The following is a 70,889-nucleotide window of genomic DNA, read 5'->3' on the forward strand; positions in this document are numbered from 1 at the left end:
ACCAGGCTTGAAACAAGATAATGCATCCAGCAGTCCATCTGAACATTCATATATATATGAGAGTAAGATCTGAACTCTGACACAGCCCTCAAACCAAAATAAATTCCTCAGGCTTTTTAGAAGTGAGAAAATTCAGCTTTGAAAATGTTGGGTTTGGTTGGGGTTTTGGGTTGTTTGCATTTTTTTGGGTTGGTTTTTTTTTTTTTTTTCCCCTTTTATCTGCAAGAGAGGAATCTGCTGGATTTGAGCACTAGATCAGAAGATCTTGAGGCTTAAGGGTGGATCTCAATTATCCAGCCCAGGTCTATCACTAACCATAATGGGCTTTTTGCATCGTTTCTTGAGGACATGCCCATGCAGACAATGGCTATGTGCTGGCAAGCCAAGGCCTAAATGTATCTAAAGACCACAATAATCATTAAAGAAACCACACCGGAGGACGGGAGCTGGGCTGCTGTACTGCGTGTACTTGGCAGATACCTGTGCACCGTGCAGAGCAGTGTCGGGGGCAGCAAAGCACGTCCTCCTGGGACATGCTCTGCCTCAGAGCTGCTCCCCCGCTCCGCCGTCTCCACTGTAATTGCCTCTTGGAGCGCTAGATGTTAACGCTGTGGCCCCAGGGAATGCTGCTTTTTCAGCAGCCTGTGGGAAAGAACAAAGCGGACAACAAGAGAGCGCCTGGAGCAAAGGACAGGGATAGACATCTCGCTCCTCATCAGGGGAAAACCCAAGCTCCAAGTCAGCAGATTTACCGCAATTTCAGGTGCTCTTAACATAACAGTTAAGGTCCTGGTACACATATGTGTATCGTGAAAGGAAATCTGCACTTGCCCAAAAGCAGCCAGTGCCAGAAGGACATCGAAAAGAAGCATCAGCGTTCTGGTGAAGAGCTGATGATATCCCGCTAAACAGAGGCTGGGCTTTCAGGTTTGCCTGGAACCGTGTGATCCTAATCAAAACATGGGTAGATCTTCCCGTGAACTTTCCAAAGAGCTGAGCCAAGGCAGGTTTTTGTGCAATTCACTGCCCCTAACTTTAGTTTATTGAAAAGTTTAAGTCTTTGAACAGGACCCAAGTTAGTGGGGAAACATGGGGTCTTCCAGAGTGACACCTCACTCTGGGATCAGTGGTGGATGATCAACATCAGCAGCATGAGTTGCTCTTGGAGAGGTGCTCTCGAGTGAGTTTGGAAATAGCACACATTCAACTCTGGCCCCTTTGTGCTGTGTTTCTCTCTCCCTCCTGTGCTATGTAGACAATGACATGATGGGGCTTTTAGTATGGGACTCCACCTGGAGAGTCAGTTTGCCAGCTGGGTAAATCCACGAGTGGCTAATGCAGTGCATCAGAGCAGCTAGGAGAGCACAAGAGAGCTCTCAGAAGGGTGGACCATGTGCATTTCTTCTAACCCATGGCAAATGGGCAGCATCCTGCCCTCAGCCTTGGGCAGCCACAGGAACAGATGCTTTATAACCCACATGCTCTTCCCTGGCAATAATTTGTTCCCATGTGCATGGTATGTGCCTCTATCAGCTGCCAGTTGGTACTTCTGCTAATTTGATCAAACACAGGACCAATTTCTCCTAATCTGGGTGTAATCCCTCAGACAGAGCTATCACTCCTCTGGTCTATGTGCAACTCTTATCTAGGGCAGCCAGAAGAGTGTGACAGCTGCATGATAGTCTGCTGGGCACAATGGGTGGCCCCACAAGAAGGGACTTGCCACCCTGTTCCCCTCAGATGCACAGAGGGACAGCTGAGGTGCCTTGATGGTGCAGGGGAGTGCCTGGAGCAGCCTGAAAGTTATAACTCACCAGCCTATCAGGATATGTCACTTGGAGTAGCCTTGTAGCCATCTCAGCACAGGCTGTAAATCCCCTTGGCCTGCAAAGACCCCCAAGGCTAGAGGGGGTGGAGGAAGCAATGGAGCAGCATCCTCCCCAGAGCTTGCCCTTGGCACTGGCTCTGCCCTGCCAACACAGACTATGTGACCTGCATGCCCAGAGGAGATAATGCAGGGCCTTCTCTGGCTTTAGCCTGAGCCATCACTGCTCTGCAGGAGCTTTTGGAAAGGCAACGAGCTCTGCTCTGCACTGCCCTGCACTCTGGCCATGGCTGTGCTCACCCTGGCCACGAAGGGGTGCTGGGTTGGCAGTGTCCAGCCCTGCTCCTGGGAGTGTGTCATACACCAGTGCCCACGGCCCATTCAAACCCTCTCTTTGCAACACATGCTGAAGCTGATTCAAGTGTGAGAGCCTCTGTGTCCTCTGGTCTTTATGCAGAGTAAGCAGCAATATTGACAACACTTGCTAGGACTTTGCTCTAATTTTTACAGATCTAGTGAACTTCATCCACAGCACAGGTGAAACTCCAGGTTTGTGCACGTTCTTTCTCAATTACTTCTAGTTGAGGCTACTTTTTAAGGTTTCTTGTTTGGATTCTGAACATGTAGGCACAAAATTTTTAAAATGACGCCGTTGTAAAAGCCAGTGACCTTGTCAACTATGCCTGTCATCTGAGTTCTCCCTCTCACTCAGCAATTCTCTTCTAATTAATTTTCTTACTTTTTTCCATGGGGTAATATTACATTGTGTTGATAAGCAGCTCTTTTCTTTTGCCCCTGAACAGTGATGAGTGCAAACAGGGAGATTTAAAAAACCTTGAGGAGAAAGATTTTCTGCAAACAGGACTTATTACATAATTAAATTGTTACAGAATTAAAATTCTAAAGAAGACTTGAAGCAAAAAAATCTATAGCTGGTCAGTGTTTTGCTTGCTCATGCCTATTTGAGTTGCTCTGATCAGTAAGTACTGGGAATATAACACATCCTTGGGCTACAGCCCATCTTGACAGAACAATTTTGCTGCTGAATATGCACTTCTTAATAAGGGTAACTGCTCATGTCAAGACTATAATGATACCAATGCACTCATGCCATGGACTGCAACCTACTGTTCTGGCAGTTCTCTTGTTTTATTTTCCCACCACAAGAGCTGGAATTAAATGTATTTGTTGGTGAAGTTTATTTTTGCTGGCTTTCCATCTCATGCTGTGGAAGATTTTATGGAGCTATCTTGTCCATTTCAAAGCCTTTTTAAAATCATCCTTTTCCCCAAGTTACATTGTCCTGAAGTAGCCCTGTATATTTAAACATCAATCATGCAAATGGGTTTCGAGTTTCCCAGGGTACAAAACTCCCTCTGCAAGCACAGTGTAGGAGAACTACTGTGAGCCTGCGCCCTCTAACCACCAACCTGGCTGGCTCTGGCTGGTGTAGGTGACATTCTTGCTCTTTCCTAGATTCCTGTGCATCTCAGCTAAGATGACAACCAATTTATCTGCACATAAATTCCAGGAGTAAGCAGTACTTCTGAGTGTCAGGGATTAGGACTATACTCAGAATGTCCCAAACCCAATGTGGGGTGAGAATTGTGTGTTTCACCGCCCCTTCCCCAACTCTATCACTTCTGCAGGACCCCAAGGGGATCCTACTTGAGGCCCTGCCTCTATTCCTCAGGAAGACAAGAGCATTTCCTCAGTAATTCCAGGTGGGCAGGATGCTTTTCCTAACAGTGAAAGACTTGGCCATTATAAGCTATAGGAACTACATCTGATTACCAGCAAACCTGGGGGCTCCTCTCCCCCACACTGTGACAATGCTGCCTTGTGCTGTTTGTGTGTAAGAGCAGATCTCCAAATAAAAGACTCCATGGGGAAAAAAAAATGGGGGGGATGCTTTCTGCATGTTTATTTCAAGTGGGACCGGTTCTCCAACCTGTTTCAGTGTTTGTCCATAGCACTTGAACCCACTTAGCTGCTGGGAGACATGGGAAATGCCAGGGCAGCAAAAGGAAAAGCCAGGGGATTGTGGTAGTGAGACAAAGCTTTTCCCCTGAGAATGTTGATGGATGTTTTGGGGACATCCATGCAGTGTCAGATTCCTGAATGATGAGATTACCTTCCCTCTTTCTTATTGAGGCATGTACCTGGGGGATACACCTTTTAGTACTTTGGTTTCTTCTTACCACATGGTGCTTTGTAGACGATTACACTTCAGGCACTACTAAAATATCTGCTCTGCAGTATTTGCCTTATCACAACACTTGACTTTGTTACTTCTGCAGAAATCTTAATGGGGGCTGGATTCTTATAAAAGTGAACCTGCATAACAAGTGACTCCATTTCAGAGCCCAATACTATCAAACTTTTCTCTCTTATCCTGAGGCTGTACAGAAGAATTTCCCTTATTCAGGGGAAAAAAAACCTGCAACAAATCAGTGTTCAACAATCAGTGCTTTCCCAAAGCTCAAGCACTGCCATGACAGTTTGATAACCAGCTGAAAAATGTGTCTGGTAGAAGATTCAGAGTGGGAGTCTGGGCCTTAAAAACAGGGTCCTAATCCATAACAAATTACTGTGTGCAACACTTGTCCAGAGAGCCCACACAGTGAGGTAAGGTTGCACCATGCTCTCTCTCCTTCCTTGAATAAAAAGTGCCTGCTCTAATGAGAGGCAGGTCCCTGATTCAGCAAAGCACTTAAGTGTTTTGATGAACTGGGGCCAAACTGAACATCTTGTGCAGAACTCGGTTGTCTAGTGAACAATATCAAATATTTTATTCATGGATGCAGACTTAAATGAAAATTAAAGACATGGCTATTTAAGGCCTTAGGTGCCCAAACTCATATTGTTCATTTTTTATTATCTTAAAGTAATCATTTGTACGGGAAAAGAAGCAGCCACCTCCAGAAAATCCATCCCTGTCATGCTGGGAAGAATATTCTCAGTTCTCCCCCAACACCCTGTCAATTTGATGGCTTATGTAGCTTGCTTAGAAACTTGTCACATTCAGGCTATTTCAGATCAACAAGTTCCAGCCAGTATCCTCTTTTCCTACCAGGAACACCAAGCTTTAGTACCCTTATTGGCTGCATAAGGTGTGGGCAAGCAAGGCACAGCCTCCAGTGGGCCAGATCAGGTATTAGAAGGCTCTTAATTATTGTGCCATCACCCTTACTTGGCCATCAGTGCCCAGACAAGGCAGTGAGCTCCGTGCTGACCTTGGCCTCTGAGGCTGCAGCCAGCAAGGGTCCCTGTCAGGCTGCTCTCCTCACTCCAACACCTCGGGCTGTCCTGCTGAAAGGAGCTCTACAACCCAGAGAACACCAGCCTTGGAAAATGAAGCATTATGGCAGGTGAACAAACCTCAGTCTATGAAAGCTTTTGCTCTGCAGTGTTTCACCTGAAATGCTGGATGCAGCAGCATATTGCAGCTGAAGGCTGCACCATAGGCAGGTGGAGAGAGCAGAGCTTGGACTTGGGCACATCCTGACTTCAGGGTGTTTCTCCTTAGAAACACCATCTTTTTCTAATGAAAATTTTCAGTAGAACATTATCTATGCCTTTTGTATATTTGAAAATATTTCCATAGATAGTGAAATGCGAAAGAGAGCTGTTTCTAGTATGGCAACACATACTTTATTTTCTTCTCCTTGTCCACCCTACAGCAAGAATCTTCAACTCCCTTTTACTTATCAACACACCCACTTGTCCTCACAGTTAGGCAGAAAACAGTCAAAGTATGGATTGAAAAGAAAATCTGGCATTTTTCACCAGCTTGTCTATACTTAGATGCAACCACCTCCCTTCATGGAATACAGGGAGATGTAAATGGGAAGAAAACGAGAAAAAAAAAAAGTAAAAAAGAGTACATGCAGACATTTTTGGCTAAACCTTATGCTCTTTTTGATTTATTCCCATACAGCTACTAGTGCTCAAATGATTTCCAGAGCAGGCATAAGTTACATGGCACTCAGTTTATCTGCTCTGGAATGGCAAAGTGCACAACCAGATATACACTGTGGTTCCAGGGAGTCTAGAGATTTCAAAGGTGCTTTATCTCCCAGATAACTCACTGGCAAAGAAGGGTGAATTAATAACAGTGTTGGTGACTAAAACTGGAATGATAGATTATGAGTATGGGCTTTAAAAAAGAAGTGTCAGTTAAATGCATGTTACAGATTTGTTCAGAGTAAGATATTAATCCTTTATTTTCTTTTTTTGATTTGTGGGTTCCTAAGCATTTTTCTTGGAGAAGCACAAATCCTTGAATTGTGTATTTCAATCTACTGGCAATGGCTTTTTTCCCTGTGCTCTCACAGCATCGCGCCCCTCCAAGTAGTCTTTGGGGATCTGTGAACCAGAGGTAAAACCCCACCTCCTAGCAGTCAGACAGGAACCACGTTCCCTTAAATCCCACACATGGATCTGATTCACTGCATGACTCTTGTAAGCCTCCATCCACCTCCTCTCTGGGAAAACACAAAAGATCCACAGTCTTTAAGTCCTCAGGCTGAGGGACTTTGAGCTTAGTCCAGAGAAAGGCTGAGCAGCCTGAGTTCCCACTTACGGAAGTGCCAAGTGCACAGGAATTCTGTGCAGGCACAGCACTGAGGCACTCGCAATGACGGGAATGCTGTGTATTTGTGCCCTTTGCCTCTGCAGTCCTGACACCAGGAAAGTGAATCTATTTATATGCAGTGGTAGAGGCTGGAGCCCTCATTTTCTCTGGGCCTTTGAGGAGCCTTTGGCATGTTTTTGTGACACAACAATTTTTGAATGACTTGGAAGGCTTCAGAAAAATATGAAATACTGTCAAAAATGCAAAATCCCTCAGCCAGGGGGAGGGAAAAAACATGCCGGAAGCTTAGCCAAGCCTGACAGGGTTTAGTGGATCTTGATCTTTGCTCACCCAATAGTTACATATTGTTCCCCCTGCCCCCCCTTTTAATGGAATTACTGCCTTATCTCTTAAAATGATCTCATTAAAGCAGGGGACAAGACAGCAGAGGGTAGGAGGCCTGTAATTACAGATGGAAGGGCGATAGAAATACCACTTCATGCACCTTGTCATCTCTGTTTCCCCTCTGAAGGGGGGTGGTCTTCAAAAAAGCATGAACCCCTTTTGACCACTTCTCTGAAGCACACTGACAGAGAACTTGTGGTGGAGATGTCACACAAAGAAAATACAGATGAGAGATAGCACTCTTTCCTATTCTGGGGACTATCCACTGGTGGGATCCTAGTTTTCCCACCAAATGCAGCCCTAGGTTGCAGCAGGTGTGAAGGGGTAAAGAAGATTTGCTTCTCTGTGTCAGGCTACACAGAGTCCATTACTGGAAGAAGGAATATGTTTGAGAGCAAGCTGTCATATCTAGCAGCAGGAGCAAAGGGCTTTCAGACCCTTGGCCTCTTAACTGGAACCTGCTAAAGCTTTCCTCCATGCTGGCCTTCCCTCACTGTGACTGTTCTCCTGTTCTGAAAATGGCCATAATAAAACTCCCTGCTGTAAAACAATCCCTGCTTCTCAAAGTAGAAAATGTGGCAGGAGGGTCTTGTGATGTCCACAGCAGCAGGCAATGCCCTGCACTGCTTAGCTAAGGTTCATCCTTCTCCTTTCAATGCATCCCATGCTACCTACCCTTTGGAATTCGACTGCTGTGCAGCAGCCCACAGCCACACCACAGCTGCTGTCTGAGGGGAAAACAATGTATGGCTGCAGATCTGCAAAGTAAGGACTCAAGATTAGTCCTGGGATGACCTGGAGTGGAACACGAAAGCCAAAGAGCAGGAATTTTCAGGTATCAAAGCCTGCCCAGGATTTCACCTGCTGGCAGGAGTGAAGTTCCCTGTATGTTATCTCTGCTTCTCAGTCACCCTGCCAAGATCTCAAAGAGTTTGTAATTGCTTGTAGATACTGAAAACAGAGCTGTCCTGATTTTTCTTAAGCTAATCTCACTGATACCTATTACGGAAAGAGAACGCAAGCATTTCCAATACAGAACATTACACTCCCTGCCTGGTTTGATGTAATAAAATTTCTTTTGATCTGTATGGATTTGTTCTCTGTTTAAAACACTGACAGTGACACTGGGACATTAATCCAGGTTTCCAGCACCACAGCTGCATGCTACAGTTTTGTATGATGCAGAAATGACAATGCATCAACCATCCCAAGGAAAAGATGGGTCAAATCGATAGTGTGCCAAATCAACTACACTGGTTAGGTGGCACTTCAAGGGGCAATGTAGTGCAGAAGTGGTCTGGAGGTCTTCTTTTAGTGTCCTATTGATGATGTTTCTTCACTGCCACATAGAAAGAAAGCCAAGTTTGGTATGGTGCATTGCTGTTCAGGAGTAAAATGCTGTTGAGGAGTGAAAATGAAACTAATAGGTGATTTCAGGCATTGGAATTTTGACCCACTTCCTAATGCTTATCCCCTTCTCCCCACCCTCAGGCAAGAGCCAAGCCTTTCCTGGGAAATTTCAGAAGAAAATATCAAGGGTAAGTAATGAAAGCTCTCTGTCGCCTCAGGGTTGGGTTGGTGCAGCTTGGTAGGGAGACAGCTGTCCAGGTGTTTTCTAGGTAAACCAAAAGCTTCAGCCTCCCATCTGAGGAGCTGTCAACACAGTGCCAGATCTAATAATGACCATGAGAGGCTCCAAGATGGAGCTTATGCAAACAACTAAAAAGTGTCTCTGAAATGTTGGCCTGCTGTCTAGAATTGCATCTGATCTCACTGCTGGTTTTTGCTTTCATGTTCAGTTTGTTCTGTTGCAGAAGCATCTCAGAACTGAGCGATCAAGATGCTTCCAAGTCCAGCTGGAGTCACAACAATGGAGCATGTCCCACATCTGCAAACAGCAGATCCATCAGAAGCTCTAAAAGCTGGTCTAGGGAGCAGTGACAGGGCCAAGCCCACCACCAGTGTGGTGCCTCTACACGATTGTTTAAATAAACATGATGATTGCAGTGGCAGATATTCCCCTAAGAATATCCGTGGACAGTTTGATGAGCAAGCTCTTTGTGCAGGATGTTTAAGGCTTGAATTCAGTTCTCTTCTCCTGTGGAAGGGTTTCTAGCCATGCTAAGCAGGGAAGTGCTCTAACTATGTTCCTTTTTCCCAAGAAAGTTCACAGCTATTTTTGGGACCCTCAGCAGGTGATGCCTCCTGAAACGCTTTCTCATTTTCAAGTTTATACAGGGTTCCAGGGCTTCTACTAAGCCATCAAGAATAAAAAAGAGCATCAGCTCATTTTCTTTGCCAGAAAATCTAGACAGAAGTAAAAGCAAAGTCGACAAACTTCTGCAAGAAAACCCCAAAACCCAACAAAGTGAACAGACACAAAGTCCTAATTTGTGCATCTGTCTCAGAATTTGAAAGGTAAGGGAAGGATGACCATAGCCAAACTTGGTCCCCTAGCCGGGCTCCCTGAGCAGCAGAGGGCACAGAACGCTGCCCCCAAACTCTTCACCGACTCCTGAACCACAGAAGTGGTTTCCGGCAAGAGCATCTCCCGCGGGACAGGAACGGAGCGCGCTGCGGCTCGGGCAGGCTGGCAGCACGGCAGGGACCATGCCCAGCACAAAGAGCGTGGGTGGACGGGGAGCACCGGGGCTCCTGAGCCTCTCAGCGACCGGCGGCAAAACCCGCGGGGCACCAGCACTTGGGGGCTCCGGGCGGCCACAGAGCCGAGGCCCCGCAGGGGCGGCGGGAAAGGCGCCTGGAGAGCCCCGGCCTGGCGGCGGCGCCGCGGAAGGGGCGCTCACCCCGGTGAGGCGCGGCCGGGGCATGCCGGGCGAGCCACAAGGTGAGCGCCCCATCCCGAGATGCACCCGGGACGGCGGAAGGGCCCTCGGGCGCTGCTCCTCGCCAGTCCCGGCCGCGGGCACTGTCCCCTCCCCCAGCACCGCCCCGTTCACGCCCTTTCAGCGCACGGGGGGTGGTGCCACAACGGGCTGGGCGTGGCGGCGGAGCGAGGCTCTTTATGCGGCGGGAACCCGGCGGCCGGAGCTGCGCGCGGTTGCGGCGTCGGAGAGGAACGACCCGGGCGGGGGCAGAGGGGGGCGCGGCGAAGGCGAGGAGCCGAGGCGGAGGAGAAAGAAGAGGAAGGAGCGCGCCGGCCGGGGTGCTCCTATTGTTCCGCACCTGCGCCGGCCGGGACACGTGGCGCCGCTGAGCCCCGCTCCTCGCCCCCCGTCGCTTGACCCGCGCGCAGTCTCCCGGCACCATGGGCAAGGGGGTGAGCGGCGGGGCCGGGCCGGGGCGGGAAGTGGGAAATTCAAGGAATCGGACGGTGGCCGGTGCGTCTTTCACTTCGGCAAGGCTGCGCTTTGTGTGTGCCGGGCTGGGGCGGCCACGTCGGGCCGGGTACGAGGGCGGCCGCGGCCGTTGGCGAGCGGCGCCGGTGCCGCCAGCCCCAGCAACGTGCGAGGGCCGCCGCCGCCCGCGGGAAGGAAGAGCCGGCCGAGGGCGTGGCGGAGCCCGGGACGAGGAGCCGGCGTCCCAAAGCCCCCGGCTCCTCCTGGAGGCCGTGTCTCCCCGACGAGGGGCCTCTCGTCCCACCGTCCCCGGGGCTGGTGTTATCTGGTGGCCTTGCGGAGCTGGGGAGGGAGCGCGGCTGCTCCCGGGGCTTCTGAGAGTACTTTAGACTTTCCTTCAGACACGAGGGCCCGGCGTGGGGGGGGCGGGAGAAAGGGAGCCCTCAGCGTTATTAGGGCTGATTTGCCTGTTGGTAGCAGTGAGCGTGTGATGGGAGACGGTGGCAGAAAAGAGGCGGACACGGCTGAGGTCTCCTGTTCACTGGGGCGATAACTTGGCGCAGAAGGCTGTGCGGTTCCTGCAGCGGTTTTTGCCCCTGGATCAGCATTGTTTCTACTCATATAGGAAGGAGAAGTCTTTAATTCAGACCGTATCTTCTAACTAAAGAAAAGTGCATGTGAAGGCTATTGGGGGATTTTGTGCTCCAGCACCCGTGTGTGGAGCAGAAACACCTCTTGGCTTGCTCTGATTTCATTTTATGTCAGAAAACTAGAGACTAGTTTCTGGGGTTTGTTGCTTGGATGTTTGTTTTTTCCCTTCGAATCCTTCCCGGTATGTCTTGTATAGTTGGAGGTGTGTAGGTTCTTGTTTACTTTTGGTTTAGACGCATTCCTGTAAAATTCCCTGATTTCTCTGCTTCCTGAGGAGAGACTGACCGTGCAGGGCCATGGCAGCGGTGGTAGCCTGCTCCCTGCCAACAGGTGTTCTGTGCTTCCCAAGCGCTGTTCAAACATTGACTTGACTTTGTATTGTCCTCATCGGTGCAGTACAGCAGCAGCAATGTTGACATAACTGCATGAGTAGTAGGGAGAGCTGCAAGAACATGGCTGAATGGAGAGTTGCTTGGAAAATGGGGTGCGTGGGGTGGGCTTTCAGCACTTGTTCTGTGTATGGGGTTTCTTTTCCTAAGGAAGTTCTTCTGTTGCTTGGCAGCCCAGCCTGTTGTATTTAAGTCCAGTAGGCAACAGGCTGTAAGGACAGTAAAATTCATCCAGGAGATTAAACACTGAGGAGAGATCTGGCAGTGTGCGCAGTATTCTGAATCTTTTAAATGATCAGAGCAGCCTTTGAGTTGTGTGTATGCAGGACTGCAGCACAAAAGGCTTCAGGGGCTTTGCCTGCCTTGGTGGGACTAAGGAAAGGTACAAACGCCTTCCAATGTAGAGAGCTGTCTTGCTCCACTTCAGATTTCGGAGGTTGCATGGATAATAAAGCAATTAGCCTGAAACTGAAGCGCCGCCACAAGGGATAATTCAGCTGGGATAATAGGGCTGCCTCATGCTTTCTGCTAGCAAGTCACAAGATTTGCTCCTTCGGCGCTGAGAATGTGTGCGTATGACTGGGGACCCCCTGGAAAACGGGCATGTGGGAGAGCGAGGCAGTGAAAAAGGCGGAGTGTGGATGCAACACTGAGCAGCATGTGCCTGCCCTGAGTTAGGGTGCCCAAAAGGGAAACTTCTTTCCCATGGGTGCACGGGATGGAAGAGGAAAAAGGAGCGTAAGTGTGAGAAAACAAGTTTCTTCTCTCTGTGGCTGTGAAGCTGAGTCTGTTTTACTTTAAATGGTAATGGGGTAAGGGAAGGGCCAGCTGCTGCTACGAAGCCCAAAAAGCACATTATCCAACGAGGGGGGGTGTGTGTAGCTAGTGGAGGAAAGCACTCTGGATTTCATTCCTGTTCAGAGCTGTCTGGAAGCTGTTGGTAGACAGCAGCATGTTTCACTCCATCTCCCTCGCTGTGCGGGCATTGCGTGGAGTTGGTGGTGTGCTTGGGGTCACTTCTGGAGGTCAGCTTTGCCCTAAAGGCCACGAGGAGGAGATGTCCTTAATTCAAATCATATCTTCTAACTAAAGAAAAGTGTGTGTGAAGACTGTTGGAAACAGTAGTGAAGACTTTTTGAAGCTGGATGCTGTGATCAAGCGCTCTTGTGTGGAGCAGAAACACCTCTTAGGTAGCTCAGATTTCCTTGAACCCCAGTTAAGGGCTTTTTCCCCGTGTCAGGAACTAGGAAGGTTTATCGCATAATGGAACCAACTGAGGGGAAAAAATGCAAATCAAAGCAATCCTTATCTGGTGCAATTAAAGAAAAATCTTATATATTTACCTTCCCCTTCCCCCATCTTATTCATTCCTTTATTACTATGGCTATTTTATGACAGTTCACTTTTTATTACTGTAGCTAGAGATAGTCCTTTTTCCAAAGAAAACCCTGGGCTTAATCAGCACGGGTTTCTGGAAAAACAGGGGAACATGGACAGGGGCCTCTGGCAAGTGAGGTGAGCTGTACAACCCACTCCAATCCTGATCTGCTGAAAACTGCAGCTCATCCTTCACCCAGGCCTTTCCAAGGGGTAGCCTTCCCCAGCTTGTCTAGGGGAAAACTGGCTCCTGTTCACTCATCTTGATGTGTTTGTCAACTACTAGAGATGTCTGGAGTTATGATGACTATTTATTACGGGCGAAGAAGTGAGGAAGGTGACTCTTTGTAGTTGGCACAGCACCGAAAAACCCAGGCTGGGCTACTCAGCTGTGCAGTGATGACATTTGAAAAGCCCTCTCTGCTCTTGGGTCTTCACACATCTCCAGAGCAGTAGAGTTGTTTGTCCTAATACCCAGACAGGGCTTAAGGTGTGTGGATGGTCCTTGTTTTATCCTGATTATTAAAAACCTGATTAGGTTTACATCTCTTCTCTTGGGGGAAGAGCTTGTCCTTTCATAATTTGGGAAGCAGCAGACAGTGCACAATTAGCAATTACTAGCTGTTGAGTAAAAACTGCCTTGTACTGTCCTAGATGCTGAGAGTGATCAATTGATGCGGTTTACATTTTTGATTCAAGATAGGAGATTGAAGGCAGCTCTTGGGAGGGAGTAAGAGGGATCCAAAGAAGCCGTTCCATCTCTTGCTAGGATTACATAGGGTCATGGAACAGAGTTTCCAGTCCAATAGGCGGAGTAAGTTTTATGACTCATCTGGTTAATATATTTACTGTCTCATAAGGCAGCAGGACAGTAACTTTTCTGTTTTCTCTGCACAATTGATTATAATGACATAAGCAGTAAAACAGACCAGGCCTCCAGAGACTGCATAATTTGTTTTGGCTCTTACTTGACATTTCTTGTTGGATTAGGTGATCTTAGAACAGGGTACTTCTGAGCTTGTCTGCTAATTTGTACCCCTCCTGTTTCCTGGTCAATCATGGCTTGTATTGAGAACATCAGCCATGAATGGCTCAATTAGTCCAGAGCGGAAAATCATCAGCTGTAGCTGAAGACAATAGGATTTTCTGGGGGATGTATAAAACTTCTTACACTGGTGTGTACAAATGTTGTGCTTAAGCCAGTGGAAAAAAAATAAATCTTGCATGGAAAAAAAAGAAGCAGCATTGTTTTTTTTCTGAGGCAGTTTTGATGAGTCAGTTCTTGGGCTAAGTCAAGGAACAGGGGTGACATTTCTGATGAGACAGACCTTCCTTTGTGTTCAGGCCATGTGATTAAATCGTGATAAGACGTGGATGTGGAGTACCACAGGCCTTCTTCTCTTTGTATAACAGGAAAAGAAGGGGAGAGCAGGGAAATCCTACAGCGCCGAGGTGGGATGAAAACCTCTTCCCCTGGCAGCCCAGCCAGCACAAGCCTTTGTTGAACTGATTGGGCTCATCTTGCAGGAAGGGAGGCAATGGCCCCGGAGGCACAGAACAGGGGCAGGACTTGGACTCTGATGCGTGTGTCAAGTTCAGATTTGAATGATTGAGCAGGAAGTTCAGATTCTGCATGAAATGATCCTGTAACAAGAGCTGAAGCTGATTCTCCTGACTTACCTACTTACCTTTTCAGTAAGGGTGGGATGTAGTAATAAAGCAACAGAGGGAAAGTACTGAAAGTATTGTGCTTTTTTTTTTTTTTTCCAAGCTGGGGAATTGCTGAGCTCCTCTGTACGATAGACTCCATTAAGACCTAAATACTTGGGTGCTTAAAGAAACAAGTAACTCTATCCACTCTTTGTTCTGACTGGAGCTGATCGCTGGGGTTTTTGGGTTTGTTTTTTTTGGTTGCTGGTTTTTTTTAAAGCAAATCATGCTTGAACAAGGGCAATGAGCCTTTTCATGTTTGCCCACTTGTAGATTGATTTGGCTGCAGCTGAAAAAGCCTAAGCACTCCTATATTCCTGGGTTATTCACTGCCCCCAGTGAGAAACTGTATTTCTCGCAGTAGTTTCAAAAAACCAGGAGGTTTTTAGACCACCTGCAAGCTGCCAAGCTTTTCTTGTGGATAAGGGGTGAAGCTGGAGGTGATGGAGTGGTAGTCAGACAAGGCACTAGCTCCTTCACCTTCATTAGGAATCGTATCAAGCAGCAATCAAGAGGCATGTGTTTTGTGCAGGGCTGTGTTTGGACTTGTCTGCCATAGCTCCAGCAGAAGTCGAAGTTGTTTCCTTCAGAGACTGAAGAAGAGAGATGTTTGATGGTGGCTTTTTGTGAATTGCCCTGTGGCAAATTCCTGTGATGCAGGAATGCAAGGACCTTGCTGGTTTAAGTACCGTGGCTTTCACTTTTTTAAGAAGGGAAATGGGAGTTTAGGTGCAGGGAAGAGAATGTCAGGAATGCTGACAGTCTGGAGTTCTGTGTCCTTTTCCTGGATCAGTGGAAGCAAATAGCTTTGCTCTGCTGTACTTATTAAAAACCGTTTCCATTGCGCAGCTTCGCGGTGGCATGCAAAGCTTGCCTTTACTGAGTAGGGCAAGGGGAGACTTCTGTGCATGTGACTATGCAGCTACAGTCACACACGTAGCCAGAGTGTTGCACACAGAGCTTTCTCAGCACAGTAAAAAAAATCCTTGTCTAGATGTGACTGATGGGTTCTTTCAGAAAAGTAATGGTCATCTTTTTTTTTTTTTAATGCAGTTTCACTTTTGGTTTTGGTTTGTACTTCTCTCAAAACAGATAATAATTTCCTGTGCTAGCTGCTCATCAGGACAGGTCTTGGATGCAAACAGTAGTTCCTGTGTCCAGGTCACTTTCAGGAATCCAGCTCTCAGGAGTCCAGTTCGTGGTTTGAGGTGTTCATGCAAAGAGCAAGCAAGGCAATGCCTTTGAAACTTTTTCTTAATCTCGTTAAAGATTTGACTCTGGTGCCACTAAGTGCTGTTTCATCTTAAAGTTCTTCTCAGGGATCTTATTAGGTGAAAATCTCATCACATAAAACTTGGCAGAGTGTGGGGATGTAATTGGTCCCACACAGAAGGGAACAGAAGATTAAGTGATGTTTATGTGCACTAAGTCATCATTTGTTTGTCCTTAGATGCTTGTTTACCCCATTATGATTAGATCTAAATCTTTGCGTGATTTCATGTAGAATTAACCATAATAAAAGTGAATAAAAATCCTACTGAATAAAGAGGCTTTAAGCAAATCATCTGCTCTGTGAGGTGTAAGCAGGACTAAGCGCAGATTGAATCTGCAGAAGTGTACTGCTACTTTGTATACCATTCTTGCTGCTCAAACTGCCATAAATTGAAAGCAGATTCCTGTTGTGTAAACTGGCCAGCTAGTTTGCCAAACTGAGAATGAAAGTGTTGGAACTTAGCCCCCAGAATAGACCAGCAGAGGTACCACCTCTTATTTATCTACAGTTGATAGGCTGCTCCTCACCAGAGGATGTGGAAGGCTGGGAGGGAGGAGAAGGAGTTAATGTCCTGAAGGAAACATACGTTTGCTCTCAGGACTTGGTTTCTTCTGCTCTTCATCACTTTTTCAGCTTGAGCCAGGGCTCACACGTCAAGACTGCCTGAATAGTGTATAGCTTGCTTACCTCCTTGCTAGGCTTGCACAATGTCTGAGTCTAGTCTGTGTATTGGGTATGATACCAAGCAGACTTCTCTCTTCACTAGCTTGTTTTTATTTAATGTAGTGGCATAACTGTCATAGAATCATGTAGGTTGGAAAAGACCATTAGAATAATTGAGTCCAACTGCTAACCCAGCATTGCCAAGTCCACCACTACACCATCTCTCCAAGTGCCACATCTACACATCTTTTAAATACTGCTGGTGACTCAACCAGTTTACTGGGTATCCTATTCCAGGGCTTGACAGCCTTTTCTATGAAGAAATTTTTCCTAACAGCCAATCTAAACCTCTCCTGGCACAACTGGAGGTAATTTGCCCTTGGCTTGTCGCTTCTTGGAAGAATAAACCAGCACCCACCTGGCTACAGCCTCCTTTCATGGAGTTGCAGAGAGCAGTAAGGTCTCCCCTGAGCCTCCTTTTCTTCAGGCTCAACAATCCCAGCTCCCTTAGCTCCTCATCAGACCTGTGCTCCAGACCCTTCCCCAGCTCTGTTGCCCTTCTCTGGGCACTCTCCCAACACCTCAATGTCCTTCTTGCAGTCAGGGGCCCAGAACTGGGCACAGCACTCAAGGTGCAGCATCACCAGTGCCAAGCACAGGGGTACAATCACTGCCCTGGACCTGCTGGCCACGCTGTTGCTGACACAGGCCAGGATGCCATTGGCCTTCCTGGGCACATGCTGGCTCATGTGGAGCCACTGTTGACCCCCAGGTCCTTTTCCACTGGGCAGCTTTCCAGCCACTCTTCTCCCCACCTGTAGCTCTGCCTGGGGTTGTTGTGATGCCAAGGCAGGACTCAGCACTTTGCCTTATTAAACCTTGTATTGTTGGTCTCAGCTCATCAATCCAGCCTGTCCAGATCCCTGTGCAGAGCCTTCCTGCCCTCCAGCAGATCAACCCTCCTGCCCAACTTAGTATTATCTGCAAACCGACTAAAGATGCACTCGATCTGCTTGTCTGGATTACTGGTAAAGATATTAAACAGGACTGGCCTCAGTACTGAGGCCTGGAGAACCCCACTGGTGGCCAGATGCCAGCTGGATGTAACTCTCTTCACCACCACTTTCTTGTTTCAGCCCTCTAGCTGTTTTTTACCCAGCACACAGTGCACCTGTCCAAGCCACAAGCTTATCCAAGCAGCCTGTTTCTCCAAGAGAGTGCTGTAGGAAACAGTGTCAGAGGCTTTACTGAAGTTTAGGTGGACAGCTCTAATAAACTGTAATAATTTTGTCTGCCTGGCAGCCTTGTGTGTGTATAGTTCATGTCTGCTGCTGTGGAATTTGACTGTAAGATGTTTCTAATAATGCTGAATCTTCCCTTACAGGCTGGAAGAGACAAGTATGAGCCCACTGCTACATCAGAGCATGGCGGAAAGAAGAAGGGGAAAAAGGAGAGGGACATGGATGAACTTAAAAAGGAAGTTGTGATGGTAAGAGTGCAGGGCACAGAAAGAGCAGCTTTAAGGATGTTTGCTATGCCCAAAGCCCTGTCCCTAACCTGACTAAAAGAGAAACGAGTTAGTGTGCTGACAGTATGGTGTGACTGAAGGTGCTGATCTCCCTTCTCCTCCCCTCTGTCCCCAAGTCAGATGTGCTGTAAGTGTTTCAGTATCAATATAAGCATACAGTAGACCCTGGCAACATTACTTCTCAAAAGGCACTTGACACAGAACCCAAGTCTGTGCTTGCCTGCATACCCATAGCACAGTATGGATGTATTTCCTCAGCTCTGCATAGCAGCATTACAGGCTTTATTGTGCTGTCATGTGAGTGGGACTGCTGTTTTCATTCCAGCTGAGGAGTTGAGGCTGTACAGCTCCATTTACTGCTGGTTCTGCTCAGACTGACCTCAGTGTTATTCCTTCTAATCATGTTTGAGGCTGTGGGGAGTGTCTCCCATCTCCATCTGTGCAAGCTAGATGATGCTGTATCTGTCTGTGAGCATCATCTGGCTTAGATCTGCTGTCCTTAAAGGTGATGCAGATGTTGGTTCTGCTCCATGGGTTTGAGACTGTGCTTTACTGTTTTTGACCCCTCTGTTAGGAAGAGGGGGTTCTAAATATTGTTCTAAGATTACATTCTGTGTTCAGTAGAGATGTGTACTTAAAGCATCTGCTCCTCCAGTGCAAGTTTTTAAGTGAGGTACTGCTCTGAACCAACTCAGTCCAACTGAAAAATAGCCAGGCTATGAAAAGAAGCCTCTTCAGGGAAAGAAACACTTCCCCCAAAGTCGTGCTTAATATGGCAACACTACTTAAAAATGTGTGAAATTACAGGTTTAATCTTCAGTGCATTCCTACCTTCCCAACTCCTTTTCTTTCCATTCCTCTCTCAACCTCCCAAAAAAACCCACCCACTGAGGTTTAACAGAATCTGCTGGGGGTGTAAGGACTGCACTGAGTGAAAGTCAGACTTTTTCAAATAAGCTTTCAAGTACCCAAATAGTCACAAGAATGCTAAAGATTAGACTGTGCTGAATTCCAGAATGAGTTTGAGATTTCTCTTCACAGAAAGGATGAGCTAGAGTCCTGCTATCACACCATTACAGATAGGAAACCTGGGGTGGGAAGTAGAATTGCTGAGCTCTTTTCTCAGATTCTTTTCTCTTCCAACTATTTGTCTTTCAGGATGACCACAAGCTGAGCCTTGATGAACTTCATCGTAAATATGGAACAGACTTGAATCGGGTAGGTAAACATTGTATTCCTTTATTCTTTGCCCTGATCTGAAAAGAAACAGCCACAGCTCAGAGCACTTCACAAAGGGAGATCTGGGTGGTCTGATTTTGGCATGGTATTTTTTTTCATCTCCCGTCCTCCAGTTAAGTTTCTCAGGCTTTGGGAGAACTGTTGAATTCACAAATACTTCTCTTTATCCTCCCACTGAACAACTTGACTGCAATACTTTAGCAACTTTGCTTCTAACAAAGTCACTGTTATCTGCCTCTGAGTCGTTCAAGGTCAAGTTGATTCTTGGTGTTATTTTTTTCTGGAGGAGCATGTAATGAGGACACATGTTTGTTATATTGCAAATATAGTCTAGAGAGCTAGCACATGCCCAGACGCTCAATGATGGCTAGTACCAGTTAAAATTCTGCCTTTCTGCAGTAAGAGGTGTAAAAATATCTTAGGCTTCCTTAGAGTCCAGTGCAGAAGCACTGCAGTGGTTTTATACCTCTGCTGTTGTTTGCTTTGCTTAATGCATTTCTTGCATGATTGCATTTAGCATCAAGTCTGCTCTTTAAAACAGTACAGCTATTTCCATTTTTGTGTCCAAAATCTCGGCTTCTGAAAGCTGAACTTCCTGGAAAGTTCTTCCGACATGTCATCACTTTTATGGCCTCCAGCTTTCACTTGTTCCATAATTTGATGAGGGTGGATGGGGCTGTGCTGTTCCAAAGTCTGTGGCTGTAACCTCTTGTCCTGCCCTTCTTCTGTGTTCGTGGCCCATGGCCTGCAGGCTCCTCAAGTAGCATTCAGCATCCTCTAGCTCCTGTTCTGGCATTCAGCTCTCACATCCTGCACTTGTGTTGTGGAACCCTGGCAGCTTTGGACATCTGTAACCTCTTGTCCTGCCCTTCTTCTGTGTTCGTGGCCCATGGCCTGCAGGCTCCTCAAGTAGCATTCAGCATCCTCTAGCTCCTGTTCTGGCATTCAGCTCTCACATCCTGCACTTGTGTTGTGGAACCCTGGCAGCTTTGGACATCTCTGTTTTCTGTTAGCAGCTCCTTGTTGCTGTGGTAGAACTTGAGCAAATTCAGACCTACCTTGTGCAGTTGGGTCTTGCCACAATGCCTAAAAAGGAACCTCTCTTGTAGGGTTTGACTTCTGCACGTGCAGCTGAGATCCTGGCTCGTGATGGCCCGAATGCCCTCACCCCCCCACCCACCACTCCTGAATGGGTAAAGTTCTGTCGGCAGCTCTTTGGAGGATTCTCGCTCCTGCTCTGGATTGGTGCTATTCTGTGTTTTCTGGCTTATGGCATACAGAGCTTGATGGAGGAGGAGCCTAACAACGATAATGTAAGTAAAAATGTCTGTTTTACCTCAAAGGCAGGCTGAGCAGCCTTTTGGGCTCAAGGCAGATTAACTTCCTTTAAGCATTCAGTCCAGAAGCTTTTCCCATAAGCACGGGAAATTCAATGTGTGAGCTTAACGTGTTTTGGAGTGCTTCCACATAATGAAATGAACAGGCAACTTCCTTCGTGTTGTGTTAACAACACTAGCTTGTGGACAGCCTTTGTGTTCAAAATGTTCAGAGACTGCAAGTACCTTCATGTTTGTGATGGGGCACTTAAATGCCAGGTAATTAATTTGGACAAACTGGAAGCCTTTCAGGCAGATTGTCCTCTGACTCATTTTTTCTGCTCTTTGCAGCTGTACCTGGGTATTGTGTTGGCAGCTGTGGTTATCATTACTGGCTGTTTCTCTTATTACCAAGAAGCAAAAAGTTCCAAGATCATGGAGTCCTTCAAGAACTTGGTGCCTCAGGTATGGAATAAATAATTTCCTTGTTGTCTGGCAAGCCATAGCTTGTTCAAAAGTATGAATTGTTTTAAACATCATCTCCAATTGCAAGGGCCGGGCTGTTAATGTGGGTTACTAGCTCTTAATTTTGAGGGATCTGTGAGACTGCTCCAAGTAGCTATGCTAATAGGCCAAGGTAGTTCCTGAAAACCTGTGGGTTCCACCAGCTTGTTAACAATCACAGAACACTTTCTCCGTAGTCTGGGGAGTTCAGTAAGTGGTGTGATAAGCACTAAAATTTGAATTCCTTCATGGACAATCTGGATCATATCTGTCACACTGTCACGATGGTAACAAGGAGCTTTAATATCAAGAAAAAAAACCAACTTACTTTTCTTAAATAACATAGATATAAACACCTTAGTAGAAACCTTGTAGAAGCACAGCATAAAAGATTCTCAGATCTTTTGAGCCTTTTCTTACGAGTTGTTTTTGACACAGATTGTTCCTTCACTGTCTTTCAGCAAGCACTTGTAGTCAGAAACGGTGAGAAGATGAGCATAAATGCTGAAGGTGTTGTAGTTGGAGATCTAGTGGAGGTAAAAGGAGGAGACAGAATTCCAGCTGACCTTCGGATCATATCTGCACATGGTTGCAAGGTACGGTAGTGACAGGCTGTTAGGAAACTTCATTCTGAAGGAGGATGAATAAGTCTTCTATGCTGTGAATGGGGGCTGGAGTGGAAGAGAAGGATGGGGAAAGTACTTAGTAGGCATCTGTCTGCTCATGTATGACAAAGTACTCTCTTTCATGTAGGTGGATAACTCCTCACTTACTGGTGAATCAGAGCCTCAAACCAGGTCTCCAGACTTCTCCCATGAGAACCCACTGGAGACCAGGAACATTGCCTTCTTTTCCACCAACTGTGTGGAAGGTATGTGTGTCTCCTACTTCCCTGAAGTATGAGCAATGATATTGAGCTGTGTAGATAAGCAGGGTGGAAGTTCCCATCAAAGTCCTTGCCCATTCCAACTGCACTACTCTAGAATGGGTAAAGACTCCACAGCACTACTGGGTGTTTTGTTCTTGCTTCTTTCAGAGGAGCAGCTATGTGGTGTGTCTTCCAGCCTGTTTTATTACAAGTAAAAAATGTTGAAGTGCAGATAACGTAGCGTGAACCATGAGGTAGATCTGTATGAAGTACTACAACTGCAGGAAGTAGGAATGTCAGACGTGTCTGGCAGGACTTCTGCTGCAGCTCTGAATATGGGGTCTTTGTGCTGAAGCCCACCCAGGACATCTCTTCCACACCTACAGGATATTAAGCTGTGTTGTTTTTGTTTTCTCAAACCCATCCCTCTTCCAGGCACTGCCCGTGGCATTGTCATTAGCACTGGGGATCGCACTGTGATGGGCCGAATTGCCAGTTTGGCTTCTGGACTGGAAGGGGGGAAAACTCCAATTGCCATGGAGATCGAGCACTTTATCCATCTTATCACTGGAGTGGCTGTGTTCCTGGGTGTCTCCTTCTTCATCCTGTCCCTCATCCTTGAGTACACATGGCTGGAGGCTGTTATCTTCCTCATTGGGATCATTGTTGCCAATGTCCCTGAAGGGCTGCTTGCAACGGTTACGGTGAGTGAAGTTGGAAAAAAGATTGAATTTGGTCCTTAAGGAAGTGGAGTGCTTTATCTCAATGTGCATTCAGAGAGGTGAACACTGAAGTAATGGAAGTGAGTGTGTAGGGTTGGGCTTTATAAGTTCAGTGTATTTTAACTAATTTCCTGAATCAACGTCAAGTTCTGCAGCAATTATCTCATAAGGATGAGTCCCTAAGTTAGACCTGCCCAGAGGCTTGGCACCATACAGCTGAAGTGAGCAAGACTAGGAGTCCTTTTTCTGTGGCAATATGGGGTTTTCCTGCTACATCCATCAGAAACCCACACGCACACTAACCCTTCCGATCCTTAAGGGCTGGCAGAGGATCCAGCAGGCTTCACTCCAGCCCCAGCTTTTGGTCTGGGATCTGTCACAGGTTTCTCTAAGTTTGGTTTCCCTAAGAGAGGTCGTGAGAGTGTCTAGGTGTTCTTAGGTGTATGGAGAGTGGTGGTAGACAGAAGAAAATGCTTCCATGCTGCCTTAGGAAGCAGAGTAGCAACCAAGCCAGGAAATGAGTGGTTGGGAACTGGAACCAGATAACAGCCTCTAGCAAGAAAGTGAGCTGGAGCTGCTCACTTTCTACCCCAGCAACTTGCAAGCCTTATCACCACAGCTAATTTGGGCCTGCTCATATGTGGCTTGCCTTCACCTATTTTGAGAACTCTTATCGTTAGGAGGTGGCAACTTTGACTGAAATGTTAGTCTGAGGCATGTTATTTCCTTCCTAATACACTGAGGAGTAAGAGGCTGAAGCCTGTTCTGGAGGTTTTGTAATGAGGAAAATGTTTAAACCTAGCACCTGAGCTGAAGTGTTGCTGTTTATTTTGCACTGTCAGGGTGAGCAAGGAGTTTAGGCAATCACTGCAGGGCATGGAAGCTGGGTGTCATTCCATGTACACATTGAGTTGGATAGCAGTGTTATTCTGCACAAGTGCATCTAACCTGACATCATCTTTCTTGTCCCCAGGTATGTCTGACACTAACAGCCAAGCGTATGGCTCGTAAGAACTGCTTGGTGAAGAACCTCGAGGCTGTGGAGACCCTGGGGTCCACATCCACCATCTGTTCTGACAAAACAGGCACTCTGACACAGAATCGTATGACAGTTGCCCACATGTGGTTTGACAATCAGATCCATGAGGCTGACACTACAGAGAACCAGAGTGGTAAGACAGCCTTGCTGTGCTTGAGGCATTTCATTAAAAGATGGCTTTTTCTGGGCCTGCCTGGACACTGGTACTTCTAAGAACCTGTGTTTGTAGCTCTTCAGTCCAAGTGATGTTCATAATGCAGGGATTTCTAACGTACAGTCTAGAATGGGCATAAAAAAATTGAATTGACACTTAGAAAGCTTTAGCACTGTACCATGATTCTGTTTAATCCTTAAACTCTGTTTAGCCTGCCTTTTGTGCAGAATTACTCCACTGGAATTTGAACCTCTTAAATGTTCAGCCCCAGCACCACGTGTTTGTCCTGTACATAGAAATATTCACAAAGTACCTGATTATCTTTGCTAAAATGTATCTTGATGAAATTGCTTAATCTTAAGTCTGTTGAAAGTATGGACAGCAGAAGTGTTGGCCCTGATAAAAATGACTTGAGGCTGGATGTAGATGGCAAGTTCCCATGTGGAACTAGATGGTTTGCCTTTGGGACAGGGGTTTTCCCAGAGCATCCAGGTTGTGTTTACATAGTGCCAGCTATGAATGTAAGTCTTTAGCAGGAAGTTTCTCCTAGTTGATAAGAATCTGAAAACTGTGTGCTGTACAACTGAGCGAAATGCTTATCTCTCCAGAACTGTTCAGTACAACCAAACTCAGGAGTTTCCTAGCTTTTGTCTACCTTGTGAAATGCTGTGTTTGCAACACATTATTAGCATAAATATTTTCCAGTGGTGCTGCTGCACCCTGTCCTGAGCCAGTCCAAAACGTCGTGCTTGTCTCCACTGCTTAAAAAAGCCACATTATTTAACACTAATGCAAAGTAATGAGCTATAAATAGATCTTTTGGAAGCCCTAGGCCTGGCAATAGTTGGCTTGGCTGCAGTGGAAGTAAACCTAGAAGATTTCACTTCATGGAAAGTATGTTAGGTTATCGGTTAACTGTCTCTTCAATTCATCTCATTTAAAGCCAGCTTAAGAGCCAGAATGAGAGAGTATCTTCATTTAAGCATTGTTCCTTTGGGAGCTATTTCATCCAGTTCCTGGGTTGATAGATAAAGTGAGACAAGCTGGAGGTAGAACCCAGCATCCCTTTCTCAAGCCCTCTGAATGAGTGTTATTTGTACAGAATTTCTTGGCTTTGTCACTGTGTCCCTCTGTTGCTGCTGGATATGGCCATTACTGGAATCTTGAAAGCAGAGGCGTTCTTTTACACTGCTGCTGTCTTAAAATAATCAGTTCCTCATCAAGTATCTGGGAAGAGAGGAGGAATGAAAGAGATGCAGTGATGCTCTGAGTGTTTCCTGTTTGAGATAAAGGTTTCTTGGTCTTAAACCTGTGGGATTTTTGAGCTTATATGACTTCTTGAGGGGTGGCTTTTTGACACTCTTCCTCTGCTTCCAGGTGCTTCCTTTGACAAGAGCTCAGCCACTTGGACTGCTTTGTCCAGAATTGCAGGTCTCTGTAACCGTGCTGTGTTTCAGGCTGGCCAGGAAAATGTACCAATTCTCAAGGTGAGTTCCCAAAACAAAGTGTTGGTCTTGTTCCTCACCACCATCCTCTCATAATGGTGGTGAGATTACATCCTGTGGGTCACATGAACCTGCCAAGTAGAGGTAGCTGCCACTCTTAACCTTTTCTGCAGTCTAGCACTCTTAGAGGAAGTGTGCTGTGGGGAGGCGAGATGGGATTGAAAAGGCATTTTTCCCATAGCACAATCGCTGCCATCCACTACCGTCTACACTCAGTTTGGGAGGCAGATATTTCACATAGGGCTAGCAAATAACAGAAAGCTTTCCTAGGCATTTCCCAGTATCTGGCTGTTCCAGGAATTGCTGTCTCTGGCATTTGTATAATTCAAAGCTACAAACACCTGGTGCTGGGAGAAGTAAACATCAGAGCAGGGGGAGCGGTGGTTGTGGGAGACTGGCTAGAGACAGTCTGCTCTCACTGGCATGTCTCCTTAAGCTTTCACTAGTTCAGTGCTGGTGCAAATGCTGGCATAGCACCAGTTCACATTCCTCCTTCTGAACTGTGACCCAGCCAAGGCTGAAATTAACCGTACAGTGCTTATAATCTGTCAAGTATTAGTCATGTTCCTTAGTAAACTTATTCCCAGGGGTGTTCTGATGCAATGGTAAGAGAGATGATGGAACAAACTATTTTTCCCGAGCACTCCTCTGACTGTATCTTAAATCTACAAAATGTGACCTGAAGTTAAAGAGCTGGAGTTCTTCCTGTTTAAGGAAGGCTTGGGAGAGGGAAGTCTTTAGATGCCAAAAAGTAGTACAGAAATGAAAAAAAAAGTTGCTCACAAACAGGGAGACCAGAAGGGCAAGAAATACTTGGTTTCAATTGCAGCAAAGAAAGCTCCACCAGGGCATTGAGCACATACAGATCTCCTGGGCTGAGAGCCCCCATCTCTGCCAGTGATAACCTCTATGAGGAAGGGACAGATCAAATTTCTCCCAGTGGCCTGATAAGTTGATGTTATCTTGGAGTGGGGGGCACATGGAAGTGTTTCTGTGTGCATGTAGTCAGTCTTCATCTCACAGTAACTGTTCTTCATGGCAAGCAACTTAGAGCAGTTCTTCTCAAAATTAACCCTCCAGCCTCACTTGGTCTGACTGTACCTGGTTATGTGACTTTGTCTAACCCTTTTAAAAGGCTTCTTGACTTTGTCACAAGAAGACTGCTGCCCTCTTAAGATGGGAAGCCTGGCTTTCTGAAATGCGGTGCTTGTTGGCACTAGATAATAGAATTATTTATTCTTTGCTTTCATATAGTCTTATGTAGAAGTTGGGACTGGTCTGTGATGAATTCACTCTTAAAGTCTATTTTAAATATCCAATCTTCTGTGGTTGTATGTTTTGATAGTTGTCTTTTTTCCTCAGCGAGCTGTGGCAGGAGATGCCTCTGAGTCTGCACTTCTGAAATGCATTGAATTGTGCTGTGGTTCTGTCAAGCAGATGAGAGAAAGGTATCCCAAAGTGGTGGAAATACCATTTAACTCTACCAACAAGTACCAGGTAAGCAGATGTGCTCTTGGAAGGGGAGCTGCTGTGTGAAGTACTTGTGCGAATTTGCGCACTGTTTGCCTCAAAACTTGTTCTGGCACCCACATCTTGTCTAGCCATTACTTGCTTGAAGACTGTTCTATAAATCTAAGTTAACAGACTATAGTTACATGTGTGGGAGCTGCACTGACACTAAGGTGTTAGCTGCTAACAAAGGATCAGATATGTTCTCAACCTGTGTAGCAGTAGTGCACAGAGCATGGAGTAACTCAAATCTGGGAATAGGAGTGAACTGCTGGGACGTGACCTTAACAGGTGGCACTTGAATACAGAACAGATCATTACAACACTTGCAGTTACACATTAATACCAAAGAATGCTCAGATTCGTTAGTTTGTAAACCTCTTTAAAGTATGGGTAAATGAGAACTAGAGCAGAATATCATGAATGGCCCTGAGCTGCCATAGTTGCAGAACACTGATGTTGATTACTGTGTCCTTCACAGTACATGTTTATAGAGCAGATTCATTTCTTCTACCCATAGCTGTCTATCCACAAAAACGCTAATCCATCAGAATCCCGTTACTTGCTGGTGATGAAGGGAGCTCCAGAGAGGATCTTGGATCGCTGCAGCACTATTCTTATCCATGGCAAAGAGCAACCACTGGATGAGGAAATGAAAGATGCTTTTCAGAATGCCTACCTTGAGTTGGGAGGCCTCGGGGAGAGAGTGTTAGGTAAGGAAAAACAGCCTGATTACCTTGGAAAAGATTTGTCCTTCATGTTCCCGTGCAGTCCTCACAGATTAAGTGAAGGGTCACTCTGTTCCTGCAGTGTAACCATAGAAATAAGGTCACTTCCGCAATCCATGTAGGGACAGTCCTGCCTTTAACCTAAAAGGCAGCCTGCAGGGTCTGGTGTCTCCCGGCAGCGAAGTCACCTAGATCAAAATGCAGCAAAGCATTTGGGACCTTCATGGGACCACACAGTGTTGTTGGGTTTATTCCACTGCACAGGAACCAGGCTGTGTCTGGGCACCTAGCCACAGCTGGTAGTTATCAGGATAGGAGCGTGACTCCTGTCTCAACAGCCCTGGCTAAACCTCTGACTAAGCTGCCCTGTTATTCTTGCACAGCTGTTTGCAGAAGCAGTAAGTGTTCACTCTCTGCCTCCTGATGTGTAGGAACAGAGTAAATGTGGGTTTGATGTGTTACAGGATTCTGCCACTTGGCTCTGCCTGATGATCAGTTCCCTGAAGGCTTCCAGTTTGATACAGACGACCTGAACTTCCCTGTAGACAAACTCTGCTTTGTAGGACTGATGTCTATGATTGACCCACCTCGTGCTGCTGTGCCGGATGCTGTTGGCAAATGCAGAAGCGCTGGGATCAAGGTAATTTATTCCTGGGTTGAAAATCACCTCACTTCATACCTGGGGAAATAAAGGGCTTTCTTGACCTCTTGTATTACTGTAATGTGAGTGGATGAAGTAATTGATCAGGATTTAACTACTGCTATTTCAGGCTTAATTTCTAAGTTAAATACAAATGGTTGTGTGTTCATGAACTGATAAATGAGTGAAACTCCAAACTGCTAGGGCCCTGGCAGGTGCTGAGAGCATGGTGTCCCAAAGCACATGATTTGGCTTAGAGTGCCACAGTACTGACTAAAATGAGAAGGAAGCATCGGCTGGAGACAGAACTGGCTCCATTAGCTCAACATGAACAATTTCTCGTCTTCCATCCACCTCAATCCCTCGCATAGTGGTAGCAGGTTACTGCCTGTACCTCAGACTTGCTCTGTGCTAGTGCTTGCGAGTAGAACAGAAGACGTGTGGCCTTTTCAGTGTAAGGGACCCTGCCTTTTGGGCAGTGCTGCTCTGCAGTGTAGGCAAGGCTTCCATGGCAGTCTGTTTGCATTTCAGGTTATCATGGTTACTGGAGACCACCCAATCACAGCCAAAGCCATTGCCAAGGGTGTCGGCATCATCTCCGAGGGCAATGAAACAGTAGAAGATATTGCTGCTCGACTCAACATTCCTGTCAGCCAGGTCAACCCTAGGTAATGTCTGCTGGGAAAGGCCAGATCTGTTCAAAGAATTCTGCATTTGCCTCTCTCCTTGCCTTGGATAATCCCTCAGTATCTCCCCTCTGGACACGAAAAGATGGCATTTGCTTAGCTCGGCATATTGTGGCTCTGCAATGTGTATCATGAGTTATGTGAAGAATGCACAAAAGATTGCATTAAATGTGTGTGCCTTGTGTGTGGGAAGTACTTAAGAGTAAGACTGTAGGAGAGCGAAGGGAGCAGGATTTATGCCGGGTAGAGGAGTTGACACTAGTGCACAGCTACAAGCAGAATAAATGTCAGAAGGGAACTCCTTCCTCTTAAGGGTTAATGCTTGCCTTCATAGCCTAGCTGGGACTGAGGCATCCTCAGAAAATGTGCTTTGGCATAAGCAGGCTGTTTGCAGAATGGCTGGGCTGTCTGCATTGCTTAGCTTGACCCAGCCTGTGTTTGGGCTGGAGGACAGCCATGTAGCTTATGAACTGTGAATAGAGACACCCTCTGAAATGAAATTGCTTGGGGGTTTTTTTGGTTGGTTCTTTTTCTTTTTTTTTTTTTTTTTTTTTTTTTTTTTTTTTAGATTTTGAGGGTAACTTCAAAACCCAGCAGTGCAGGCTGGGCTCTATGACTGAGCAGGTCAGCAGCTGGCTCTAAGGGTGGGGAAGGAATTTCCCTGTTTAAACTGGGTGATGTCAAGAGCTGTGTGGACAGTCTCCTAGACCTATAAGGGATGGTATGCTGGGCTGGAGAGAGGTGGTATTTTACTGCAGCCTGTAGGGTACCAAACCAGTCTAAATATAACATTGCATGCTTTTGTGGCCAAAGGGTGTAAATTAGTTGGAACTTGCATGGTGTGAACACTCTCTGTGAAGAACCATGTGTCACCAGTCACATGGTCATCAGTCTGTTGCAAAAAAGATTGCCTGCAGAAGACAGCAACATCTCTTGAAACCTTGGAAGTTACCTACCTGAGTTCCTTTTTTTCAGAGAGGCTAAGATTTGTGGGAACAACTAGTCTTTGCCTTGATGCCTTTTAGAAAGCTATGGAAAGAATTAATTTGCTCATGAGGGTTTTTGTCTGTTGCTTGGTTCTGTTTTGTTGTCTTTTTCTTGGTGTTCCCTATCTGCTTCTCAAAATTTTGAACATCAAACCTCTGTGCAGAGGCTGCCTGGATTAGTATTTAGTCATAGCAGAAGTTGTTCTTTTCCCAGAGCACTGAAGAACCTTATTTTTATGGAGCAAGTACAGCTAATGAGAAACTTAATGCAAAGTAAAACATACCTTATCTTGTTTTCAGGGATGCCAAAGCTTGTGTGGTTCATGGCTCAGATTTGAAGGACATGACTAGCGAGCAATTGGATGACATCCTGCTTCACCACACAGAAATTGTCTTTGCCAGGACATCTCCTCAGCAGAAGCTTATCATTGTGGAAGGCTGCCAGCGACAGGTAAAGAGAGGGAGAGTAAGGATGTCATATTAGAGAAATGCCCAGACATTTATATGTAAACTACCAGGCTGTTCTGCTGTTGAAGTGCTAGGGCTAAGTCTCCTCAGTGCCCGCATGTAAAGAGCCAGATTAAATCTGTCTGTCAGCAGCCTACAGCTGCTGATGTCAGGCTGCTCTACAATACATAAATATAAGGGTCTGACAGGAAAACATCTTCAGTTTGTACTGAGACTTTCTTCTCATCCTAGGATGTTAATTAGTAAACTTAATTCCTAAATTCTCTGGATGTGCTTGGGAAAGGAGGATCCAACGTGCTCCTGTGTTATCCAGTATGTCCTTTCGAGAGAGCACTGTGGTTCCCTTGATGAGCCTGATTAGAACAGGGAAAGGGTGAGGGGAGGGCAAGGAGGAACTGAGGTCTCTTTACAGCAAGGTGAAATAGTTTTTTGTGCTTCATCTGTAAGGTAGTAGAAAGCTTTTCTGCCAAAAACATGTCTTGCATGATTATTTCAGTCTTGCTGTTGCTCTCTTTGTGACTAGGGTGCAATTGTAGCAGTCACAGGTGATGGTGTGAATGATTCCCCAGCCCTGAAGAAGGCTGACATTGGTGTTGCTATGGGTATTGCTGGCTCAGATGTCTCCAAGCAGGCAGCTGACATGATTCTCCTGGATGACAACTTTGCCTCCATTGTCACTGGGGTTGAAGAAGGTGAGTCTGTAACTTGTGTGCAGTGGTGGTAAAGTAACATGCTTCAGCATCCCCTCTGAAATAGAGGCACCTGGGGGGCTCTTCTTTGAGTTGCCTCCATGACAAGAGTTTTCAAGGAGAGCAGCACTTTTCCTCCTCCCTTTAAAGTTTTATTTCTTTCCATGGGTGTTCTGCATGAGCCTTTGGGGATGGGTAAGAGTAGGAAGCAGCTGAGTAACAAAAGCTACTTTGTGCTGTTGCCTAACACGTGACCTTACAGTCATCTTTGCCAGCTGAGTGTGACGTTTTCCTCCCTGATGGGGAGAAGTAGCTCTCAAACAGGAGCAGAACAGAGGGTCCCTCCAGGGGCTCCTGATGATGTCCAGAAACCAAGGCTCTATGCAGTGAGCCCTGAGTGCTGTGACCAGAAGTGTCACTCTCCACAGGTGTTGCTGTGCATGGAGCAGTCTCACCCTTACATAGAGAGAACCCTTTCATTTGCTGCACTAGCATTTTGCCATTTGGTGTTAGCACTGAGGCTGCCTGTGAGCTGCTTGGCTGCCTTCTGCTGACAAGTGAGAGTTACCCTGTTCTCTCTTCCTTCCCCAGGTCGTCTGATCTTTGATAACCTGAAGAAGTCTATTGCCTACACCTTGACCAGTAACATTCCTGAAATCACGCCGTTCCTGATCTTCATCATTGCAAACATACCCCTTCCTCTGGGAACAGTCACCATCCTCTGCATTGACTTGGGCACTGACATGGTGAATGTGGTTTTTTTGTCTCAAGAAAAAATGTGCATGTTCTTAGGTACCCTAAAGAAAGGACAGGTGGAAGGAAAATGCTTAAATAATTTCCTCTAGTGTTCTGATTTAAAGTAAGCAGCCATCTGATACTCCTTTTATTCACATTCATCTCATGGCTCTTGAGTCTGAGGATCTTTCAGCTCCCTGTAAGAGCAATCTGTGGAAAGGGAGGGGGGTAAGGTCCTTTTGGAAGATCCCTTTTGTTGGGGAGTGCTGTTTCTGGCACTGAATGCATGGGACAGGGAAGACCTCTATACAGTGGAGAGTTAAAACTCTTCTAAGAGCAGTCCTGCCACCCTCAGGTCCCCGCTATCTCCCTGGCATATGAGCAAGCAGAGAGTGACATCATGAAGAGGCAGCCCAGAAATCCCAAAACAGACAAGCTGGTGAATGAACGGCTGATCAGCATGGCCTATGGGCAGATTGGTAAGCTGCTCTGTTTTCTCTGGCACCAGTTTGAACTTGGTGGTAGCAGGGGTTGTACACAATCTTGAGTCAGTGACTGCTCTGCTTATTTTGGTAGGGTTGAGGTTTGGGGTGTGTAAACCAGAACCTCAGGCTGTAAAGAACTTGCAATGATTCTTCCCCCATGGCTTATAGCGGTGGCTTGTGCAGCTTGATCCATTGAATCGCTTTCACAGTAATTTTGTTTAATTGCACAGTGCTGTAAAGGAACTGGCTGACAACCAGCTCTCCTCTGGTTCAGACTTGTTCAGCAAGAACATAGATCTCATTGTTAGTTTAATTAGAAGTAAAGGATTCTCTCCAGCGTATCCCTAAACACACAGCATTAGGAGCTTTGATTAAAGGCAGCTACAGAGATGTGCCCAGTTCACAGGATGGGAGCTCACGCTTAATTGCAGCAGACCTTGGGAACCTTCTTGACTGTACTTTGCAAGGGTTGGGGGTGGGCAAGGCATAATAAGAATACAAAGGGAGTTTTATCTTTTGTCCTTGAGTATGGTGCCATCACAGCACAGGGCCAGAACAGAAGTAACTCTGTACAAAGTTGGGGGCAGAAGCTGCTCAGCAAAAGGATTGCAGCTGAGTTAGATGTTAGTGTGAACTATTTCTACAGCTGCTGCTTGGGACATGGAGCACTGCAAGGAGCAATTTTTAAGGTGGTTAGGGTTGCCTACAAACTGTTGTTCTGTTATAATTATTCTGCACAGTAGCCTAATCAGTTTTATCATCCTTTCTTACCTATTTAGGTATGATCCAGGCCCTTGGAGGTTTCTTCACCTATTTTGTAATCATGGCAGAGAATGGATTCTGGCCTTCTGGCTTGCTAGGGCTCAGAGTTCAGTGGGATGACAGATGGATTAACGATGTGGAAGACAGCTATGGGCAGCAATGGGTGAGTTTTGAGGCTCACCCTAGAGGCTGCCAGCCAAAATATTAACACCTGCTGAACTTGGTGTGAGCACCAGAGAGCAAAGGCAGCGTGTCTGAACAAATGCTCTCTGCTTTGTCTGCTTCCTAGACCTATGAGCAGAGGAAGATAGTGGAGTTCACTTGCCACACAGCCTTCTTTGTCAGCATCGTGGTCGTGCAGTGGGCAGACTTGATCATTTGCAAGACCCGAAGAAACTCTGTCTTCCAGCAGGGGATGAAGTAAGTCAGCCTGTCCATGGAGGATTTAGAATTGAACTCTGTGTGTTCTCCAGCACACAGCACTCTAGTCCTTCATCCCAGCAGTGTCTGGGTGTTTTGGCAAAAGTCTTGACCAGACTGCCTTGGGAGTGGGTAAAAGACTGGGGGGTGCTCTCTTCCTTGTAGTACTTTCAGTTGTCAGGCTGAGACAAAGAAATAGTGGCTTCTGTTGGCATTGTCTGTGGAAGCTAGCCCACCTCACTAGCCCATAGACACTCCAGCACACAGCCTTGAACTCCTGGTCTTGTACATCAAGAGATCTCGTGGCATAAACTCCAGCTGCCTCCTGAATTTGTGATGGAATCAATTGCTGGTTGATTTGATCGTGAGCTGTCTCTGAAGAGACTTAAAATACCATCATGGCAACTCTACAGTTGCATTGGGTAGATGGCCTGGTAGTCCCCACCTGATGACCTTCTGGGCTGGACTGGAATGTCTGTTTCCATTCACTCCCATGTGGCAGCTAGGTTGTTTTTTAGGTGATCATCTCTGAAAGTACTTTGTTCTTGCCTTCCTTCCTGTCTCTTCTAGGAACAAGATCTTAATATTTGGTCTCTTTGAGGAGACTGCTCTGGCTGCCTTCCTGTCCTACTGCCCTGGGATGGATGTTGCTCTAAGGATGTATCCTCTGAAGTAAGTTGCATCATGCTTTTTGTGTAACAGATCGTACCACAGAACAATAGCGCTTGGGTGGGGAGATGGATGAAAGTAGTTGTGAACCAGTGGAGCATCAAACCTAGTCTTAAGAGTTCAGGCTAGAGGGTGTTAGTGATCCTTTGCTGTCCTGTGGCACACTGGGGTTTTCTTCACTGTGTGTGGAATGTTTATGAGGAGCCTCTTGTTCAGTGCCTCACTAAAAATCAGTGATACAACTTCAATACCAGTGTGCTCTAGTGCAGCTGCCTCTTGCACTTATTTCATGGAGTATTTTTATGGGAATGGTACTGCACCTCCAAAGAAAGCCAGTTAGATTGTGTAATTCATGGGCCAGATGACTCCTGGGTACTGAAGAACTGCTGATGACGTCTTGTGCTTTTTTCCTACATCTCTTGGGAAGAGAACAAGTAGTAAAGTCTTTTAAAAGCTGCTACGTAGATGAAGATGACCAGTTGATGCACACTAACTTTCCTAATGGTTGGGAAGGTGCCAACATTTTAAGTGTTACTCAACAGCATTGCAACACTTCATGGCAGAGTTTAGTCTTAAGCCAGAGGACTGTTCAAAGTTTAAGTGTTAGGAAATCTTCATGGAAAAAAAATAAATCCTGGTACATCTTGCATTCCAAGAGTTGGGTGCTGAAGTGTGAGCATTTCCTAACAAGAAAGCTGGCCTCTGCCCAGTGCCTCCAGCATCTGGATGTTAGTATGTGTAAATCACGAGGGGAAACAATACAGTTCCAGCCAGCAAGGCTCTGGGCACAAAGGTTGTGTACTTAGAGGAAATATTGCTTGATTGGTAGGTGGGGAGGTGCTGGTACAGAGATGAGCAAAGGTGCCATGACACACCTTGTGTTGGAATTATTATCCAAAAGTGAATTAATCTATTGCAGCAGAAAACCTGGTAGTAATGCTTGGCTTGGAGGATTCTTGACTGAACTGGCAAGCTGGGTCATGCCAGCCTTCTTGCACTTGAGTGTGCCATCAAGTCAGAGCTGTGCCAGGCCAAGAGCATCTCCACAGCCCGTCTTCTCACTGTCTCCTCTCCCAAACAGGCCGACCTGGTGGTTCTGTGCTTTCCCATACTCCCTCCTCATATTCGTGTATGATGAAGTCAGAAAGCTCATTATCAGGCGCAACCCTGGCGGTAAGAATCTGCTGCTCATCTCTGTGTTTCCTTCCCCACCTCTTCATGCTGCTGAGTTCTCCAGAAACTCCAGCAAAGCTTGGGGACCCCTAAGCACTATTTGTGGCTGTATTCTGCTGTGTTTTCCCTTTCCTCAACATTAATTGTGTAGTTGGTCCAAATTAAGGCCTTCTTGCTGTCCCTACATTCTCTCCCATTATATAAAAGTACAGATGCACTGAAGTAGATGGAAATGACTGATTAATGCTTGGATAGCTCTAGAAAGCTGGAAGAGTTCCTGAAAGCTGCAGAACATCAATTTGGCAAGATATTCCCATTGTGGCAGGTCACTTATTAGCTCAGGTGCTACAGTGCAAGTTTTCAAGAACCTAAAAGGAGCTCTCATGAGCCTCATACTTGGTTTGCCTTGAGACTAACTCTGCTTTCTCCCTCCTTTTCCTTCAGGCTGGGTGGAAAGAGAGACCTACTACTAAAAAGTACCTGTAAAACATTCCACGCACAGCCCATGCCACCTCTCCACCATCTCCCCTGTGTGCATACTTCATCTTTGCAAGAGCAGAACTGTGTCTGAGCAGGAGTGAGCTGAAAACTAAAGGAAACATGAAGAAACGTGGACTGGAGGAGAAAGCAAGGGGGAGGTTGGGGTGGAGGGGAGTGTCCGACCATCAGTCCAGGGGGATGAGAGTTTGAGTAGTTTTATGTGCCTTTATGTTTTTGTAAAAGGAAACTGAAGATTTTATATGTGGATTTTTACAAATAAAGATGGATTATAAGAGGATGCCCCCACATGGTCTTAGGTGGATGTTTTTCTCAAGGCAAAAACTGGTTCAGGGCAGCCTCCCCACCCTGGCTTAGGGTGTGGTGGTGAGTGCAAGGGTTAGTCCCTGGCTTCCTGTTTTTGTAATAGGGAAGCAGAGCTGCTTGACCCACAGACAACAGCATGTGTAAAAGCCCCAGTCCACCTTACACCAGCTCAGTGCTTAATGTGACAAACTGTTTGCCAGCATTTGCATCTCACAGCTCAGGAAGCTTTCTTGGCTGTGCATCTTGGCTTCTTTGAGCAAATGGAGCATTGAGTGGAGAGAAGAGCTGGCCCGCCTTAAGGGGCTCCTTGCTGGGTCCTGACTTGAGAGCAGGCTTCCACTGACTGTCATGGATCCAAGCAGCCTTGTTCTCAAAAATCAACACTGATTTTCTTGCTTGCTTAGCCAAGCAAGGGATAGTGTTTCCTGGTGACCTCTGTGCATGGCACATGCCCTGTCCTGATACTGGCTCATGCCTCCTGTGGAATGAGGGCAGGGGCTGATCATGGATTCTGCATCCTCCACTTTTGAGGAAGGTGTTGCTGTTGTCTGGGGTCTGAGCTGCCTCTGTGAGCTGAAGTGAGTCATGCTGCTTCCCTCTGAGTATCTAACCTTTTTCTGTATGCTTTGATTTACTGTTAATGCCTGTATGGCTCTCTTTTGTGAGAACTCTGTGAGAGAGCTGGCCTTTTGCATGTGGGCAGTCACCATGAAGTCCTAACTATTCATTGCTCCTAGTGCTGTTATGCTAAAGCAAGCTGGAGATGCTTCAAGCCCTGTTCCTGAACTACTGGCCTGTGCCCTTCTTAGATATGTGTCTATCTCTGCAAAGGATCACTAAACCACCTCACCGAAAGGCTCTGCAATTAAAACTCCATGTTGTCATCCCTCTTTCCTCATAAATTTTTGGTTTTTTAAGATGGTGTTTTAAAGCTGGGTCACTTACCTCATGTACTGAACAATATAAACTCAGAAAGCACTAGGGAGGGAAAAAATGAGAAGTTGAGGGTGGCAACTGTTTCACTTTGTCTTGGACACTCTACTGTGGAACCCCCAGTTGGAGATGATTAAAAATAATAATAAAGTCTTCCAATTGTTGGAGTCTGCCCATGCTAACAGTTGAGTTGATGCAACTGAGCGTGCGGTGATCCCAGTTGGGAAGGGGAGATGATGAGTTGCACTAAAGGAGGAACCAAAAAAGGTGGGATGTGTGTTACTGGATCTGATGATGACTGAGAGGTGATGCAGAAATGACACTCAGTCCACCCAGGCGTGACACTTCCTTGACTCGGGCATTACACTTCCTTAAACATTTTGGTCAGTGCCTGAGGCCCGCTGCAGTGAAGTTGCAAAATCAGTGTTGGTTGTCAGATGCTGGCAAAAAAAGGAAGAAAAAAAAAGTCCTGTTGCTCTCCCTGACATTTCAGCTTTAAACAGCCTTAGCACTGGGCTTCTCACTAAGACTCAAAGGTGTGGGTGAGGAGGGACTCCTGAAGGTCCAACTGCTGCTCAGAACATCCTGGCCAGAGCTGACCCCCTCCCCAGTGGCCCCAGGGCTCCCTGTTGGGCTGTCCTTGTGCTGCACTGTAGTTGAGGCTCTTTTCCAGACACATCCAAACACATCTTGCAGGAATGCTTTTTTGGCTACAGTTGCTGCTCAGGAGTTGCAGCTCACCTGGACATCTCACACTTGTCCAGGAGCATTTCTTGCACTTCATGCTGTGACTCACCAGTTTAGTTGCCATTTTCCAAAAGAAAGCTACTCTGAAGCCAAGTCTGGACAAGGAGTGACTCACATTAGAGGAAAGCTTCACCCCACTGTGCCCTGGCATCCTTTTCTGGGTAAGGGGCTGAGGGAGCTGTGACTGGGGTGGATGGGGCTCCAATGCTTGGCGAAGGGAGCAGGTAGCCAGGACCAAGGTGTGGTAGAGAAGGCAATGGAGGATGTTCTGTATTGGCTCTAGGTGCTGGTCAATATTCACAAGCTAAGTAATGAGCAGCAATTAGAGACAGCCTTTACAGCAGCTTCCCTGTAGCACAGTGAGCTCCCATCACATGGCTGAGCTCACCCTGACTTTTTTCCCACCCTCAAAGGGCAGGATGTGCCTATGATGGCAACATCATCTCTTTTAGCCTGAAGTGACATGGAAGATTTTGCATGAGATGCTCATGACTCACGATCCAGCAAAGGAACCTGAAATAGCATCAGTGCCTGAGTGGATGGACCCCAGATGTCTGTGCCAGAATCATGCATATCCTTTGCTGAGGTGGGGGTCTGAGGCAGAAGGGTGAGGGCAGGGCATGGGGCCAGCTGGGAATGGTACCCCCCAGGATGTGGGAGCCTCAGCAGACCTCAGCAGAGCAATTACCTTGCTCAGTGCTGGGCTCTTGCAGAGGAGTTTTTTTCCTAGTAATCCTTCGTTTTCACAAGATCTGCCAATTAGCAAGAAGAAAGGCACTAGTCCCTCCTGGGGACCTGCTCCCCAGCACCATTCCTCAAGGGATAAAGCACTTTTCTACCAGACTTGACAGCAGGCAGCTCTGAGCCCCTCCATGGTGCTCGCTTGCCCCTGACTCCATGGCCTTGAAAACAGGAGGAGAGCAAAACATCCCCCTCCAACCTATTAGGCCTCTGAATCAGCTGATTAGCCAAAGTAGAAAGCAGATTAACCCCAATTAGGTGAAAATGTATAAACAATTATATTCAGTAAAGCTCTGTGGATAGGCTTCCCAGGAGTCTGGCTTTGAACATGCATCCCAGGGACCTTCCATGGCTTACACTTACAGCTTCTTACTCCATCACCTCCTAAATTGTACCAATGCTTAGAGCCCCTTCCGTGCTCTCCCACAGCTCAGTGCTTCAGGCTTGCTCAGGTCCTGCCTGCACTTGCTTCACATGTTCTTTTATGTCTCCTCTCCTCCAGTCTCTGCAGCCCTTCTTGTCTTTCCCCATCACTCCATGTGCCATCCCAAGGGCCTCCAGACTCCTGGGCTTTGCTGATGAAAAGTATGGCAGAAGGTCTGTGTCTGTGGAAAGTTTTTACTCCCTATATGGAAGGATAGAAATCTCTCTCATCACTCTCATCTTTGCTTCCATGAGATCATCTATCTCCCTGCTTCTTCCATCTGGCTTTCCAAGCACAGTAACTTCTTCACTTGCCTGAACCTTTATGCTCTCTGACTCTTCAGAAGGCTGGAAAGAAAATATGGCTGATTTGCCCAGCTCTGATAACAGCAGCTGTACAATCTTGCATTTATGTTCTTCCTTTCACTTTAGGAGGCCCCACACTTTCCTGCACGGTACACAAAACTTTCCCTCTGCCTCTGGGAGGCTTATGCTGCTGTCCGGCAAAGAGCCAGTTCAAACAGCCCAGCGGGGAGATCTGATCAGGAAGGAGATACTGAAAACCCTCCAGCGAAATGCCACCAGAACTTTCCAACTATAGCTGGAAAACAGCTGTGCTTCCTAAGAATGCCTGGGAAGGTTGGTGTCACCTCCCAGAGGTTTGCCTAGCCAGCACCCCCATGTCCTATGTGCTCACTTAACTGGATCCCTGATGCGCTGGAATAAGCCAGAAAGTCAGGGATAGTTAGAAAATTGTCACCCACGAGGAATGGGAAACCTCTCCACACGCACAGCAGCTCAGCTTTTCCCTTTACTGTGGCAGAGGACACTGAACAGCCAGCAGAAAACCCCATAGTTATTTTTTAAATGTTAAGGGGTAAAAAAAAGGAATTCTTGACAGCGTGTCACATTCATGGACTGGGACCCACAGCTGACAGGAATGAGGGCTAAAAATAGACATCAGTGCTAATGGACTGAGAGCAGCCTTCAGCAAATGAGTCCCAAGGTGAATTATGAAATCTAACACGCATTCTGTCCCTAACAAGTGTAGTTTCTATTGAGGCTTATTTACTTTGGTCTTCATACCTGCTGGACATGGGATACGAGGGTCGGGTTTCACAACTAAACAGAGCGGGGCTGATGGGGAGACAGCCAAGAAGTCAACAGGAGCACTCTTGTGGAGGATGCAGCTCCACACAGCTCAGCAACAGCTCTGGCCAAAGGAGTTCTGGTGGTGACCCTTGCCCAGACAAACTGACCCAGCTCAGTTGTGACTCCCCTTGGTGACTTGGCTCTCACACAACCCTTCATTCATATAACACCTGCCAGGCTATCCACACATATCTTTGGTGACAGGTATTCTGTGGTGACAATCTGATAGTTTTCATCCAGCCAATGCCCTGCATTACCCATCCCTATAAATCTGGTCTGGCTGAGGCATGGTGACAGGGCTCCTTTCTGTTGAATAAACATTGTGTGGTGCTCTCACAGCTTCATCCCATGTGTGGGAGAATGAGCAGCACCTGACCCAGTGAAAAAATAGAGCAGCACAGGCATGAAGCTTGGCTGTGCAAGAACTATTGTCTCAAAAACTCAGAAACTATTTTGTACCAACAAGTTTATACTTATCTGCCCTGTGTATGGCATGGCTGGGGTGTGTTTGATCTGATGGCTGGAGGTTTACCACATCATCAAGCTACAACCTGAAATGGCTGAGAATGGTCTTCCCACAGCTCCATGCTGCCTCAGCAGACAAAGCTGGGCCCACAGGCAGAGGAGAAGGGAAAGGGAGTGCTCAGCAGACAGCTGGGCTCTTTCTTTCCAGTTAGGGTATTTTCTGCTGTTTTTAAAAGTTTTATCTACAGCTAATCATGCAGGGATATTTTTCTGTTCCTTTTAAATGTTTTCTTCCCTTTTACAAAATCCTTTCTAAAAGCAAGTCTGTACAACAGCCAGTCTGAAACATGGCTGTCCCCAGCCTATCCTTATTACACGTGCTTGCCTGCATGCTCTTACTTCTCTGCTCTTCCAGGGTTTTTTTTAGGAGGAAATTAATCCCCAGAGAGATTAAAATAGAAATGAAGGGAGTTTTTCCTTGGAGCGAACATTTCCGAGTGACCTTCCTTCTCCTCCACAGTGAAAATTGACCATCTTGGACAAATCACTCCCAAAGCAACAGATACCACTTGAAGGCTTCCGGTAAAGCCTTCTAATTACCATAGGCTAGGGGTCAGGAACAGCTCAGCTGCACTGCTGGCAGTCGGAGCAAGCTGCTGGGAACAGTGTGATCACCTGGAAATAATGAAGGTATGATAGGAAAGAAAACTTAATACTGAGATGACCACTCTCAGGATCTGCTGGGGAAGGTCTATTTTGGTCACAGACAGAGCAGTCAGGGCAGAGCCCTCACTACCTCCTCTGGAAGCAGTCACATAGCTACAGCTTGCCAGCCTTCCTCTTTTTCATTCTGGATTTCGGTGTGGTTTTTGTTACCAGCTGCCTGAACTCATCCATGCATCATTACTAGAATCAAGGAACTTGCACTGGTGTCAGCAGGGTCATGCCACGGGTGAGATCCCCAAATTACAACCGAATTTAGAAGAAGCGCCCAGAACCTCTTCCTGCCCTTGGTGCCTTATCCATGAGTTACCCCTCACATGAAGCTCTCCACCCAGTGCTTCATGCACGTGATTGCTGGATTCTCAGCCAACATCCATGAGCCCCTCTCCCCAGAACCCACACATGGTGTGTAATAACTATGTCAGGAATTTTCTGTTCATGTTGTCCTGAAGGACTGTCCTGTATTCACTCATATCAGTGGAATATTAACACCTGAACACTCAGGCAAGATCTAGCTGTTCAAATACATGCCCACAGGTGTCCTACAGCTACAGCTGTATAAATACAGCTACATAAACACTCTTTTGCCTGACCACCTTTCAGGCTTGAATAGGCTTGTCCTGCTGTCTAGGGGGAGCTCAGCAATGCTATTGCTCCCAGGGTGTCACTGGGGCTTGAGCCCCATCAGCTCAGCATGCCAGCTGTGCCTTAAGGGAGATCAGGGAGCTGGCTCTGGATACCCTCCAGCAGCAGTCTGGGAAGGGTGCAGCAGTCCCCAGGGACAGGGATGGCATTGTATATCCAACAACACAGGGAAAGACATGTATTCTACTCAGGCTTCCACAGAAATTGACTGAATTGCCAGCAGATCTGAGCAGCAGTTTAGGACATGCCTTGTTGTATGTGATGGTTCAGAAAGGGTGGGGAAGCAAAGCCTCCCAAGCCAGTCTTAGGAAAGACACTCTGCTACAGTCAAGCTTGAGAAAGGAAGGAGTGAATAAAAGCCTTTTCTTTCATAGCTTCATGCCTATCAAATCTTAAGCACGAAAAGGGAGGTCAGTCCCTCTTTGAATTTCAGGCTAACAGTGATTCCACCCTAACAAGGCCTGTCCCACCTTACCAAGGAACAAAAGTCTCTTCAGATGCCATGTGTGTGCTACTGTTAGAAAAACAGCTCTTCACACATCTGTGGGATGAGCTTCTGCACCCACTGGGTGTGCTGGTGACACAGCTCTCCAGTCCTGCAGAGCTGAGGGGTAGGTTTGATAGAAGGAGATGTAGCATGGGCAGGAGAAGAAAAGCCCTTGAGCTCCTGTGCAGTGTGTCTCACCTCAGTCCATTGGTTCTCCTTGAAATTGTTCCTCTCCCTGGTGCCTGTTCCTGACATCTGCTGTGTACCCTGGACAGTCATGGTGTAGGCTGAGGCTGTTCAGCAACCTACAGCCCATATCCTCTTTCTTGCCAAAATAAGTGAGGAAGGGGATTTTTGCTTTGCTTCACTGTGAAGCATTTGGGACCAGATAGATTTTGCCATAAATGGCAACTTTTTTCTGCTCTGTGGGGAAAGCTTGGCACATGAGTACAGAGCTATCCAGATTAGAAGTATTCCTCTGTACTCACATCATTCCCAGCTCCCCAGACCTCCCATCACCAGCCCAGGCCATGCATTAGGGAACACAGGTCAGGAGGTGAGAGGCAGGAGGGGAAGGGGTTCTTAGAAGAAGATCAAATCTCAAAACATCATATTTGCATTCATTAGGAGGCAGTAAAGAAGCTAGGCAAGCAGGGCAATTAGAGATAAGGGTGAGCAACACACTGTTCCCAGACCAATGTCCTGCCTGCTGGTAAAAGTGGGGGTGCAGTGCGATGCATTCTTGACATTTTGTTCTCCCAGCTGATGCCAGCCCAGTTCTTATCAGATATCTCCACGGCCAATGATTTTTCATAGTGGATAATACAACTGAGCTGCATAGAAAATAATCATAAACCTCTGTCCAGGCATCTGAGCAGAATGTTCCCTTCCTGGCCTTCAAAGCCTTTGTGGTTTTACCTTTTCCATTCTTCTCACTTAATCTCTTTCCTGCCCTGCACATTCAAGGCTCTGACCCACACCCTGAGTTACATGAAGGTAATGAACTTCAGACGAGATCTTTCCTCCACTCCTTTGATCCAGCCTGATCTCCTCTTCCACAGACAACACAGTCTTGTCTTTATCTTAAACACACTCTTTGGTGGTTCCCTGCTGGTCAAACAAACCTTAAATTGCAGGGACAGCACAGCCAGCATGCAGACTTGGAGCTGGGGCAGAAGGGCACAGCCAGAGAAGGCTGCCATCAGTGACCAGCATGGCAACAGGAGAGGCCATGTTTTCCTCCCGACTCCCCAACTCTCCACAGCAAAAGAATGTCTCCATTCACCCTCTCTAGTGAGGAAAGCTATCTCCATGCTCAAGGATGTTCCTAGCTTGATAGTTTGCATGAAAAAAGTTCCACAATCGTGGCGGTGCTGGTGGAGGTGGCCACCAGCAGCATTTCAGACTCAGCGTGGAGATCATCTTGCAGCCAGCAGAGCCGCCTCTGACAGGAATCTGACCTTGAGCACGCTGGCCTGACCTCCCAGCAGCAGTGGCACCTGAAGTTCCCTCTTGGGTGGATTTTGGCCGAGGCTCAAGGATGCTTTTGCTGCTATTATTCCTTTATGCTGAACCTCGTGAAGCTGGGCTCGGTGTCACCGCACCGTGCAAGAGACACCCTCCTTACCCTGCTCTGTGTCCAGCTCTCTGCTAAAGCAATATTTGGGGAGCTCAGTTATGTGTCCCAAAGCCAGGGGAGCTGAGGATGCAGTCCAGCTGCTTCTCTTTAGATTCTGCACTCCAGGGTAAGGAAGTTTTCCAGTAAGCACTCACACCCTGGTGATAACAGTGACAGAAGCACACTCCTGCCCAGGTTAACACGTGATGGTACTGTTAACCCAAGCAAGGTACTGCTCTGCCCTCCACATGTGCATACCACAGCTCGAGTCTCTTTCAGAACTCCCTGGGATGAGTCCTACAGATTAGGCAACAAGGAGCATGTTAATTTTGGCCAGGAAGTGCTGGCTTCAGCTTACCCTGGGCTGCTCTGCCCTTGGCTATGCGCCCCAGGGGCTCCCCTTTTGCAGTGCCCTCACTGCCAGGGCACAGAGCACACCCCACTGGGGCTGCCAGTGATTCTGGGGCTGTTCAGAGCCCAAAGCTCTTTGAAAGAGATTTCTGTGTGCCATACATACATGCAAACATACACATTTGTACAGACATACATATATCTCTGTAATCTGTATTTACACTCATGACATTACTCTGTCACATCATAGTTGCCCTGCACTGGAAAGCTTCTTCACACTGTGATAGCAGGGTTTCTGGGACATAAGCTGTGTAGTAAGTTTCTGAGCCAGTTTAGGTCCTTTTTGGGGTCTTTTTCAGAATAAGCAGGATAATTTCCCATTTTGTCCATTCCTCCATTTTACTGGCAATGATAGGCATCAGCAGCCATCAAACTGAATCTCTTCTATGCTGCGTGCTCTACCACAGCCCCGCTGAACTGGAGCCAGTCTCATGCACTATCATATTATAGCACCAGCTGTATCCAGCCATGTTGAGATTTTTGTGGCTTGTGTGGCTTCTGCAGGGCCCACAGGTCTATGTGCAGTCATCCTTTGTCCACACACTCTGCTCTGCAGGTCCTAGCTCCCTTTCTTGCAGTGCTGTGGATTCCCAGCTCTGCAAACAGTTTCAGGACACTATTCACCCAGGCATAGCCATGTTTTTAAGGGGGATGCACTGTGTTGCTTGGCACAGCCAGGGTTAGTTCTGGCTCTCCAGCAGTCCTTGTTTTCAGTTCCAGCCATGGGCTGGTCTCTTCTAAGGGAGCTGGCTATGCTCCTCTTTTCCTTTCTCCTCCCCTAAAATTACCAAACTAACAAGCACATCAGAACCAGCTAGTGTAAGAAATAGGACTATTTCTGGAGATCTTTTTATTTGCTCACATTTCGTGCAGGCACTGACTAAAGCAGTCCTTGACCTTCCTCTGCTGCTTCCCATAGCCCCAGAACTCCTCTGGAGCTTTAAGACCTCCAACCTTCTGCTCTGATATTTTCTTGGTATGTCTCGCACTGTGTGACCATCAGAAATTACTCAATAATTCAGTTATTAATTTGCAGGACAGAGGCTTGCCTGTGGTCAATAAGGAGGCACCTTCGTGTTTATTACATGCAAACCCTGCCTGTTCTCTGTCTCAAGAAATCCTTCCCAGCACCTCTAACTGATGGGAACTTTTCCAAACAAAAGCCTGTAAGCACAGGAGTGCCAGTTCCCAGCTCCTTGCAATAGCAGGACTATATCTGCCAGATGAAATCCTGGGCAACCAAGTCACATTCACACAATTCTTCCCTTCCCGACCAGAACAAAGATTTTTTTTTTCCTGTCTTCAGTCTGGATACTGGTTTACCCTTGAACTCACAAATAAGAGACATCCTTGAGAGGTTTCCCAGCTCAAGGTGTACACATCTCAGCTTGTCTCTCTCTCTGTGGCCAGTCCCTAGAACTCCAGAGAGTCAGCCAGAACTGCCCTGATTTTACAGGAATAGTCACCAATGGGAAGCAGTTAGGCAAGTGGCTTACAGACAAAGACAAAATCTAGGCCAACAGCATGCCTTCCTCTGGACCATGCAGACAGCAGGCACATCTGTGATGGAGAGGAAATTTTGGAGAGTGATCTTCACACCTGGATAGCAGTTCAAGAGAAAAGGGAAGCTGTAGCTCAGCACTGGCTTCTGTGCACCAAGTGTGTACTGCTACAGGTGCCACAAGGACACTGGCAGTCCCATGACCCTGTGACCTGTCCCCTCTCCCTCCCTCCACCAGCTGCCTGGGGCCCTGCGAGTGGGAGCCACAGGATCAGGACTGCATTTTTCAGCAGGCAGGAGAAGGAAACCTTTTGCCCAGCGTGGATGGGTGGCAAGGGCAGGGACAGCTCACCTCAGCTAGCTCCTGCACATGGAACTCCTGGCTGGCTCTTGCTCCAGGGGTTATCTAATGGCAACACAAGGTCACCAGCCAGCAACCAAGCGTCACTCCACAGGCTGGCTTCCTTGCTTGTGCTCCCTGCCAAGGCCAGCCCCCAGCAGGGACTGGCTGTGGCCTCTCTCCCAACCCCAGAGGAAACTTACTGGAAGACCCTGATCCAGTGTCTAGCCAAGATCCTGGCAGCCTGAAGGAGTGAGGCGCTCTGTCCCACTCATTTGGGTGGACGCGACACAGCTGATGCACACCAGTGGTGGTTTCAGTGGTTAACATTGTTTGTTTCTCTGAGAGCTGTGTTGGAAAAACATTTGATCTCTCTAGCAAGATAAATACGCAGCTGTTTCCTCCCAAATAGGAGCTAAATAGAAGGGAGAGGAGTGAAAGTGTGTGTGTGCATTTGTGGTGCTTGTGCTTACAGAGAAAAAGGGAGAGGAAATGAGGCTTAGTGCAAAATACAGGAAGTGGAAGAAAAACAGCACAAAGCAAACGTTGCATCCATTGAACGGGACTTGAATTGGTATCTTGGCTGCTGTTTGACTAACTTATGGTATCACTAAATCCCATTCTCCTCACAGGGGGAGAAACCCTGCAACTGTGCATTGTCAGTGTGACGGAAGAAACAGCGGCAGCTGATGCTGGTTGGGTCAGCATTGCCCTGGGGCTCACAGAACAGCCTTTGTTCTCAGTGCAGGGACAAAGGGCTCCCTTCTTTCCTTCACCTCCTGCAAGTTATTCATGGGCATGTTGGAACAGGGCATGTTTAAAACTATATCAGCTATGGCTGACATGCCTTGGCCAGCTCCCATCAGGACCTCAGCCACCCCTGCCCCGTGGGAGGTGTCCCTCTTGTGCACCGGAGCCCTCTACGTAGGGTGCAGCCAAAGGTTCATTTCCTTATCACCTGGTAGAGCTGTGTGCTCCCAAGAGTCTGTTGGTACTAAACATGACCACAAGCCCTGAGCCAGCAGGTCCACAGGATACCAGGAGCACACACAGTGCTCCTATCACTTCCTTGATGACCTCTCTGGGTACCCTCAGCACTCCGAGACTTGTCCCTTGGGCAGTCTGCTCCCCCATCTTTCTTGGCAGATGAGCACTGGGAAAGGGAGCTGGTGTTGGTGAGTCTTAGCTGGTGTTCATCAGAGCGACCTCCTTCTCCCTCCACCTGGAAAAAAGAGACTTTAGAAGGTTTGGCCAGTGCCTGAAAAGGGACAAGTTCTGGCTCTTAGTGTAACCTCTGCCTGTGGTGCCTCCTTTTTCTAGAATAGGTAGCCTCTCAGCCAGTGATTTTTTGGCAAGTGACTGCACCCAACATCTGGCAGAAAGGAGGGATGCAAGGCATTGTGCTGGGTGGCAGAGCTCTCCTGACAAGGAACTCAGCTGGAAAACACACTTCCCACATACAGCCACCATCAGACTGGTGGGGTCTCTGCCACCTCACTGCCAGGGTGTGAAGGTCTCCCCTCCCAGCATCTCCCTGTTGCAAAGGGAGAGCATGCACAGTGGTGCAGCACCTGAAGACCTGAGATGTGATATTGCACTTGCAAGACCATTTGATGTGATCCCTGCATTCCTCATCTGTGCACTCTGAGCAGCTCTAGTCTGGGCTATTAGAACAGCAGGATTATTACTACTATTATTATTATTATTATTATTATTATTATTATTATTATTATTAGTCACATTTCCAGTGCTCTTTAACTTGACAGCATAAGGATTTTGCCCTCATTACCTTTCTGAGGTCCTTGGTACAGAGGGTTGAACCTGCACAGAGACACACAGAGATACAAAATAGGACCCATGCCCTGATGCACGTGGGTGACTAACATGTCAGCATGCAAAAAGACATATTTAGAGGCTGATACTCTGACACCCACTTGCAAAGTGATTCTGTGATCTTGCATGGATGTGCAGAATAGTACATGGAGATAATGACACAGGCAGACATCTTCTAGTGCTCTACAAGAAATCAGAAGTGTCATTGTCCCCTAAGGGAACCCAGAAAAGGCAGTATAGTACATTAGTTTAGAAGCTGATGTTTCAGTGTCTCCCTTTCAGAAAACAGGGAAATAATTTTCAACTTCTGAGAGCATCAAACAGAAACCTATGGAGAAGTCAACGTAGGAGCCACTGCTTCAGCTGGAGTTCTGGTGCAAGAAAAGGCCTCAGCAGGATCACCACATGCTGGCCACCGTGCCTGCACACAGGTCCCACCATTGGGAGATGCCTGCAGTCAAGTGATTCCAAATCTTTTTTTGGAAGTTGTGTTTCCAAGTCACGTTTGTACAAGCTAGCACAACCACAAGGAGCAGTTCCTTAAACAAAAGAAGAACATTTCTGAGTGGCAGCTGAACAGGTGGAGTTGACCACACAGTCACAGGTTCCAGGGGTTTGTGACCAATGTTCTCCTCTATCCTTACGCTTCCTGGGAGCTTATTTTTCCCCTTAGGGTTTTGTCTGATGCCGAGCAACACAACTCTGTCACGAGGCCTCCACAGGCAGCCCAGAAACACAGCTCAGACTCTCCTATGGGATTTGGATCATAGAGTGCTGATTTTTGACAGCCAGGATTAGCCAGGTGACTCTGTATATAAGTAGTGTAAGTTCAGGAGAAAAATGAAAAGGCAAGATAAAAGTTGTTTGGGGTGCAAGACATCCTGCTCAACCCATATGTGTTTATTTCCCTTTACCCCGTGTAACACTGTCTGGAGGAGCTGTGGTAATGTCCCCACTTGTGTCAGGGACTGCTCAGTGGTGAAAGCTGTGCCAAATATGCACATTTTTGAGAAGGCCAGCACAGAAGCTTCTTCTGTATGCTAACAGGAGCCACCTATGCATTCAAATCCCAGGAGCAATGAGACCAGGAATTGTAATTCATAGCTCATGTAAAGCTGGGCAAAAAACTGTGACCTTGAATCTGTGATGTTTAAGAGGAGGTGGGGATGACCTGCAGCAGGAATTACGAGTTGCCTACAGCTTGGCTTAGCTAACATTTCCCACAACAGAGCAGAGGGAAGGGCTTGAGCTTGTTTGAGATTGTTTGAAGGAGAGAGAGAGCTTGTCCCCAGAGCTGTTTTTAATGGCATATGTATGAAAACAGTTTACATGTGGCTAGAAGGAAGCCCCTGTGTTATTGTGGTTCAACTGACCTCCTAGTATCTAGCCTCTATTTTAAGCAGGTGATGCGTGTGTGTTCTCATGCCAGTACTCTTCAGCCTTTTAGCTGAAATAGCAGCTCCCCTTCATTGGGATTTACCCATCTGATGTATTAATAGGCAGAAATCATATGCCCTCTTAACATTCCTTTTGCTAGGCTATAAAAAGCAAAGACTGTTTAGACTTCTACCATCACCTCTCTTTTTGTCCAGAACACTCTAGTGCCATTCTTTCCACTTGTCAGAAATTTCTCTCTCCTTTTCCAACTTTTTTGGAAGGCATTTTTCCCTTTCTCTGTATCAGTGATACTTCTTTGTTTTGTCTCTTCAGCTAATATTTACATTTCTTCTCCAAGGTCATCAGTGAAGATACGACATTAGCTCGTGCCAAAACCAGTCCCTAAGGAATTTCATGAGCCCACAACTTTATATTTCAGGATCTCTTCATTAAGCAATTTGTTACCCTCTTTTGAGTTATCAAAGTGTGTATCCCTGCATTCCCCTGCTTTCATAACTTCCCAAACCCCCTCTGTGAAACCCAGAGATCTTTCATATACCACATAACCAGTGCTTTAAAATTATTTATTCTCCTATCCAAATATAAAAATATAAAAATACTCTACCTTTCATACAGCCACATTAATTTTTGTCTGATTGTCCGTGCACTTCCATATCTTTAATTATTCCTATTTTGTTCTAGGATAAAAAGAAAAGCTGTTCTAAGCTCTTGGGTCTGTAAGTAACTACCTCCCTTTTTTGTTCCTTAATTAAATTCAGGTAAAATTGTTGATACTAGGCAACTGTCTGGTCCCCATCCAACCTCCATCTGCACAGGCTGATTGTATATCAGTGCTATTGGATTTACCACTTGATCTGTCTCCAGGAACCTTCTGATCTGAAAAAACCTTGCAAATTTTGCCTTGACCTCTGATGAGATTCTTTGTGTGTCCAGAAACTTTTAACCATCAACTTGTAACCCCCTTCTTCTGCACCATCTTTACAGCAAAATGAAGCAAAACTTCTGGCTTCTGAAGCATTCCTTGATCTTATCTGTGCTGCACAGAGGTCTGATGCCTTCCCTGCTCTTTTTACCTCTACAAAGAACTTAATTCAGCAACTCTGCCAGCTATATCTCACCTGGATTTCTGCTTACTGACGTGTCTCTTTCTCTGAACTTTGTGACCTCTGCAACATAGATTTCTTTGCTGACCACTCCCATTTTTCACTGAGGAATTTTTTTCCCCAGTCAGCCACATTTTCTATACAGTCTCCTCCTGCTCTTTGTTTGGGAAAGTAAGTTAGCTATTGCCATAGTGAGCCTGAATGCCTTCCACGTACAAATACTTAAGAATTTTAACTCAAATTGCTTCATCACTTCAGTCTTACAACTTCTCTGACCATTAATGTTTGAAGGCTGAAAAATCTTAGCTCTGGCCCCATGATATTTACTCTTCCATTTAATTGAAACTGAATCAGCCTGTGCACAGTCAAGGTTAAAAGTTATCTTCTGCACATTGTTCTGCAATGTCTCACTGGCTGTCAAGACCAGGTCAAACACAACAGCAGCTGTGGTTTGTTTGCTGCCTCTTTAGTGAAGGAATGTCAGGCAGTGCATCCTAGAAATCCAAGGCCCAGCCAATGTTAGTAGCAATTTTTTCTCCATGTATGAAGGTAAAATTTGTAGTAATGGCAATCCTTGGTTCTGCATATCATTCTAAAAACATAAGGGGCCATCATCAGTATCCAGACACAACCTTGGATAACAGCAGCAGAACTACAGCTGTCTTTCCTCAAGGTGACTTGAACTCAAATAAAATCTGTTTTATCACTTCTGCTTCTGCTTTTGCTTTCACACTCAACAATATCATGCATAGGCAATTCTACCACACGCTCCACTGGTCTTTGCTCCTCTGAGCAGCACAAATCTTTCAGTCTCAGAGGTCCAGCCATGCCATTTGTCTATCCAGCCCCTGAAAGTCCTGACATACACAGTCTGCATATTGCTCATGAGGTCCTTGTCTTAGCAGTCAGGTACTTCCATTGTTTCTCCTGGTTTCCCATATACATTGGTTATATAATCTTGGATTGAGTATTGGTTTCCTGCTCAAATTAGTATTACACTCCTGCTCTCATATGTTCTTTTAGTCATCATTGTATCTTAATATCTATGCTCTTCCTTCAACTAAACATGAAAATCCAGGATGGAAACCACACAAGTCCCACCTGAAAATCCCAGACAAAATCCCAAGCCCTCCTCCTTATGCATTAGTCCATACCTGTCTCGGGTGTCTCGCTCCCGGCAGGCTGTGCTCTTCCACATGCACACTCGAGCTGCCAAGGAGGGTCCTCTTTCTCTGGATGACTTCAAAGAGAAAACACACTGCTGGCAGGAGTTCCCAAAGAATCTGTAATGTCTGGGCCATGGATTTGCCCTTCTTCTCTTAGGACATGGTTTACTGAGGTATGTAAAGTGCCTTGAACAGTATCTGCAATCATCCTTCTTCCATTTCAGTGGGAATCTAGCTCCCTCATTTGTCTCAACATGAAAGGAATCACTGGATTATTCTTTTTCCTGACAAGCACCTTTTCAATTCCAGATCCCCTTTGTTACAGGATTTGTCTTAAAGTGTTCCCACTCACATAGATGTGTTTTTCCTGGTGCTCCTCCTGGTCTCTATAGCTTTGTTTTGTCTCTTCCCCTTCCCCTTTGCTGTGCTTCCTACAGCCTCTTCTTCTTTCCATGTTTATGTTTTCCTGGCATCTGACCTCAAGCCATCCCTATCTCTTCTTTTCATTCTCTTCTAGGTTCAGTTTTTCTCTCCTTCTTGTTGCTACTCCACAAGCTTTTTCTTGAACTCCAAATGAAGAAGCTGCAGGGAAGAACTTGCATGTGCCTGATAAACTCTGCTCTGTTTGCTCAGAAGGTACGGTAGAGATGACCTGAGTGCATTCCTGTCTACAATGAAAACCTGAAATCTTGAAAAGACGTCTCAGATTTCAGCAGCACAGAAGTTGTAATCCTAATTTAGATTTACCTAGATCCTAGCTCTGAAGTGGCCTGCTGATTTAAAGTAGAAATGCAGGCTGTAGCAGCACAGGGCCAGAACATACAACAGCCTTTGTTTCAAGGCAGCAATTACAAGTTTGAATGGAGAATCTCATTTCTCCAGGAGGTGGGCAGCTACTACTACTTGCATCATACATCACGGTGACAGAGGTTAAATAACCTGCTTGTTACTGTTGACAGAACCCAGCTCTAGACACCTCTGTTGCCTGCCCCTTGGCACCAGGTGAGAGCTGCCAGGAAGATGGGGAGTGCAGTCAATGTGCCTCCTTTGCAGATATCTCAGCCTAACTGTGCTGCCTTAGACAACACAGGTGGAGGCAGAAACGATGGACATAACTTCAGCACTGTCATCCAAGTGTTTGAACCTCCCATCAGAACCACAGTCCTGCCCACAGCTTGGGTACAGCACTGCTTGGCACAGCACCATTGGGTAGCTTTCCTTTGGTGGAAAATGTGTGTTTCCTCCACAAAGTTTCCATCCCAGATAGATAGGGTTGTGTTGTCTAAGGTGAGTGACATGATGGGCTGAGGAGCAAATTGTCACAGCACAGCAAAGGACATTCTTGTCACAGACCCATCTCCCTTCACCTCCCATCGGCCTTGCTCAAGGTCATGCCACATGTCAGCAACAGGACTAGTGAATTCTAACTCCTTATCCCACTTGACCCAGAGCCAGGCTCAGCTGGGAAAAAGCAATATCCGTCCAAGCTCAGCAGCGGCGGCGGTGCCCGGGTGTTGTTGTGCAGCCCGGGAACAGGTTAACACTCGTGCTGAAACCCCCGCCGTGCACACAATAGGCAGTGAGAGGTGCCAGCTCTGCAAGCTGGAGACCTGGGGACACACTGTGCTGGAAGCACTGGGGCCCCATCCAGCTGCACCAGCACTCCCTCGCCCGTGGGACCGCGAGTTTCTCCCTGGGAAAGCAGCAACGCCCAGCTGCCTGCACTCCAGCCCTGGCAGGAAAATGCTGATTTTATGGACAGTGCCCAGCTGGGGTGATTAAGGCTGCTCAGCAATCATGGTCCCACGGGTGAGCAATGTGCACACCTCAGAGCACACCTGCACTCCAGGATGCTTCTTGTGCTTCTTTTTCACTAAGTTCTGTGTGTTAGGGATGCTTTTTCCTAGAGAGGCAAGGGAGTAGCAGAGTGTGCTACCCCATTGCCCACCAAGCAGCTCAGCTCTGCCCCAGAGGCCTCCTGGAGGAGGATGTGGGGTTGTTTACCCTCAATGAGAGCTATCAAATCTGTTAGCATAGACCTTGGAGAGCCTGAGGGATTTGGGCACCCAACCACTAGGGAGTAAAGTGTGCTGCTTTGACTTCGGTGGAAAAGGTCGAGCATCACAGGCTACTGCCAGCTAATGAGAAATGAGTCTGGACAATTAATCAATACACAATCTCCTCCGCTAATCATATTGATGGAAGATGAGCTCCATCCCCCAGGAAGGGCAAAGGCCATTGAGCTAAGCCATTTAGCAGCATTTATTTATATCCTTGGTGGTTCAATAATTTGAGTCTTGCCCAATAGCATCAGGGCCCTGAGGGCTGGGTAATATTGTCAAGCTGGAAAAAAACCCACAACACAACAGGTATTACTTAGCAGAAAAATAGCCTTTTAATGGAAATGAACACTTTTAATGGAAAATACATTCATTTTCTCTACATTTTAACCACACACCTACGTACAAAAGAAATTCTGAAATATTCCATGTAAATGGGCATAAAAATATTTTCTAGGGGGAATACTTAAAAGAGTTGTCAAAGTCTCAGGAATATATTACTCTCAGTTGCACCAGAATGCCTTTCTGTAGAAGTCTACCTATTCTATTACAAGAGAATTTGTTCCTCACTCATCCATCCTAAAACCATGCCTTTCTTCTGGCAGGCACAACCCATTTTGTAAGAATGCTGGCCCCGTAGGTAAGGTGAGTTCACACTTGTGTAACTAAAGCCTATGTTGAAACACACATACACACCTAGGGACAAAGATGATGTCATGGCACAGCTGTTTTCTGTGACACAGCTGGTTTCCCGGCTTCCCCAAATCCTGCTCTTTCTGAGCTGCAGCGAAGCGGGTGGGAAAACTGTCAGTTGGGAGCTGCAGCTTGTCCCTGCCTGGTGTGTGGTGCTTGGGCTGTCCCTGCAAAAGCTGACAGAGCCCTTCCGCTGCACTACGTAAACTGTGGAGAAAGGCACTGGTGCTCCCAAAGAAGCTGTTTACTTACACAGTTGCCTGCTGGTACTTATTTACAGAGTACTACTGACAGCCACCAAATCTGCTTGTATAGCTCTGGAGACAGTTCAAACTCTCTGTTCCCAGGCAAGTGATTAATGGTGTATGGAGAGAAGTTGGGACTGAGGATAAAACTGAGCTTTCAAAACAAGAGCCTCTGATCTCAAACTGAACAAACATTTCCCCTTGCCTGTGTCAGCTAGTTTGATTTCCAACAAAAGAGTGGATTGCTTGGGAAACCGCAGTCACACCAATGAATTACTTTCCTACAAGCCAGAGAGAGTTCTCTCAAGCACCCTGCCCGGCTCTCTCAAATCAGGTTGAAGGCAGAGCTCCCTCTGCAAGCAGCTAGTGCAAATGACGCTCAGAGGAAAGTGTCCCAGCTCAGACCTTGTAAGGAACAAGACAAAACTCTTCAGAGCCCCACCTCCTTATTAACCCTTAACTTATAAATAGCCATAGGGCCAACTTGTGCTCAGAAGATGCACCCAGTCCTGCCAGCAGCAGATCCAAACATGAAGGCATCAAGGGAACAGTTAACTCACTCTTTGAAAGGATTACAGAAGCCAGAACAGTATTTTCTCACTGTTTGAAAACATCTCTGAACAGGAAAGAATTAATGGCATTGGCCAAGAGGTGCTCCATGCAAACAGGTCTGTGGCAGCAGCACAGAGAGCGTTGTGATAGCAGGAGCCCAAGGCTCAGTGTCTGGATGGTGTGGTCAGACAAGGCCAGCCTTCCCCTGTGCACCATCCACAGAATGTATGAAATGTGCTGGGTGATTAATAAGAGCTCTGAAAGCCTGTGGGTTTCAGCCTGCGTGTACAGAGCACACATGCAATATAGACTCATATATGTGCATGCACACACACCATTGTTCACATACTCCTGCTGTGGAAAGTGCATCCAGCCCGAAGCCATTGCCTCAGGCTCTGCCAATACCTGATAGGATCTTACTGAAAAGTGCTCTAAGCACAGGTTTAACTGTGTGTGAGCCTCCTCCAGATGAGCCCACAGAGAACACTGCTATTGTGAGGGCCAGAGCCTTGCTGCCATGCCAGCACACGCAAAGGCTGACGTTTCATAAGCTGCCTGCCATCGGGAGGACAAAGTCCCGTTGAGTGGGCATTGGCTCTGCCTCCCCTTGCAGATAGCAAGGGATCAGCTGAACTTGAGCTTGGCAGCCTCCCAGGGTATGGCACAAAGCTAGCCAAGCATGTGAGGCAGAGCCATTATCAGTGCCCTGCTCCTGACAAAGTGAAGACATTCTCTTTCATCTCAAAGTAATATTTGTCCCTGTTCTTTCCAAGTAGAGGAAAAAAGACGGATGCTGTGCCAGATCCCCTGCTGTGATATCTATCTCCTAATCTCTGGCTTGTATGGTTACAGGGAGGCTGCAGGCATGGGAAAACACTTAAACATCCGAATCCAAGATAACATCCTGAAATCAAGGTGTGCAGTAGAAACAATAAATAAGGGTTCTTTGGGAAGGAGGGAAGACAAAATTACTTAATTCTGTGTGTTTTCCCACCACAATGGCTAAAGAAGCTAAGGTTTACAGGGGGCATGTGAAGAAGGCTGTTCCAGTTCCTTTAAGGAGAAAGAAGGTGCTGACTGCCCAGATTCCATATCCTATCGCCTCAGTCGCCGTTATCACCAGAGACAGGAAAGATGAAGTTCTAGGACTTTTCTCAGCACTTTAGTCCTGATTTAGGGCACAGACAAGTCAGCCTCATGAGTTAGCCAAGATACTGAGCACTGAAGGAACTTCTTTCTGCAGAGAGTAATCCTAATTCTGCATGACCATTGTGTATTTTCTTTATAACTTGAACCTATCCATGCACTAGATTCACTTGAATTTCTACTTAAAACTAATCCACCTGTAAACACTGACTTAGAGCTAAGCTGAACCTAAGTGATGTGACATGTACTAGAGACACCCTGTTCCTGCTAGGATGCTGAATATTTTACACAGAGCAGTTCTGGGAAGCTGCTTGCATGTCTCTTGGCCATGATGCAGTGGAGATGCTGAGAGTCCACAAAGCACTGAGCTGCAAGGTGCTGGTTCCAGGCAGGCAAAGCAGGATACCTGGTTACAGAGGGGTGTCTGTTCCTCTGCAAAGATTAGACCAAGACTCTAACAAGCAGGAAGGGAGGAGAGAGGCACAGCTTGGGGGGTCACTGGGGACTAGTTCAGAATGACCTGAGGATGACCAGAATGCCCTCATATCTTCAACCACGTGAACTTGAGAAATCACAATGGAGAAAGGCACTAGAGAAGAGTTTGCTCTGTGTGATTGCAGCTCCCTGAGTCAGCCAATTGTGGAAATAGAGGACTAACATTCATTTAACACATTTTGCAGTTAGCTCTTGTCCAGAACCAGCTGATGACACACAGCCTCTGAACTGCTCCAAGAGGCAGAGAGGAAAAAGAGAAGAAAGTTCCTGTATGGCTCATGCCAGCAGTAAACATACAGAAGTGGAAAGATACCAAGAACCTAACCACCAAAGTGGACTACAGATACCAAGAGACAGGTTTCAAATCCGTCTCAGGTTTTTTGCACCTATGTCTCCCCTGAACTGGACCTATTTCCCATCCAGCTAACTCAGAGCACAAGCAAGGAGGTGGGCTTTGCCCCCACTCCCTGTGGAAGGATGTGCCCTTGCTTGCTTCAGGAAGGAATGAAAAAGTGCAGTGAGCCTGAAGCAGGTCAGGCTTTCAGCTGTGCCTTTTATTCATGTCCAGGCTTTCCCCAGTCTTTGCAGATATGGGCCCCTTCATACCATCTCCCTGTGATGCTGTCTGGAGGAGGGGATGGGGAGCAGAGTGAAGGAGAGTTGGTGATAAAATGGACCACACAGCCCTGGAGTGCCAGGTGCCCTTTACTCACCAGCTTTTCTTTCCCTTAGCAGCCTACTGAACTTTGTTGCTTGCAGGATACCACAGACCTCTGACACAGCACTTGCACCCCTGAAGCAAAGGCGGTTTGGCTGTGTGACTCTGGAGGTGTGAGCAGGTGCCTCGTCAAAGGGATACATCAGGGATGCAGAGATACCCAGCATCACACGGGGGGGAAGCCCAACAGCACAGCCAAGAGGTTACAGGGCAGGCTGGGCAGCTGTGTGCAGCCCCTGGGGTCACCACAGGAGGTGACCACAGCACAGCACTGCTGTGGTGTGTGGTACATGACAGGGAGTGAGACACACTCATCACACATCTCACATCCAGCTGTGGTTGGGCTTCAGCAGGCCTGAAAAACACAGCTAGCCAGCATGGAGCATGCACATTTCTTGACTCCTCAGTCCATTCCAGGCACTCCTTCTGCATCCAGGGGACAAGGGTCACTGCAGTCCTTTCACAGGGTGCCAGTGAAGCAGTAGGGAAAGAGCCAAGGTAAACTCTTGAAGAAAAGCAAAAGCCACCACAAACACAACTGACTGAGCCCAGCAGGAGCAGGCGTGTGCTCTCTGTTGTCCCTTTAAACAACATTCAGAGAAGTAGCATTACAAGCCAGTCCCTGCCTCCCAGGAGGCAGGAGTCCTGGCTGCCATGGCCAGCCTTGCCAGTCCCTTTGCTTTTTGGCTTTGCCTAGGCCACATGACCTCTATGTTTCTCTTTCCCTGCTATTACAGCATGTGGCTAAGCGGAGGGACTCCTTCCAAAACCTTTGCCCTCTTTGAGAGAGCAGCAAAGGAGCAACAGCTTGGCACTGGCCAGCGAAGACAGGGACAGCAAAACGCCAGTGTCAAGTACTCAGGCTGCCTGCAGAAGTGCTTGGAGCACAGATCCTCACGAATTAAATCCCCAGGGAAACAGCCACTGTTGCCCATCTATTTACTTCCAGCCACAGAGCTCTCCCTCCACAGGGCCACTATGCTGAGTGGTGAAAGGCAGAGGCTTGGGCATCTATCTCCACATGGTAGCTGGACATGATGGACAAAAGCCAAATATTTAGGATACCCTGAGACCCGTGGCCTGACCCACTCTCTGCCAGTATCTCAGCTTCTACCCCCCAGGCAGGGCACTTCTGCAGCTGGTGGACCCCCATCTGCTGGGGCCTCAGCCCACCCACCTTTTTTACCACAGCACATGCCCTTCCTGGGCCCCCCATGTCTGCCAGTCTGAGCAGCCACAGAGGAGAGACCCTTTCCCCTCTGTGTAAGAGAAAAAGCTTCAGAAAGGCTTCACAGCAGAGAAACCAGACTGGCTCTCTTCTGTCCCCTCCCAGAGCTGACATGATTGGCTCTTTCAGCTAAGGGCACCCTTCCCTGGGCAGCTGGCATCTGGGGATCTCACCTGTAAGTCTTCATTTTTTCCTCTATGTCAGTCAAGTGAAACTATTCACAGATGCTTTTTAAAGTACTGGATGCTATCTCACCAGAGATTGTCTTCTTAATTGTGTTCCTGGTTGACAGCCTGCCAGGGCCTCTGCACTGTGTCCAGGAGTCAATATTTTATCTAGAAGTTCAAGGGAAGCTCGGTGGAAATTGTGCTAGCCTTGAAATGCCAAAGGTAACTCGTAAAGATTTCCTTCCTTTCCTTCCTGAAATGTTGCTAGTAGAAATGTATTTTCTGAAAGGAAATAGCTCTAGACCTAGGCTAACAGCTGGGGAGATTGTTCATGGAAATCAGTGCCCTGAGGCTCTGTATCACTTTCATCTGTCTTTCCAAAATCCCCCACCTTTATGGAGACCAAATGCATCACTCTTCCAGGGAGGTGAAGGGAGAGCAGCTCTCCAGCAGAGGAAAATGTGCTCATCCTGAAAAGGTTTCTTTGTTCTCATTGCACGGGATCGTTTTTCTACTGTGCAAGAGATTTATGTGAGGAACAGCAGTGGCACAGGGCATAATGATTCCATTTTGTTTAATAATTAACTCACATGGTCTCTGGGTGCCACACGTTCCAGCAGACGCAGCAAGGCTGTGCCAGGGAGAGAGCCAAGCAGCAGGTGGGCAATAAGGAAAAACCCATTTCTCCTCCTGCTCACTGATGTTGTGCCCTGAGCAGTTCTGGGGTCCTGTTACCTGAAGTGTGCTGTCCCAACAGCTCTCAGAACGCTGCAGGCTCCCAGAATTTTACCGAAACAACTGATACTGTTGTGAATTTTTTCAATGGGGAACATACAGCAGCTATTTCAAAGAGCAAAGCCAAACTATGCAGCAAGAGTGAATGGAAGCCAAAATTCATCTCATTGCATTTTCCAGCTGCCATCAGGAAGCTCTGTCTTTCAACCCATCACTGCTTGGCTTGCAAATGGCCAGGAAATGCTTTACAGTGAAAAGATACATATGCTTCAGGAGAATTTGCTGGAAACTTTTCACCAAACTTTTCTCAATATATTGCTGGTTCCTCAGAACCAGAACATTTTTGGAGAAAAGATGTTTTCAAAGAACGTGTCAGCTTGAAATACTGCTGAGGGAATACCTTTTCTAGGTATTATAACATTTAGATATTTTTTAAGAAAAAAAAATTACTACAGATGTACAATGCTTATACAGTACTTAGTTGTTAATACAATACATATTTGTTAAAAGCCAGAAGGCTAGATATAGCAAGATGGTTCTAAAAAGACCATTTTAAGGTTAATGAAATTAAATATTTCAAAAAGGGCTTCCTTTCCCCTAGAAAAAAAGCAATTATTTTAAATGTTAGATATTTAAACATTTTCTCTAAATATAAGGTAGACCTCTTTCCACAATATCTCAAACATTTGGGAAAGGGGAAATCTGTTTCAGCTGAGCTTGGCTTTTAGAAAACCAGAAAGCAATAAAGTAGGATGGAATTTGGCTGGAAAATCCCAAAAATCTCAACCAGAATCCTTTCCTTGAGTGAAAGCAGCCCTAAGGTTATCAGACACATTTGCAGTCAAGGCTGAGGCAGCTGTAGTTTCAGCAGCACTTCCCTTCCTGACCAAGCGCCTGAGATGCCATCGAGTCCACATTGCCTGGGACCTGAATTCTGTTCCTCTATCTCTGTCTATTTTAAGGCATATCCCATACACGGTCCTTTCAGCTCCTCACAGTCAGGAATGTGGCTTTTCCTGGAAGCCACCTGCTCAGGGAGACAGCTGGGCTTTTCCTGAGGGCCAGATCTACACCACAGCCCCTCCCGGGTGGGTTAAGTTGTCCTCCTCGCAGGGCTTTACAGCCTCAGCACTCAGCAAATGTGGGAGGCACTTTGGTTTACACAGTTACAACTTGTTACCAGCCCTCAGGCATGGGATCACGGTACAGGTACAGCTTGCACCCACACTCTCCCCACCTGCTCGACACGAGTTTCCTCCGCCCTCTCACTCATCAGGCCCTGAGTCCTGCTGATGGCTGGTGCCGGGTGACTGCTGCTCCATGTCCTGTGGGGGCTGCCAGCCAAGTTTTGTCCCTCTGCCTCTCCAATGGTCTGAAGTGACCTTCAAGAGATTGGCTGCAAGGTGAAAGTACACAAGCAGGTTGAAGCTGGTCACTCAACTTCCAGGGATTAGAGCAAATGAGCAAACAAAGTTGGTTTTATTTGTCTGCAAGACATCCTTGTCTAAAAGTCAGAGCTGCAAGCCCCAAAGCAGAAGTGCCAAGGGCCAAGGTAACCCAGATTCAGAGGACTGGAGGACTCTTGACTGGGCTGCCTGGGACAAGGATGAGAGCTGGTGAGAAGTGGGAGAATATTATTGCAGATCCTGTCTAACTGGGTACTGAGGTCTGGATGCCAGTCAGTGCCTTATCTTCTCTCCTACAGTTAGTCCCATGGAAATTCTGTATGATGGCATCATCCTTGGTTCAAAGGGGGAGAGAGAAAGTCCAAACCACTTCAGTAATGGACAAGTTCCAGAGGACGTCCTTGAAAATCCTCCCCCAGCTGAATGTCCTAGTAATGTTCTAGTGGTTCCTGAGAGCCCTCATACAGATTCTATCTGCCCTGTGACTGCTGAATTTTTTCATGTTACTTACCCTCTGAGTACCCAGTCAAGAACAGACTGGCTGGGGGCATGCACAACTGCACATTGACACCCCAAGATCATCAGGTAGTTTCTTAATTCCTTCAGAGGAGGGTTGAGTGATCTGGGAAGAGGACAGTGTGGAGGATCTCAAGAGACCTCAAATCCCTGCTTTTTTGCTCAGCAGCACCACATGCCTCCTGCAATGCCAGGTCTGTAAAGGTGGTGCCCAAGCTCAGGGCATAGTGAAGAATTATAGCTAAAGTTCTCCCTCTTCAGTCCTTGAACATACAAAGAGTGGCTCCACAATTCCTCCCAGGGCCATCCAGCTCAATGATGTGTGACTAACTCTTTCATTGACCAAAGACCAACCACTTCCCTCATGTGACCTTACGTAACTGTTCATCTATTCCGTTAATGAATGGAGCTTGAGAAAATTTCCATTGCCTAAGGCCCTTAGGGGAAAATGCGTGAGCACTGTCTCCACCTTTTGTGTGCCGATGTGGGATTTTCCTATGGATTAACTGAGTACAGTAGTATTATTTTTTGGTTGCTGTCATTGGTGACTGAAATGGTAAGCTAACCAGGGTGCCAAGGGGGTGGGAAAAAAAAAAAAGGAGTCTCTGCCTGAGCCAGAGGAAACAGGAGACTCCCCCTGCCAGGAGGGGCAACAGGGACGTCATTGCATCACCAGTGTGCTCAGGGACTGCACCTATTCCCAGGCAAAAGCTGCTCTGTTTACTCAGCCCTGAGCACAGCCAAAACACCTCCCAGCTTCTCCTCACTCCCTGCAAAGATCCAGCCAACTTGGCACCAAAGTGCCAACCTGCTGGTATCCTGGGGGCCAGACCCAGTCCTGGGGCTGGCAAACAGCTCTCCCTGGCTTGCCGTGGTCAGGATGGAGCAGTCTGATGCTGGAAAGCAGCAGAGAGGGGTGATATGTTCCTCTTGGGTATATTGGCCTGTCAGAGGTACCCACTCCAGCATTTACAGCAGGTAGGAACTGGAAAGAAGATGGGAATACCCCAGTATTTCTAAAAGCCCCTACCAATGCTTCAGGTTTTCTCATTTTTACCACTTCACTGTGGTGCTGCCTAAGATATAAATTATTTCTGACATAAAAGTCCTTCTGCCAGTGGACAACTGGGTAGGGGAGAGCTGAACTTCTCCCTAAGCAATGTCATGCAAAGGTGATTGCAAGTGCTAGAGACACATAATTTTCAGAAATAGGATTCATGTTGTTGTCTGAGGATGTACTTTGGAACCAAGGAATATTTTGGATGTGCAATGGGGCCTCCCCATGGTGTAGGCTACAAATCTCATGGTTTAGGAATGTTGCTGAAGCTAAGAAGGTGGCTAGGTTGAACAGGACATGACTGGACTACCATGATGGATGGGAGTGGCAGCACTGAAATAATGGAGGATGCTACTTTTTCAGTTTATGGGGAGAAAATGCAAATGTTGCTCAGGCTCCTGTAGTGCCTGGTCCATGCGCAATGATAAGTAAATATTTAACTGCAGAAAGAACATTGCCTTCCAGAGACTGAAGCAGTCAAGTTAATCAGTTCCAGAATATGTTCAAGTCATGGGTGTCAAGAGGACAATACAGGTTCAAAAGCCTTGAGGATGTTCAAAGTCTGCTATTACACCTCAGGAGTTGCCATGTCTTCCCTGGGATGCTAAAAAGGAGGATTTTTTCACCTGCTGAGAAAGCAGGATGATGAACTCACCCAGAGACATGCTTCATAGGGTGGGGGAAGGGCTGAAGATGTGGCACACAGGAGTTTGAAGATCCTCTTGTTGCATCCAGATGGTGTTTCATAAGCCTGGGAGAGGAGGCTGCTGCTGCAGCAGCTGGACTAGGAAAGCCCTCAGGGGGGTCTGGAGACATTCCCTGCCCTGGCAGCCCATGGGATGTTTGCCATCAGAAATGACAGAAGTTGCCACTGGTAGGAGTTCTCAGGTTTTGGAAAATGCTCAGTTTCTGCCAGACCCTCCTCTTACACAACATATTTCCAGTTGTTCTTTTATCCAAGTATAGTTTGTTCTCATCTGTCTCTCCCTTACAAAGCCAGCCTGTTTCCTCCAGAGATTATGCAGAGAAGGTTGTTAGTACTCATGTCTCTAATAAAACAAGTTTCTACAGATATGATGTAGCTCATATTTTCATATAATGTCTGTAGGGCTTGTGCTGCACTCCTGGAGCATTGGAAGGAGGCTTGGTTTTCAGCACCCTTTCTCCCACCAGTAAGAGCAGTTGATGAGCTGAGATCTTGGCTGCTCTTGGCTGCTAATTCACCTCTGACTTCTGCTGCTGCTTTGGAGTTGAGACATCTCTGTGGAGAAAAAAAAACACTTCAAGAATATATTTATCTTTGGGTCCATCTGTCCTCTGATGTATTCCTCCCAAAACCCCATGAGGTTCAAGGCACATATTTTCAGTCCCCTACTCCAGACACTATTCTCTAGAGCCCATTTTGCTTTAAAGGGCCTAATTTAAAGTTGGGAGGAGAAAGGAGGAAAGGGATTCAGTGTCCTAGTCCATTTGGATGACTGAACATCTCTTAAGTGCTTCAGCCAAAGCACTCCACCTTTACTATTTGGGGTGCTTTTTTGTTAACAGTCAAGAGTCATGTATTTTATCATGAAATTGCAGTCTTTGTGTATTATTCAAAGCTCAGCTCCTCCTAGAGAAATGACAAATCAGAATAATGGTAAACTGAATTCTGGCTACAAAACAAAAAAGCAAAAGTCTGTGTTGCTATTTCTCACTTTGGATTTAAATCCTCTGGACTGAACAGCCCTTACCAGGCACTGTGTAAAGTTTTTTCCTAAAATAAGATGACAGGGGTCAGGGGCCCAAGCTAAGCTGATTAGCACAGCTAAAGCCGTATCACATTGCTACAGTGGGGTCATATGATTGATCACTGGGATAAATATTTAGGAAGCTTCCCAAGGGAAGGGGAATAGATGGGACTGGCCATAGAAACCAGGCAAAATGGGCGATTGGATTGTAGCTAACAATGGGTCTGATACCATTCACCTGTCATAATACAGATAAAAAAGCAGGGGTAGCTCTGCTATGGGCATTACCTCTGCCATCAGCTCCTCCTTTGAACGTGTGTTCTGCTCCACAGGACTCTACATCACCTTCACTGACAGACAGGCAGCTTTTTCAGCAGGCGGGACAGAGAGATGTCCCTGCATCACACAGTCCCCATCCTGCCAGGCTCTGCTGGCTCAGGTCACTCATGCTCCCCTTTCCCCACAGCCAGGCACAGCCCAGTGCCCACTGTGTGCTCACCAGCAGCAGGGGAAGTGGCCTTTCCATGGGCTCTGACCTTCCTGAAGGCAGCAAGGGACCCTCCGTGAAGGGCAGGTGGGCCAGGACGTTTCAAAAGGGCTCTGACAGCCCCCAGACCATGGCAGTGTGTGGGGCAGAGTGGAACCCAGCTCAGCTCAGCCCTGGTTGTGCCCCTTGTTGTGCTGGGCCTCTGTTAGGGGGGAGCTGAGGGCCCTCGGGGAGCAGAGAGGCCTCTGGGCCCCCTCTTTCTACCATAAATGCTGGGCAACATCCTGGCCTGAGCCCAGGCCTCCATAAGCACTGCCAGGGTGTGACTCAGCCATAAACCCTCTCACCATGAGGCACTCAGAGCCCTGACATGAAGAGTTTCTCAAGCTCCCTCCATAACTCACAGCAACCAAAATTTTCACTGGGAGGCCTGAAAGACAGGAGGCAGGGAGGCCCTGCCCCAGTGACCACCTTGGGGCTCTGCTGCAGCCCCCAGGGAGGCTCCTTCGTCCTGCTGAGACCTGGGTACCTAAAAGACACAGGAGCAAAAACAAGGCACAGGAGTTTAGAAGGATAAACATGAAGACAAGGAGGTTGTGGGCAATGGAAAGTGAGCACACAGCCACCCTGGAGAACCTGTATTATTAAACAGGTGTAAATGCCAGCTGCCAGCTGCTCTGGAGGGGATGGAGAGCATTAGTTTTCCACACATGTGGTGCTTTTACAAAACCTTTCCCCCATCAAACTTAAAAAATGAAGCTGCCAGAAGTTAACCTTCTCCTCTAACCCCAGTTTTACCAGCTCTCATTTCTTCACTGTTTGCCTTTCCTGCCTTGTTGCAGATCGAGGTTGTTTGCCAGAAAATAAGACAAAGGCTTGTTGCTGCCAGAATCTGCCCTTCCAACAACAAGGAATAGCAGTAAGTGAGCAAGTAGGAACACACAGAGCTGTACAGAGAGCAGAAGAGAATGGCTCCTATTATTTTGGTAAGTTGCTGTTGACTTTGAGGCAGGACTCTCAGGGAAAGGTAACAGCTGGTGTTAGACAAATGATACAGCTAGAAAAAACAGAAGAGCTTTTAGACACACAAATCCTTCTTCTGAGCTGAAGCAAAAGGTTGCAAACGTCAGCCTAAGCACAGATTGGAAAAGTTTCCTCTTAGTCTCTCTCTTTGGGGAAAAAGGAGGCTTCACAGGAAAGAACTTGCCTTTCTTCAGGGAGCAAAATGGACTGGATCCTCGATCCCAGCTCTTCTGCATTGGGATGGTGCTTCCCCACCTGTAGAAACCATGGCTGTAGCTGAATCCAACAAACAAAACCTGTTAAGCTACTGCAACAGCACCCCCAGTACTTGTGAAGCATTGGCAGATGCTCAGCCCCACTGCATGGCTGCATGCGAGCAGTTTGCAAGTGCCACTCAGACACAGACTTGTGAAGTTGAGCTGTGATTCACACTGGCCCCAGACATTTCAGGTCAGCTTATGCAATTGCCTAATTCAGTCTTTGGTGCAAATATTCATTGTATTTTACCAAATAAACCAAAAACCAGAAAAGAGCAGTTTTTAAGGAGAAGCACCACAGCTGAGCAGAGCTCAGGAACTTTATTAGCACTAGAAGAAGCAGGTGAATTATGGAGGCACAGCATGAAAATGCTTTTGAGCTGAGACGTGAAGCAAAGAAGCAAACTATGCTCTGCCAGGTTGCAGGGTCAAGCAGCAGTAGTAAATTGACTAATGATGTCAAAATGGCCAAAGGACTGCTCTCAGGAACAGCAGACAGTTCTGGGATCTGTATATCTGCTTGATTTGAACTGCAGCACCGTTTGTCCTTGGGCACAAGCCTTGGCTTTAACAGAGTGCAGTGGGGTTCACACGGGAGGCTGCATTCAAGTGCGATCACGTTGTGTGTCACGGGAGAAACCCAGGAGCCTGTGGGTGGCAAACTCTGTCCCTGGTGCTCAGCCACACAATTTTCCTATTGCACAGCACAGACACTTTCTGACTTGCTGTCTCAGACCTGCCTCACGCTCTGCCTTCCCTCTGTCACAGAACTCTAGAGATGCTTCTCCAGCAACAACACTATTTTGTTCAGGAGCGAAAAACCTAGGGCTGATCCACCCTGCTATCAGCAAGCAGGTGTCTCAGAGAGTAACAAAAGAAGCAGCATCAATAATGGAGAGGGGAGAGAGAGATAGAGGTGCAATGAAGTGGAGAGAGGGAAGCCAATCAACCTAATGAAATAAGGTACAAGGTTAGTGAAGGGCTATTTATAGACTCCAACTGGTTCAGCCTCGTGCACTTAGAGGCTGGTTCAAACTGGCTTCTTAACAGCAGTAATAATCATTACCGAAAAGAAAGAGGAAAAAAAAAAGTGAAAGCTTGGAAAATTCACTGCCGGAGGTAAAGCTTTAGAGCTGGGTCTGGCTGGAGTCAGAAGTAACTGCATTACTGAGAGATTGAAAGGTTAATAGGAAGCCAGCTGACACTGAAAGGGAACAATTAGAGAGGTTAAGGGGCTTAATATTAGATTAATGGTTGCCTGGAGGAGCAAAAGCAGAGATTTCAGGAAAATGGGAGAATGGTGTGCAGAAAACTGTTTTTTTCACAGATGAAGAGCCCCAGGTCTGCTCCTGCCACTCTCTGGATAAACTGGAAGAAGGTGGCTCTGTCATTCCTTGCCTGTCTTGCTCAGTCTCCTGTTTCCATCTTTCTTCCTCTTCTCCTATCTATTTGTCTCTTGAAGTCTCTTTGGGTTTGTTCTCCCCAGCGTAAGCACCATCTGTGTGGTCTTATCATAGTGTTTTCTTTGTGTTCCTCCTCTGTCCCCACTCTGTCTCCATAATAAAATAATGCTTGTATTCCCATGGCCCTTCATTCCTCTCCAGTGTGCTGCTCTCTGGAGGCAGGGCTGGTGGGAATTGACACTTTTATTTGCATTGCTTGTAACCAGGACTCAACACTTTATAAGAAAAGAAAAACAAAAGGGTTGACAAAGATCAGATGACATATCTGTTCCCCAGCATATTGTCCACAACTAGATGGACAATAATAACGCTGGTGAGGTCCCTGACTACAAAAGATGAGCTGTTCTCCCTTCTTTCTCATTATGAGATGAGTAGCAAAGGATTTGGGATGGACTTACTGCATCTGTTCGTGCAGACTCCCCAGCCATGACATGTCCTGTTCCATTTCCCCACGGTCACTGCAGGGACACAGTCAGTCCTCTGACAGTCCCTGTACCTCAGTGCCACGAGAGTCCTGTCACACAGCACCACCAGCTGCTGCTTAGGACCATGCTGGGAGCACTGAACTGCCTGCAGCGCCCTGAGGGACTCCTGAGACGCAGGGAAAGATTGGAAAGATTCTTCCCTCCTGCACCTTCGGTAGCTGCTGCACTCAAGGACCTTCCCAAATGCATGTGCTCCTCCCTCAGGACAGGGAGAACTCTCCCCAAGGGCCTGGCCCTTGATGGCTGCTTCTGTAGTCAAACAAGTGCAAGCTGGCTGGATCCATTTTAATCTTCCACTGCTTCCCACAGTACAGCCTCCCCTTTGAAAACCTCTGCTGCAAGATTGGAAAGCAATGCTCTCAGCACTGCCTTCTAGGGCTGTAAAAGCCAAGCTGGCACTTCAGCACTTTGCAGACATCTAACAGAAAAGTTTCCTCATTTGTGATAATGACAGAAAATGTCCCAGCCTAGAGAAGTTATGGTTATTCATGGAATATTAGCCCCAAACACTTGAAATGCAGTGGTCTGGCTTAATGCGAACCCATGGGGTCCTGAGGAGAAAAGACCAAGGAAGCTCTGGCTGGCATCAGAAGGCAGCTCAAGCTGTTTGCTTCTTATATCCATGACGGCTGAGCACTGACTTCTTACCAGCTGGGACACTGCTAATCAACAGAAAGACCAGAAAGATGGCTAGAGAAACCTTCACTGGATGTGTTTATCCTCGAGTCCCTCTTTCAAGCAGCCTCATCTGCTTAAAAGAAATGAGCCTGAAGGGACAGGACCTCCCTGTCACCTTCCCATTCTACATAGGAGCACTTCTCAGATTTACAATAAACCTCCCCATGAGCCTGGCCAGCCACATCCCTGGAGCTGCATGTCTGCTTCAAAAGATGTGATATACTCTGAACACTGGCCTCTGCCAGAGCCTGGGGGTACCCATCACCTGCAGCCTGAAATGCCCCAGAGTTCAAAGCAGATTCAGCTAAGGATCTTGAAGTGCTGTACAAACAGCCATTAATCCTCAAACCATCCCTGGGAGCCAGGCCTGTAATTATTTAGCTCACCATTTATCTCTGGAACTCTCTGTGCCTGTTCTCCCAGCCTGGGGATGAAGAGAGGTAAAACAATACCTACCATTTCATAACAAACTGCAAATTAAATCGACCTCAGCTCAGCCGTTCAGGGAAATGTTACCTTTTCCATAATCACCTCCTGCAGGCAAGTGCAACAGCTATTCTTTAACAGCTAGGTAAACTTTGACAAAAAAAAATTACAATCCCTGAGTGAGACAGCCAACAAGTGGCAAAAGATTTCCAAGAGCAGAAATCAGGAATCCTAGCTCTTGGTTTCTTGATTTCTCAACTGAATTGTCTCTGCTCCACCCCTGGCCCCCCTTAAAGAAGACCGCCAAAGAAAAAAAATGCTGCCTATGCCCTTTATGTGACTTTGTAATAGATTAAGGAGCCTGTAGGATTTCAGTCCAATGGAAAAAGATTAAGCGTTTTTCCACTTGTTTTCTTACATTAGCAATGCAGGTCTTCCGGAGCCTAGAAGTCTCCAGTCTGTCTAGATCCTGACAAAACTGGGACCAAACAAAGACAAGAGGGCAAGAACAGGGTGGATAAGAGGAGAGGGGAGAGGGGATGGAGCCAAATTCACAACGTGCTGTTTGCAAGCAACAACTGCATAAACACAGTAACAAAATGACGCACAAAATATCAGTAAGAAATTGTGTGCTATTCAAGAGTTGATTTTCCTGCAGCTCCAGACAGGGTGTGAGAATCCACAGAGGTCAAACTCTGAGTACCCCAGGAGATCTGCAGAGCAAGAAGAAGAGGAAAAAAAAGAAAGAGATCCTCATATCTCTTTTTTCTCCTTCTCAAACAGAAACCTTAAGTGGCCTTAAGGATCTCAAAGACAGACCCAACATACAGGAAGCAGGAGAACTGGGTAATAAAAGCAGATCAATGGCTGTCCTTTCTCTGCCTGTTGTGTTGGCCAGATTCATGCAGAGGAATCCCTGGAGAGGAGAAGTTGAAGGGAAAGAGCATGGGGATGGGTGGAGTAAACCAGTAAAACAAAAGGCAATTACGAAGTGAAGCGGAGATGAAGAAAGCGACAGAAGGACAGGGCTGGAGTGAATGTCAGCACACAGAGGAAATGGTCCCACTTCAGTCCAAAAAGCAGAAAGGTCACTCAGATGGTGACAAAGCCGTCTCTTCTCTACCCTCTCCCTACAGCTCCCTCCCCTACCTGTTCCAAGGAGGCAGCAGCATCCCTGCTCTGGTCTAAGCCCAGAAGGCAGTAAAGGAAAAATTCAGTCCGTTTGAGCTGTACCTGTTTAAACTACCCCTGCAGATGAGAGGTTTAATTAGAGCTAGACTGCAAAATTCAGCCTTTGCACTGCTTTAATAGCCTGAGATCAAAACCTGTGTGACCAGATGATGGAGGCAAGGGCAGGGGGGCAGGGGGTGTTGCAGCTGTATTGAAAGAAGTGCAGTTGAACAGGTCCTGTCTAGATGTGGCTGAGAAGTACACAGATTACGTTTGTTTGCACAAGGGCATTTTGTTGCAAGTCACTGCGTACTTCAGAGGCTAAAATCCAATTCAGGAAGCAGAAGCCTTTCCCCAGGAAATCTGTTTTTCTAGTTCTTTGCAGGTAGCTCCTCCAGAAACCTCCAAGCACAGAGCATTAAATAATCATCTGTTAAAAATCCCTCCCTCCTGTCCATTACCTGCCAGCAATGCTTCATGGCTATCTCTATGTATCCCGAAACCCAGGAGAAGTCCAAGAACTGCCTGCAGCAACCAAGTGAAAATCTTGTGGCAAACCCCTTCCCTATGTCAGGGAGCAGGTAAATACACTCCAGACTGGTGCCTTGAGCTATAAGGACACCATTCCCCCATAAAAGGAAACTGGAAGGGATTGTGACGAGCTCTTTGTCA

At 46.9% G+C, this 70,889-nt stretch overlaps 1 protein-coding gene across 1 annotated transcript; it reads left to right on the forward strand.

The window, feature by feature from the left end:
- The first annotated feature begins 9,857 nt into the window (after nt 1–9,857).
- Nucleotides 9,858–36,909, forward strand: ATP1A1 (ATPase Na+/K+ transporting subunit alpha 1). The gene is made up of 23 exons (XM_066572118.1): nt 9,858–10,083; nt 17,550–17,654; nt 18,852–18,911; nt 20,042–20,245; nt 20,600–20,713; nt 21,214–21,348; nt 21,506–21,623; nt 22,056–22,324; nt 23,316–23,514; nt 24,913–25,022; nt 26,403–26,537; nt 27,070–27,262; nt 27,742–27,917; nt 28,449–28,585; nt 29,890–30,040; nt 30,581–30,749; nt 31,338–31,492; nt 31,837–31,960; nt 32,746–32,891; nt 33,018–33,148; nt 33,719–33,820; nt 34,899–34,990; nt 35,435–36,909. Exons 1-23 carry the CDS (start codon nt 10,072–10,074, stop codon nt 35,461–35,463), a joined length of 3,066 nt encoding a protein of 1,021 aa, XP_066428215.1. The 5' UTR covers nt 9,858–10,071; the 3' UTR covers nt 35,464–36,909.
- Nucleotides 36,910–70,889: the final 33,980 nt, after the last annotated feature.

This window comes from Molothrus aeneus, chromosome 2 (assembly GCF_037042795.1).
Source record: "Molothrus aeneus isolate 106 chromosome 2, BPBGC_Maene_1.0, whole genome shotgun sequence".
Classification (NCBI taxonomy): Eukaryota; Metazoa; Chordata; class Aves; order Passeriformes; family Icteridae; genus Molothrus; species Molothrus aeneus.

What these genes read in the sequence shown, in the direction of transcription:
- ATP1A1 (XM_066572118.1), top strand. An exon ending in CACTACAGAGAACCAGAGTG is followed by an intron (nt 23,515 to 24,912) that starts GTAAGACAGCCT and finishes CTCTGCTTCCAG; the next exon opens with GTGCTTCCTTTGACAAGAGC. An exon ending in GTCTTCCAGCAGGGGATGAA is followed by an intron (nt 33,149 to 33,718) that starts GTAAGTCAGCCT and finishes TGTCTCTTCTAG; the next exon opens with GAACAAGATCTTAATATTTG.